We start from the raw sequence: 72089 nt of genomic DNA on the forward strand, positions 1-72089 counted from the left end.
CAAAAGCTAAATTCACAACGGACTGAGGTGCGGTGACACTGAACGTCACCATGCCGATCTTTTGGATGATTCACAAACCCTGCGTTGGTGCCTGGGCTCCCTGTAGAACAAGTGGGGAGAGACAGACACCTGAGAAAGGGAATCACAAAAGCTGGCAATGGAGAAGACTCCAGGTTCAAGTTCCACCCTCTAGCTGAGGGGAGAAGAATTTGAATGGGGATCTGCCACCCGTCAGGTGAACACAGTGGGCTTTGGGACAGCCTGACAGGGGCTCCCTCAATCACTCCCTGTCAAGGTGCCTTCCCCACTCTGAACTCTAGGGTACAGATGTGGGGACCTGCATGAAAACATCCTAAGCTTACTTTTACCAGCTTAGGTTAAAACTTCCCCAAGGTACAAACTAATTTTACCCTTTGCCCTTGGACTTCCATTGCCACCACCAAACTTTATCTGGGTTCCTGAAAAAAACGTAGTTTGTAAACGTCTTTCCCCCCCAAAATCCTCCCAACCCTTGCACCCCACTTCCTGGGGAAGGTTTGGTAAAAATCCTCACCAATTTGCGTAGGTGACCACAGACCCAAACCCTTGGATCTTAGAACAATGAAAAAAGCATTCAGTTTCCCTACAAGAAGACTTTTAATAGAAGTAAAAAAGTATCACCTCTGTAAAATCAGGATGGTAAATACCTTACAGGGTAGTTAGATTCAAAACATAGAGAATCCCTCTAGGCAAAACCTTAAGTTACAAAAAAGACACACACACAGGAATATTCATTCTATTCAGCACAGCTATTTTCTCAGCCATTTAAAGAAATCATAATCTAACACATACCTAGCTAGATTACTTACTAAGTTCTAAGACTCCATTCCTGTTCTATCCCCGACCAAAGCATCATACAGACAGACACAGACCCTTTGTTTTTCTCCCTCCTCCCAGCTTTTGAAAATATCTTGTCTCCTCATTGGTCATTTTGGTCACGAGGTTACCTTTAGCTTCTTAACCCTTTCCAGGTGAGAGGATTTTCCTCTGGCCAGGAGGGATTTTAAAGGGGTTTACCCTTCCCTTTATATTTATGACACTCCCGCTGAAGCTATTCTATCGTGGGGGAAATAACTAAAAAAAACCATTGGTGCAGGGAGATTGGACATTGGGTCTTCCACCTCCCCATCCTTCCTTCAACCTATGTAAGCTCCCTTAGAGGAGCCTGATTGGGCCCCACAGCCAAGTTAGGTGGCAAACTCCTACCATCCCTGGTGTGGGGGCTGCAGGGTGCATGCTCAGAAACACAGATGCCCTGTGAACTTTTACTACAAAAAATGTTTAGGATGCTGCAATAGTGAGCAGCAGCTGAGCGGGGAGTTGGAAATCCCAGTGGGGCCTGATTCTGGCAGTTAAGTGCCTAAACGAACAGTTAGGCACTTAAGCCCTTTGGTGAATCTGGCCGCAAGCAGGAGGCAGAGCTGGGAAGAGATATGAGCTCATCGGAATAAGAAATCACAACTGGGATGGGCTCAAGAAGGTTAGGGACTTACTACCCGGTATCCCCTCGGAGCCATTCCCATCTTTTGGAAAGCAAAGAAGTTCCTCCTAGACTTTAAGGCCAGGAGGGACCATTGTGATCATCTAGTCTGACCTCCTTCACCTTGCAGGCCAAAGAACCTCACCCATCCCTTCCTTTAATAGACCCATAACCTCCCCGGGCCCTTATGGCTTGGGGCAAACCAACCAGGTTTTGTCATCAACTGATGACTTGGTTTTGTCATCAGTTGATCTCATCAGGTTCCTTGGGCTAGATATCTCAATAATTCGCAGGCTGCAGAAGCTCCTTGTAGAGGTATCAGCTACAACACCTTCCCTGGGCCCTAGTGCCACCCCATCCAGCCTCTCCCCACGCCCACTGATGCTGAGGATGGCTAGCCAATGGGTTGCTTGTACTTGAGGTTTGTATCCCTTTAAGACCGGAGAGTCCTGCTGTAATAGTACCTGCCTCTCTCAGAGGGTTAGCAGAACCTTATCTCCAGCCAATTGTCTGCTCCCAGACACCAGGTAGATGGCCCACGTTCTGCTCTCCAAACCTGCGCCTTCCTACGTCCCTGTGCTGCAGGTCATTGAGCCCAGGAAGCTCAGCTAATAAGTGCAATGCAGGCACAGTGGACTGGGGTTTAAGTTGCAGGGCACCTCAATTATCCAAGCCTCAGTTCTTGAGATCTCTATTTTCTACAGCTTGGCCGTGGCCATTCATTATGCTCAAGCCCCCTTTAATTATTGGTATCTATCTCCCCCGCTCCGACACCCCAGGCCCATGACATCTCAGCTCTTGGAAGGTGTGATGTAGAGAGGGGAAATGGGGGTTGGTCATCACTCCAGGTGGATGGCACTCCTCTCAGCTCTGTGGCAGATCTCTCCTTCTTTCTCTCTTTGGTTCAAGAGTCTCACTTCCTTCCTACCCCAGCCCCTCCCTCGGGTTTTGGGTCTGCCACCTTGGAAATTCCAAACTCTGTCTTTCCATCACCCCAGGAAAGACCTGCCCTTTATCACCCAGTAAGTTTCTCTTCTGAGCCCTGTGCAATCTAAGTGCCCCATGGAGGCCCCTGCTTTCCACCCTCTAGCATAAACATCTCTGGGGCTTTCCCCCCACTGCTACCACCCTTCCATGTCTAGCACCAGGTCAGTTTCTGAAAACTTGGAGGGTTGGCTCTTATCCTCCTCCATGGATTTTTGGCTTTTCTTCACACTTGTGGCCAAAACATCTGAAAGGACGAGACTTTGGCCATGAATCTGCAAAGGAATGATTTATTCTCGAACTAAATGAGGTAAAGTAACAAATCCAGTGAGCTATTCACACCCTCAGTCTCATCCAAGCCCCAGGCCTGGCTTTCACCTTGGAATCTGGGGTTAAACATCATACCCCAAGGAGAGTCTCTTATACACCGGTCTCTGTGTCCCAGGACAACATGCAATTGTTCTCAGCCACTTTGGTCCATGCTTACCAGGCCCGCTGGATGCGAGGGAGATGGTGGAATTTGTGGGCCCCTTCTGTGAGTGGGAATGCTGGCAGGGTGGGATTCAGTAATATGGAAACTGGAAGTAGTAGAAGGGCCCTACTGTCAAACAAACCCTAACCCAGCCCCTTGTCCCCTGAAACCCCGCCCCTTAACCCCTTAAGCCCCGACCACTTGTCACTGGAAGTCCCACCAATGGGGAATATTACTACCGGGATGAAGGCGGACATATGACCGGATGCAAAATGTGTCATGTGACCCCTCTAAGAACTCCTCCCACTGCCCTCTACCACTCAGGATGGGTTTCACCCCGATACGCCCGCTGCAAGAGGAGATTTGACCAATCAGTAGTGTTCCAGGGCAGGGTGACCCATCTGGAAGTGGTTCGTGTGACCCCTCTAAGACCTCCTCCCACCGCCCTCTACCAGTCGCGATAGGTTTCAGCCACATAGGACCACCCCGAGAGCAGATGTGACCAATCAGGGGTGTACTGGGGCGGGTGACCCGCACCGAAGAGGGCCATGTGACCCTTCAAAGAACTCATCCCAGCGCCCTCTGCCAATCAGAGCACAGCACCATCACCCCATAAGTCCCAGCACAGGGGCAGAAGAGGGCACCTTTTACCAAGAATGCGTGCTTTAGAAATTGTGAAAAGATGGACTCCTTCAGCACCCCCGTGAGAACTTTGGAGTTTGTTTTAGCCTCGAGGGCCTTTGGACCTATGTGGAGAAAGCACTACATCAGGGACAGGTCCGACGACGGCCCTTTGACTCACCCGTTGATGGATACGCCCGAACCTGAAACCCAAACCCTTCTGAGGCACCCCGAGGATCATGATGGTCTCTCATTGTCAGCCCCCCGAGAGGTGGAAGGCAAACGTAGCTCGGGGGAGTCACCGGAGGACAAGGTGAATGGAAAAGACGTCGCTCAGGAAATGAATGATTAAGAAGTGATGGCTGATGATGGGGTGTAATGGGGTTAGGAACCGGGGGGCTGTGTAAATCTAAAAACAAGCAGTGGGGTTCTTACACTGTTTCTTTTCTGAAAATCTCTCAACAGCTCGACGATGCCTTTCTAGAGGCCTTTGAGAACTTCTACAGCGGTTGCCCCGTGGGAGTAAATATTTCATGCATCCACTGGTTTTGCTCATGTCTGAGACACAGATCTCAAGAGGAAAATCCAGAAAAGGACAAAATGGAAGAATCACTCCCTTATGGTAGGGGTCATGGTGTCCATTTTTACAGGGGGCTGTAAAAGGTCATGTTAAACCAGGCGATTAATAACACTTCGTTAAATGTGTCAATATGAATGTGTCCCCCCTTCATATTTGTGTGAGTAAAAGACGGTACCAGTAAGAGTCATGTCTACATAAGCAGCTCTGTGTAAGAAAATATATTTGACCCCCCCGGAGAAGTTGGGAGCTTTGGCAGGGTGAACCCTCTTTTTCAAGTGGCCAAAAAGCAGAGTAAAACTTTAAATGAAGACGGGTAAGAGCTTGGCTTTCAGACCAGGACGCTTACACTTGACACAAACCGGCTCGAATATGTTTTAAAAGAAATAAGACCATTGTTTCAGGTGTGGATGTGTAATGGCAGGCAGATTTGATGGATATGCACCGGTCCTCCAAACGCAACAGTGGTTTTAAGTCCATCTTAACAGTCGTAGACATTCTATCCAAATATGCCTGGGCCTTCGGCCTAAAAGACAAGATGAGCGGTGAGGTATCCAAGGCCTTTAAAGCTATTTTCAACAAAGGTCGCGTGCCTCAAAAATTAGATTCCAATCGGGGGAAAGAATTTTTAAACAAACCTTGAAGGAGACTGTTAAAGCGGCATGGAGTTCACCATATTGTTACTAATACTGAAGTCAAAGCAGGGGTTGTAGAGCAATTGAAGAAAACTTGAAAAACTAGGATGTGGAGATATTTTACGAGGGTGAGACAGTTACTGGATCTTTTTACCCTGAAGAATTACAAAAAGTAAACCCCAAACGAGACAGGATTTACAGGGTTGAAAAAGTTCGAGCGGCGAAAGGAAAAGGGAGAAAAAAGCAGCTACTGGTGAAATGGTTGGGGTGGCTCGATGAGTTTAACAGCTAGGTGAAAGCTTTTCAACTCTGTGACATTTAGAGCCAAACAGAGAGAGAGAGAGGGAGAGAGAGAGAGAAATGAGGGACGGCGGGTTTTACATTACTTTGCCCAGCAATGCCAGCTCTGCAGCTTTTCCTCAAAACACCAGCTCCAAGGTTACAATAGGACTAATTAAGCCCTTGGATCTCCCGGGTGCCTGGGAGGTGGGGTTAGTGGAAAGACAGTACCCGCACAGCTGGAACACTATCCATGAAGACACCCCTTTCAAAATCACCTTTGGAGATATGACATGGAATTTCATCCTACGACGAGGTTATTACTCGACCATACCCGAATGACTGGATCATATGAACAGCACCGTGGCTCGTCATTCTGCACCACCTGAGGTGGTCATGAACTACGACCCTGTGGGTATGAAATTGAGACTTAAATCTGCCAATTTTACGTCCATGTTTTCTACCAGCGGGGAGCTAGCTAACATTCTGGGTTTGGGCCCCAAGCGCAGCGCCCCAAAATTTCCCATCACGGCAGACATCACAGGGGGTTTCAACTCCTTGTATCTGTACACAGATATCATACAACACCAGTTTGTGGGGGACTTTTCTGTTGCCCTGTTATGCTGCGTCCCGGTCCGAGGAAGGAACAACGAGTTTCTCACCATCACTTATGATAAACCTCACTACGTCGCTGTCAGTAAAGACCACATTGACACCATCACCACTGAACTAAAGACAGATCAGAACAGACGCGTCTCATTTTGCTTCGGCAAGGTGATCGTGAAGCTGCACCTGCGTCCGCGGAGAGAGCGAGGTTTCTAAAAAGCAAACTACTATTTTGGCGATCCTAAAAAATTACGGTGACCCCGCAATCAACAGGAACTATTACAAAGCCCAGGCTGGATACGCCCTTCCTGGATGTCATGGGGCCCCCGTGATATACGGGGTTGGTGTGGGTGGAAGATTTCGTAGCCTCTTTTGAAAAGCTGTACCACTTTTGAGGAGGGGGCTAGAGATTATTAAAGTCCACGTAAAAACCGTCGCTCAAAACATAGCTACAGACGTGGTAGGTCATGTCTCCCACGCTGTTCTGGAGAAAGTGGGGAATACAGTTTCACAGGAAGGATTGGGGCTGATGTACATTAAAAGGAGCAAGAGCACGAGAAATGTGTCATACCCGCAATGCTCAGGTCCCCCAAAACCCTTTAAAAGAAGGTCTTTGACCCGCAGGGCCAGCCACAAGTGAAAGTCCAAGAGGAAGCCTGGGTGAAAGAGGAGATGCTCTCTGCCTGGTGAAAGAGATATATTTGAATTAACATGGCTTTTGTTCACTGCGGGTCTGAAGAGTGGACCACATCCGAACTAGACTTGTTCCAAATAGCCCCTACGCAGACCAGCATTGAGAAAAGCATCTACATCGAGGTGCCGCCTCTGTCGGTCATTATGGAGTCTGCCCCCATTGACTTTTTTATAGCAGGGAATGGTGTAGATTGTATGGATTTAAACAACCCGCTGCTGGAGCTGTGTTGCAAGATTGTAAAAGGAGACGAAACTGAACTCACCGTGGATGCCAAGTTGGGCCTGGTGAATTACCCCATGGCCTCTATTTTTAGTCAGTGCGATGTCACGCTGGGAGACCGCCTTGTAAGCCAAAGCAACAACTGTTACCCTTACAGGGCCTTTATAGAATTCGTGCTCAATTACAGTGACAAAACCCTCGCCACGCAGTTTTCCACCGGCCTGTTGTACAAAGACACTGCCGGACAACAGGAAGAAATTCGAGTTGGACCGAGGGAATCTAGGGTTTGTGAGGTGTGCAGAGCTGATGGCCCAGAGCAGGACAGTAGAGCTGCTGGGTCATCTGCACAGCGACCTGTTTTTTCAAGAAAAACTTTTGTTGAACAGAGTGGATGTGAAAATTAAACTGACGCGCAGTAAAGACGCTTTCTGTTTAATGGGCAGTGCTGCTGAAGGCTTTAAACTGTGCATTGTATCACTGTATCATTGTATCAGTGTCCCTTTTTGAAGGAAGTACGGGTGTCCCCGAGTGTCGCATTTGCCGAGCGAGTGTAGAGATTTGTAATTTATCCCTGGGGTTTTTGAACAGAACCAGGTACTTTGTGTTTAGGTTAATCTTGCGACTCTTTTTCCCCTGACAAAATATGCTTTGAACTGCTAACATAATGCTCTGGTTTCTGTGATGCACGTACTTGGTAAAGCCTTTCTCGATTTCAGCGCTTTCACAAGCAGAGTTCATCAGATGGTTCATCAGACAATCATCTTTACTTTACTGGTAGGAAACAAACGGTCATCGTCACAAGCATCAGGCAGCCCCTCCACAAAATTGATAAAGGGATATTTACAGAGCAATTCTGTATACAGAGGTTGCCAACAACTGTAACACCACACGATATTCTCAGGCACAACAGACAGCGTTTGTTGGGCATTATCCAACATATTTTTTATAAAGTAACTTTTCTGGCAGTTGCTAGGCCCCGTGAGAATTGCAGAAAAGGGGTGTTTCGAAATTATCCATTTTTAAAAACCATGGGGCAGGGTTTTAAACCCTCTCCTTGACCTTCTTGTTGTAAACGACTTTCTGTGTTTGTTTTCTGAAGGGTTTTTGTCGCTATTTGCCACTGATTTTTGTTCCTTACGACAGAGGGCTGCTGCACCTCTGTCTTTTTTGAGGTGCTTTCTCGCAGGCCCGTGCAATAGTCCAGAACTCGATCTTTCATACTGTCAAAGTTGATCTTTTCACAGTTTGCTACGTTCAGGGTAATACCTTTGACTTTCCTAAGGCCTTTCCTCCCGACAGCTTATACCCATATGTTTTTGGGCCTTCCGACACAAAGTCGGTGATGTGTGGATCAGGCGGGATCTTGCTTGTGAGGTCCCCTAAATAACCCCCCAGAGAGGGATTCTAGTCACGATCCCTTTTCACAAATGTCACCAAGTCAGTGTCGTGGTACAGACACCGCTCTTGCAACCTGTCTAGGAGGTTGTATAGTTCTAAGTGGGCATAAGCGGTGGTGAAACAGGCTATGAAGACTGGTATTGCCAGAGACAGAGTGCAGGTCTTTTGCGTGCTTCCAAGACACACACGCGGTTTCATCCTCGATAAACTCGCAGGATGAAACCTCGTAATTGGGGGAAAACAGGTTCTGAAAGAGTTTGTCAGGATCTCTCACGATGCTGGTGTTGGGTAGGTTTGTTCTTTGGCCAAACTGACCCCACAGAGATTTTAAAAACAGTTTAGTGATTTGGCATTTAGCGGAGTTTTAGACAGGCATTTGACTCACTTTTTCGATGCACAGTCGACGTGTCTGTCTAAACGACAATACAGTCTAGAGCTAGGACACCTCAGCAGCACGCCCACGCTGTCCAAGCACGTTACGCTCAAAAGGAGCCGGCAACGATACCTGCAAGAGTGGTCCTGACTGTACCCTGTGTGGCAAAACTCACAATAATTTTTCTCACCAAACAACTTTTTCACGTCCAGAACCCCATAGTAATGTTCATCGTGCAAGAGGATGAAAAAAGTCTTGGGGTACATGGCCCCCACCCCGCCCATTTTAAAGAAGCCCCGTCCGCCTTTCGCCGCAGACAGCACCACCTGTATGGTGACTCCTCAACGCTCTTCCAACGTTGCTACGGCACTGAGCAGAACCGTTTTTCGATCTGACCACCCCAGTTTCCCATGCAACTTTCTCGCCCCCGCTAACGATTCCGCGTCCGTAGGTTTACGGTCGGACAAAACGGCCAAGAGCCCACCCGCAAAACCGGTGTAAGTCAGGTCTACTAAGCACTGTCTCTTTATATGCATGATTTGACTACTGAGGATAGAATTTAAAACTCTATGAGCGCCGCCACCCCTGTTTGTTCCAACTGTCACAACGTCCCATCAAGATGCAACTCTCTCTTGCTCTGTAGCAGCTTTGAGGCCTGATTTAAAAAATCCTTAGCAGACAGCTCATCCCTAGATCTTCTGACCGCAAACAAAGGGTTAGTTAAATTTCGCCTCTCTAAATGTAACTGAACAGAATCATCAGGGCCTACCCTACCATTAACCTCATCCAGAACGAACTGTATTCCCCTGTGTATGGCTTCAACAACCTGCTGAGCTGAATTTATTCACTCAAGATTGACAAAACTTGAGTGAAACAAAATATTCCTCACAATATACTGACCCCTCAAATCTGGGTAATTCACGTTGCCAACTTCTCACTCTCTCCATCTACACCTCTGCATTTTCAGGGTTACTTGGGGGCTTCCTCTACGGGACCATCAGCGGTATCTTCTACATCAGAGGCTATTTGAGAGTCAGACTCCGAGGAGCCTCCGGGAGGGTCATCAGGATAGACGGGGACCCTTCTAGAGAGCCCTCTGGGGAATTTTCTAAATCAGACTCTGCCTGAGAGTCGGGTTCTGCCTCCCCATTTTCAGACAAGCCAGTTTGAGAGCCTCCAGGAGGGGGCATCTCTTTCTGGTTCTTTTTCCTCATTACCTCTTTAGCCTTTTTAAAACATTTTACAGTGACCGTGGCCTGGAACTCTTTGGCAGCCATTTGTTTGTCCACCAAGAGCGGGCCCCCTTTTTCTGAACACCTGAGCTGATGTGTACCCTTGAGGGTGCCCTTTTTACCCAGGCCCCTTTCCACAGCTACTCACAACTGCTCAGAGCCACCTTTTGGAAAAATTGAAGTATTTTTCAAAAAGTCACCATCGCCAGAGCTTTTGCATTTTGATGTCGTTTCCAGCCCTCCTTTCTTTTAGGCCCCCGAGGATAGAGCAGCCACCAGTATTCTGAACAAAGCCTCATATTTCCCCCAAATCTTCATCATTTTCTGAATGTAGCATCATACTTTTCCCAAATACTAGAATATGGGGGAGGTGTGATGAGCTTATGGTGTTGGGAGAATGGTTTGTCAGTCCCGAGTTTTTATTCACAACCCTTAGAGCGCGTGCTCCGGGTTTGTGAATGTGGACGTTTTCGCTCACAGTTTTCTCAGGGCTTGGTGTGGTGGTGGCCTCTGAGGAACTGGAGGGGTGTTTGCGTGGTTGGTTTTTGTTTTGTCCTTGGGTTTGACGTCTAGGAGGTTTCGACTGCCCTGATGCTTCATCTGCACCCTTGTGCTGTTTTGCGTTAGCCTTCTTAAAGGTCTCAAAGCAGATTCCTGGTTCTTTGGCCGTTCTGCTGGAGGTGTCCCTGTCGCTTCGACTACAGCATTGCCAGGAAAGCTGCCCATGCCTGTGGGGGGCGGGGAAAGACATTTTACAAAACTGAACGTTACCATCTTTCTCACCCACACCTATGTATATACTTCAAATACAAAACCTCATAAAACAACCAAACCAATAAGCAAAATATATTTACTGGGCTTCATCCATCCTTCAGTCACTGACGCTGGTCAATTTTCCTTTTCAGCTGGCTCTTTTCCTTTGTCTTTTCTGCTTGTTTACCCTCTCATGTTTTGACCGCACTGTGAAGCAAACAACATTATAATAAAACACATGGAACTGTCTTGTAAACTTAAAAAAATAAAATATTCATTCGGATGTTTTTCTATTTAAAAAGTCACAGCTTTAAAGCAAAATAATCCCTTTCAGGCTGTACAACAAACACAGGTTTAGAGTTGATTTCTACCAATTGAAACAACTAACCCACAAACATTTTTTTAAAATACATCTCATTTTGCAAAATAAAAACCAAACTGCTTTTAAAATCCATTCTAAAACCCATTTTGCACAAAAACCCTTGTTAGTTTTAAAAACACCATTACCATCCGTTTGCAACCAAATACTTTTGAAAAAAACTACCCCATCTCTCTCTCTCTCTCACACACACACACACACACACACACACACAGAGCAGCTTCATAAACACATCAAACCAGGTTTGCAACCAAAAACTCAGACACACACACACACACACTCCAGCAGTTGAAAAACACCAACAGTTTGCAATCAAATACTTTTCAGTAAACCCACATGCATTTAAAAGGCACACGGTTGTTCTGTTTCCCCGCCCCGCCCCGATGTGTGTTTGGGCCTTCAGGTTAAAGAACAAGCAAAAATGTTAAGTTAGGATTACTCTCTATACAACCTGTGTAATACCTGAAGTTTGTTTTTTGTCTGTTTGTTTTTTCTGTTTTTTTAATATAACAGTATTAAGCACAACTATAGTTAAAATGGTTTTTACCTTGGCCTGGTGGTGAAATGCAGCTTAAAGTTACCGGTTCCACGCTAAACAGATCACACTGCAAGAGAGATAGGCACCATTATTTACGAAGACAGCATGGCCAAAGAATGGCCTTATAGAATATATTTTTTTCAGAGTTAAAAACAGGGAGCATACCTCCTCTTGCAGTCCAGCAGCAATTCAAGAGAGTTTCTGTTGAAAGAGACAGTCTCCAAGCTACCTGAGGCTTTTATACCATCGTAACTCTTTGTTTCAAAATAACTAGCAGGGTGATTGGATCCCCCCTCCCTAGCATTCCCTTTTGTGATCTGGGGTGGGGGAATAAGTTGTCTGCACAACTGGGCTGCTTTTCTTTTCTTTTCTTTTCTTTTCTTTTCTTTTCTTTAAAAGACATACAGCTCCGTGAAAAGAAACCAAGGGCCAGAGACCTTCTAACAGAAACACAGATATTCACAAAGCCCTTTTTTTCTTTTTTTTTTTCAATTTACAGCTACCAAGTTTTATGTTGCTGTTTGACCCCTCACCATTTTCTAACTTAATCCTTTTTGATTTCTTACAACTGGTCTTTTTCTGAAGCAGGGTTCTGTAACTTTTTGTGCAGACCAGACGGTCAATGTAACGCTGGAAGCAGCATCTTCCGGTTTGCTCATTTTCTTTCAAACACGGTCAGGGTCTGCACTAAATTGCACAGCATTTATCAAGGTCACCCCGTGCGCTAAATGGTCACCCCGTGCGCTAAATGGGTGAGGCACAGACATTGCACAGCATTTATCAAGGTCACCCCGTGCGCTAAATGGTCACCCCGTGCGCTAAATGGGTGAGGCACAGACATTGCACAGCTTAACCTATGGCAAGAACAGTGTTTAATAGGCTTTCCAAACACAGCTCAGCACACTGGCCCCGGAGCTGGCAGTTTATATCCACTGAAGTCCAAATCACACAGCCATGGTGACGTTGGGCTGGCGCATCCATGACACAGCCCTCACATCTTCAAACAGCTTTTCCCGAAGGCAGCGATTGAGGACAGCAGAAACAGCAACCCGTACAATAGTCCGCATGACTTTTTTACACTCACGACGTGGCACTGGCTCAGTCGGTTTCATGCCAAACCTCCTCCTAAACAACCTCCTAGCCGTCATCCTCGGAGTCCTCTTCAACAATTTGGATCAGCGCTGAGCAAAAACAAGGTGGGCCTTGTTCATCTTCGATGCTTGATGCGACGCTGTCTGGGGCCTCCGGGGCCTCTGGAAAGACATCGTCGAGCTGTCGAGAGATTTTCAGAAAAGAAACAGTGTAAGTTCCCACTGCTTGTTTTTAAATTTACAAAACTCCCCTGCCCCTCCGGTTCCTAACCCCATTTCACCCCATCATCAACCGCCACTTCTTAATCATTCATTTACCTGAGCCATGTCTTTTCCGTTCACCTTGTTCTCTGGTGACTCTCCCAAGCTTCGTTCGCCTTCCTCCTCCAGGGGGGTGGACAACAAGAGGCCACCACGCTCATCGGGGTGTCTCCACACAAGTCCAAAGGCCTTTGGGGCTAAAACAAAGTCCCAAGTTCTCACGGGGGTGGTGAAGGAGTCCATGTTTCCACGATTTCTAAAGCACGCGTTCTTGGTAAAAGATGGCCTCTTCTGCTCCGGTGCTGGGACTTATGGGGTGATGGTGCTGCACTCTGACTGGCAGAGGGCACTGCGAGTAGTTCTTAGAGGGGTAACACAACCCTCTTCTGGGCGGGTCACCCCACCACGGAACACCCCCGAAAGGTCAAATCTGCTCTCAGGGCGGTCCTATGCAGCCAAAACCCATTGCGATTGGTAGAGGATGGTGGGAGGAGGTCTTAGTGGGGTCACACGAACCACTTCCGGATGGGTCACCCTGCTCTGGAACACACCCAATTGGTCAAATCTCCTCTCGGGGTGGTCCTATGCGCCTGAAACCCCTCCTGATTTGTAGAGAGCGGTGGGATGAGTTCTTAGTGGGGTCACACGAACCACTTCTGGATTGGTCAGCCCGCCCTGGAACACCCCCAATTGGTCAAATCTGCTCTCAGGGCAGTTCTATGAGGCTGAAACCTCTCCTGATTGGTCGAGGGCAGTGGGAAGTTTCTTTGAGTGGTCACACAAACTACTTCCGAATGGGACACACCACCCTGGAACACCCCCGATTGCTCAAATCTCCTCTCGGAGAGGCCTATAGGGGCAAAACTGAGCCTCATTGCTAGAGGGCATTGGGAGGAGTTCTTCAAGGGGGTCACATGAGATACTTTGCTTCCAGTCATGTGTCCGCCTTGACTCTGGAAGTAATACCCCCCATGGGTGGGACTTCCGGTGACAGGTGGTCGGGGTTGAAGGGGTCAAGGGGTGGGATTTAAGGGGTAAAGAGGAGGGGTGAGGGTTTGATTGACGGTAGGTCCCTTATACTACTACCAGACACCCTTAGAGGCCCTTGCCTTTCGAAAGGGTGGCTTTGTAAATTTAGGATCAGGTGTTCTTGAACGAGAGTCCTTGGACATTTGGGACTTCACTTTGTTTTGAAGCTTGGAGAAGGTTTGCTTCAGGCACATTAAGATCCGTTTGAGAACTGGAACTTTGTTCCTTGAAGGGGATGATGTCCTAGCTCTGGAGGCCTTTGGTGGCTTTGGAGGAGAAGCGTCAGGACTCCCAGTTGCTTTCTCCCCTGCTTGCGAAAGCCCTGTTGTACTTGTCGCAATGGACACCATCTTCAGTTGCTTGGTGGGAGCCCTTTTCCCCATTCCATCCTGCCTCTTGCTCCTGTCTGCTAGAAGGAGCCACACCACTGGCATCTTGTTGTGGTTGGATGATGCCGTAGAGTCCCCTGGAGTCCATCGCTGGGGAATTCCATGGGACGTTCTGGGCAAGTCTGCACCTGCAGAGCCAGCTGGTCTCTTCTGTAGAACCTTTCCACACTTCTTGCAGACTCTGATAGGCTGCTGGTCCCTGAAGAGCTTTGAATTCACAGTTCCATCGAACCCATGTGGAGCCGGGATGTCTCGAAGACCATGCAGCTCAGCAGATTCTTGTGTCTCCTCCTGAGTTTTCTTACCCTTCATCTTTCCTCGAAGTGCCTTGCGGCACAGCTGGCAGACTGAGACATGGCCCGCCAAGGGGCGGGAGCTGCTCAACATTTCCATCAGGTGCTTGATCTTCAGGTCGTGTGCAGCCTGCCCAGCAATGAGAGAGTCAAGAATGGATCTTGGTAGCTGCCCAGAGCCTGGTGCCTCTCGGGCAACCTGATGGCATTGGGTCCTGGGAAGATCTGTCCTGCTCTCACCAGCCTGTGCCTCTGGCCTCAGGCAGGAGCCTTCTCTGGAGATAACCTTCCTCTCCATGTGCAGCTCCAGCTTCTCTTCAGTCCCTTTGGTGTCACTCAAACTGGGAAGGGGCTTTCTCAACTCACTCCTATCAACATAGAGTATCGCAGCGAGCGACTCTCTTAATGCGGTTCCTGGAGGCGGCGATGTCAGATCCACCCCTGCTGGCAGAGTGCAGCGATCTGGGTTAGTCTGGTTTCCTGCCGTGCCATCACTGCTGCCCGTCTCCATGGTGGTATCTTCCACTGGCGTTGGAGGACGTGTGGAACAAGAGGAGCTTGTGCTTTGCTTCCCTGTCTGCGATGCGCTGTGATGGTCTGGGCTCCCTTTTGATGCTACTGCCCCAGGATGCTTCCCGGAGTAGGACCTGGCCATTTGCTGCCTTCTGTCAGTGGGTAGAGCATGTCCATCCTCCAGCCATCTCTTACTGGGGGCCCTTAGAGGCAACTGAATAGATGGAGCCTTCTTGGAACACAGCTGAAACGGTGACAGGTAAGGAGTCGCTGTGCCCCCACACGTAGGGTGAGAGAGCCGGCCTCTCTCCTCTGGGGAAGGAGACATGAAACTCCTTCGGGAATCCTGGATCCTCATGGGCAGTCCCCATCTTTGCTGCACTTGCATCTTTATAATGTGGAACGCCAGCTGCTTCTTAACGTCCCCTCCAAGGAAGGGCAGCTCCCCAAGGATGGGAACCACCTCAACCTCGGGCATTGCCTTCAGGGAGGACAGCTTGGGAACCGGGGGTAGGAAAGCCCGCAGGGATTGACACACGGCATCCGGAAAACCCCACTCCTGCTGCAGCTTCTTCCGCTGCAAATGCCAGCCCAAGTTCTCCCTGACCTCATCAAGCAGGAAATCAGTCTGCATCTCGCTGAACTCTACACCAGCTCCCATGGCTGGGATGGCATGAGGCAGGTTTTCCGGGGGCTCTGGGTCCAGGGTGAGCGGCCCCCACTGCATGACGAGATGCTTAGGGCTCAGGTGGAGTTCCATGGGGTGGGCAGGTTGTTGTCCCAGTGTTGGGAATGCCGCTGGCCTGTGCTTCCCTGGCTCCCCAGGGGGGCAGAGTGGCCCAGGCAGGGCAGTCTCTCTCAGGAGGGGAGCATTTCTGGGTGACTCTCTCACGATCTTAGGAAATGCCTTCATTTGGATCTCCAAGCATTTCTGAGCCACATGATCCTGCAGCTTGACCACCGCTGTGGGCACAAGCCTGGCCAGGATGGCATCAGGGGATTCTCTGACACTAGGGGCATTTTGGGGCAGGGATCCCGAGGGGCACACACATGGCTCCCGGATCTCCTCTGCACACTGAGGGCTGGCATCAGATCTCATGGGCTTTGGGACCTTTGCTGGAAATCCACATCTGGGCTGATCTGGGCTTAATTCCCATTGCTGCTTGGTCTCATGCTCACCCAGCAATGGCTTCCCCGGGATGCGGATTTGTGGAGTTGGAGGCAGAAGAGCTGTGTGAGGTTTCTGGGGGGTGAGGGGTAAGCCCTGCTCATGCTGGAGTCTCTTTGTGTGGAAGTGACAGTAAAGCTCCTCCCGGACTTCAAGGCTTCGGAAAGGGACCCTGCTCACATTGAACTTCACCCTGGGGCCTCTGTCTGGTGGGCGCAGAGCAGTGGCATTAGGGATCGTCCTGGCCAGCCACTCTGTGTATGCGGTAGGTGCCCCCGGTTGACTCTGCAGATGATTCTGTCTAATGTTGAAGTCTAAGGCATGGGCTGACGTCTGGTCCAGACCCGTGATTCGCTCTCGCCGGTCTCGTCTGCTGTGGACAGCAGGCCTGGGGAGAGGCTGGTCTTGGATGGGATGAGTGGATCCTTCCCAGCTCGTGACAGCCATGATCTCCCTTGTGTGGTAGAGGGGCTCAGACCGAGCCACGGAGGCTTCTCTCAGGGAAAAGGAGGTGGAGATCCGGAGGAAAGAGGTGATGGAATCCACAGAGGAATAGGAGAACTGGCTCACGGAAAATGTCATCACACATGGCCTGTGGGAGAGAGCAGACAGGGACAGATGGGACATGGCCCTGCTGAGCAAAGGCAAGCCTTGGGAACAGCCTTCCAACTGTACTGCAATGGGGCAGTGTCTAGGCATGCATGGCACACCACGCTCTGACACAAGGACATCAACTGGAGAATGAAGGACTGCGAGGGGGAGCTGGCACTCATTTTATCGATAACAATTACCCCTTCATCGCACGCACAGGTGCAGCACCTAGCACAATGGGGCTTGAGCATGATTGGGGACCGAGTGCTCTTTTAATAGAAAGATTAGCTAACAAAAATTGGTTTGGGTGAGGAAGATGTGAGCATGTGTATGTTACCCTTGCCAGAGGATGTTGTGAAGGCCAAGACCATAAACAGGGTTCAAAAAAGAACTAGATCAATTCCCCAATGGTTATTAGCCAGGATGGGCAGGGATGGTGTCCCTAGTCTCTCCCTGAAGCTGGGAATGGGTGAGAAGGGATGGATAACTTGATAATTACCTGTTCTGTTCATTCCCTCTGAAGCACTTGGCATTGGCCACTGTCGGAAGACAGGATACTGGGCTAGATGGATCTTTGATCTGACCCAGTATGGCCGTCCCTAAGTTCTTATGTTCTAACCCCCTGGAAAACTGTCCTCGTCGAGTGGCTGATGCACTAGAGGATAACCACCTACTACTGATACCAGTTAATGGAGTTTCTTCTGTAGCTCCAGTGGTGAAGGTCTGTGCTATTGTCCTGAAAGTCCTGGGTTTGAACTTGATGACTCAAGTTTGGGGTGTGTCACTGGGTGCACCGCTCACTTCTTGTCTAGTACCTCCTCCTGGTCACTCCGGGGATTAGCGCTCGAGCTCAACGCCCCTCCCCATTGCCACACGTGATCACATCATCTCCCTCTCGGGTCTATAACCCCTCTCTCTTCCCCGACTGCAGTGTCTTCTTCTTGACTCAGCCACGTGACTTGGCCAGTCAGCATTTCCCCCTCTTCCAGGGTACAGTCCTTCAATTGCCTCTCACTCCCACCGTGACCCAGACCGTCTTCCTTTTCACTGCCCCACCCATCTATGCCATGCCCTCGGTGGCTGGCAGGGAAACCCGGGCCCACACTTTTCACCTGGTTCCAGGCCAGGGACCCTCAACCCAGCAGTTCTGGGCTTTGCTCTCCCAGCCCTCACCACTTCTTCCCTGGACTGCTTCCTGTTACTCCTCATTCCCCTGCTGGGTGTACAAGCTCCAAACACTCCCCCCTCTTCCCAGGGAAGGACTGCCCTTTCCCAGGGGCAGCCCCTGTCTGTTGCCAGCTTCCTGGCTATATAGGCCTGGCCTATTCCTGCCCAGCTGAGCCTGCTTGCCATCAATTCCCTGCTCCCTGACTCTTCCTCCAGATGCAGCCTGTGGAGTTAATAGGGCTAGCTGCCCACCTTAACCCCTTCCAGTCCTAGGTAGGGTGGACACCCCATCACAGGGTGTCATTTGATTGCTTTTTCTTTCAAACATAGCAGGGAAAGGTTCTAAACAGTCGTCTGCTGGGAGATATTGCCGTACAGAAGGCTTTTCCCTGTTATTTTAGGATCCTGGAGTGTCTGGTTTTCTCTGCTCCCTCCTCTCTACATTCACTATCCCCTCCCACCCAGCCCCCAGTCTGGTGCCCCCCGTTCAGTTGCCTTACGGTATCAGAACTTCATCCAGCTGTCTGGCCACGTACTGTATCCTCCTCTCAACCAGCCTGAGGCTGTCAGCCAAGGTGAGCCTCTCCAGGGGCACGGGGCAGCTGCGGAACAGAGAGAGCAGATAGTTGAGGGCAGGCCCTGCCCTCAGGCCCTCTTTCACCCAGGGGTGCGGCACTGACAGGCTCCCTGTCCCATTCTCCACTGAGGCAACCTCCTCCCATGCAATACCCAGGCCTTGGATGTTCTGGTTTGGGGTTAGCTGGATTGTTCGGTGATCCCTGTGCAGTGCTGAGACAGTGAGAGTGTGTCCTGCTGGCAGAGTGTGTGTCATGCACCTTCCGCAGAAGCTAATCAACATGGAGGATAACTGCCTGTGACAGCTACCAACTAATGGAGCTCCCTCTTGGACTCTAAGGGGTGCTTTATGCTGCAGGACTGAAGGTCCAGGGTTCATATCCTACTGGGAACCCATGCTGGGGGACTGGAGGTGGGGGTGGAGGAGGGGTCATTACAAAAGTGCTGCCGGATCCCTTTCACCCTACTCACCGTCCCAGAAAGTCCAGCCTTCCTCCCTGAACTCTCCACCTCACCTCCCAGGTGTGCACGGGGCTGCTCCCAGAAAGCATTTTCTCCCCCTCTTGGGAGGGGAGGATGGTCCACTCCAGTCAACACAATCTACCATCCCCCGCTCCCCCCCCCCAGATTAAATGAGCCTCATGATGCTAGAGAAAGGGAATGACCCACTGTAGGATGCATGGGGTGGCTTAGAGATGGCAACGTCTGCTGGGTGAGAATGAATTGCATGATTCTAAAGGAGAATAGGTTTTAGAGTCGCAGCCGTGTTAGTCTGTATTTGCAAAAAGAAAAGAAGTATCATAGAATCATAGAATACCAGGGTTGGAAGGGACCTCAGGAGGTCATCTAGTCCAACCCCCTGCTCAAAGCAGGACCAATCCCAATTTAAATCATCCCAGCCAGGGCTTTGTCAAGCCTGACCTTAAAAACTTCTAAGGAAGGAGATTCTACCACCTCCCTAGGTAACAGATTCCAGTGTTTCACCACCCTCTTGGTGAAAAAGTTCCAGACCCCTAATCATTTTTGTTGCCCTTTGCTGGACTCTCTCTAATTTTTCCACATCCTTCTTGTAGTGTGGGGCCCAAAACTGGACACAGTACTCCAGATGAGGCCTCACCAATGTCGAATAGAGGGGAACGACCACGTCCCTTGATCTGCTGGCTATGCCCCTACTTATACATCCCAAAATGCCATTGGCCTTCTTGGCAACAAGGGCACACTGTTGACTCATATCCAGCTTCTCGTCCACTGTCACCCCAGGTCCCTTTCCGCAGAACTCCTGCCTAGCCATTCGGTCCCTAGTCTGTAGCGGTGCATGGGATTCTTCCATCCTAAGTGCAGAACCCTTAGTACTTGTGGCACCTTAGAGACTAACAAATTTATTTGAACATAAGCTTTCCGTGAGCTAGAGCTCACTTCATCGGATGCATTTCGATGCAGTCAGCTGTAGCTCACGAAAGCTTATGCTCAAATAAATTTGTAAGTCTCTAAGGTGCCACAAGTCCTCCTTTTCTTAAAGAAGAATAGTTGCTTGCCTGGTATATAGGTTGGGGCAGGGGAGGGATTACTAGGGCTACTGCCCCAGGGTGGGTTCTGAATCTATGAATGATTTTACACCTCTGGCATGTTCCCTCTTGAAATAGTCCCAGTCTTTTCAATCTCTTTCTGTACAGAGGAGTCTTTCCAGGCCTTTCATCACTTTGGACCCTCCAATTTCAACACATGACAGGATGCCCCACCCTACCCCACTGCCCCCGGAAGAGGAGGTTAAGGTGCTTTGGAATGCAGGAAAAGTACCTTCCACACCCCAAAGGGATGGTCCCTGATGACAGCTGGCTCTGGGGAAGAAGCTTCTTAAAAGGAAGATTTTGAGCCATGGGAGAAGTCCTTGTTCACAGAAAGGAGCACACTCAGTCTGGGCCTGGGTTGAGAATACTTGTCCTACAGAAAGGACCCAGAGCTGAGCAGACTGATGCTCTCTCATCTCAGGGTGCTTGGTCCTCTTAGCACTGTCATAACAGTCCCCGGTCAACCAGGGACACTTTGTTGTGAGTTAATGCCTTAAGAGGGTGAAATAAGACCTGCAGTGGGTATGTAGCGAAGTGGTTGAAGCCTGAAGTTGGCAGACCTTCATCAGCCCCATGGGGGCTGGCAGGTGTGGTGCCAAGAGTGGGATCTACAAGGCACCATATCCCAATGACTGCTGCTGTGGTGGGCAGAGAACCAGACCCAGCAACAGCACTGCTATTCCTTTGACAAATGGCATCTCGGCAGCCTCGGGGGGCATGGATCAATGTTCACATTGCGCTCCCTGACCCCAGCAGTACCCAGGCCGGGCCGGGGAAGCCAATGATCCAACCAACAGACCAAATTCATTGATGAATCCTGGTCACGTGCCACTTGAGGCACGTTGTGCATACGCTAAGAAGAAGAAGCAGCAGCCTCAAATGTGAGATAGCAGCTTTCTCCAGCCTCCGGGTCAGACGCCACCCCTACCTTCAGGACTAGCCTAGGACTGGCCACCAGAACCAGCACCACTGACCCAAATGGTCCTGATCATGATCCTGAGGTCACCATCAAGAGCGCATCAGTGCTCAGCAGCTCAGGCAAGTGGGCTGAACTCACGCCAAACTGTTTTCTTTTGGTGTAAAACAGCTGCCGTTTCAGGATGATATCGGGGTTAAATGAGCACTTGTTTGGGAGGATTTCTATAACCCACTCCTGGCTTCACCACTCAGGAGTAGCATGGCCATCCCAAATGCATGCAGATAAAACCCCTATATCATGCATTCCCTAAATATGGAAACAGGAAACACTGTGGTCCAGATGTCGGATTTCTCCCCCAAGGTCTGAATTCATGGACTGGTATCAGTGGTTCGTTGCATACCCTGCAGTCCTTAAATCTGCAGAGTTTTAGAAGCTTTGCAGGAGAGAAAACTTTGCAGGATCTCTCCTTCAATGCTGATAAACTCTGCAGGCTCCTAGTACAAGCAATCCCTGTTTCTCCAACCCGTCGATGATTCCAGGGACCCCTGTTATGGGTTGTGCTGTGTTACACCAAAAGAAAACTGTTTGGCATGAGTTCAGCCCACTTCCCTCTGGCCCCACATGGCAATCCCCTCTGGCTCCTTGTTATCCCAGTTTTATTGAGGAGTTCTCTCTAACCCTGCTGCTTTTTCTGTGTGTGGCAGGCTTCTCAGAGGAAGACGAGGCACAGACACAAAAAGAAGGAACAGAAAGGTAAGCAGTCCCTGACCCCACAGCTGTGGTGGCAGACTCAGGCCCCATGCAAAGCAGAGAAATCGGGTCTATTCCCCCACTTGCCTCCCCTCTTCCTGCGAAGGCACAGACAAGCCCAGAGTCCTGCAGAAGCACTGTCTGGGGCTCCGTTCACATGCTGCGCCTGAAATCTGGGGATCTGGGATGCTAGGAAGCAAAGGATGCCCAAGCAGCTCAATATCTCCTTTGCGTCTCACTTCTGGCAGATTTTGGACGCTGTGAGGAAGAGTTGGAGGAGGCTTCTGCATCCCAAGAGACATGGTAAGCAATGCTCCCCTCTACAAATCTGCAGTGGGTCAGACCCCTCCTTTAGATTCAAAGTAACCCTTGCCACAGAATGGTGTGAAGGCCAAGACCATAAACAGGGTTCAAAAAAGAACTAGATCAATTCCTCAATTACTATTAGCCAAGATGGACAAGGATGGTGTCCCTAGTCTCTGCCTGAAGCTGGGAATGGGCGACAGGATGGATCACTTGATAATTACCTGTTCTGTTCATTCCTTCTGAAGCACCTGGCATTGGCCACTTTCGGAAGACAGGATACTGGGCTAAATGGATCTTTGGTCTGACCCAGTATGGCCGTCCTTAAATTCTATGTTCTAACCCACTAGAAAACTGTCCTCGTCGAGTGGCTGATGCGCTAGAGGATAACCATGGAGTTTCTTCTTTAGCTCCAGTGGTGGAGATCTGTGTATGGTCCTGAAAGTTCTGGGTTTGAACCCAGCTGATGACTCATGTTTGGGGCGTGTCACTGGGTGCACTGCTCACTGCTTGTCTGGTACCTCCTCCTGGTCACTCCGGGGATTAGCACTCGAGGTAAATGCCCCTTCCCATTCTCACACGTGGTCATATCATCTATCTCTTGGGTCTGCAGCTCCTCTCTCATTCCGAGAACTACAATCTTCATGACTCAGCCCGCTGGCCCTTTCACTCAGCGTTTCTCCCCTTTGGGGTACAGTCCTTCAATCTCTATCACTCTCACAGTGACCCAGTCAGGCTTCCCATTCATTGTCCTGCCAGTCTATGCCACTCCCTCAGTAGCTGGTAGGGGAACCTGGGCCTGCCCTCTACTCCGGGTTCCAGTCCAGGGACCCTCCATCCAGGAGTTCTGGGCTTTCCTCTCCCAGCCGTCTCCGCTTCTTCCCTGCACTGCTTCCTACCACTCCTGGTTCCCCTGCTGGGTGTACAACCTCCCAACACTCCCCCATCTTCCCAGGGAGGGACTGCCCTTTCCCAGTGGCAGCCCCTGTCTGTTGCCAGCTTCCTGGCTTTTTGGCCTGACCTATTCCTGCCCAACTGAGCCTGCTTGCCATCAATTCCCTGCTCCCTGACTCTTCCTCCAGATGCAGCCTGTGGAATTAACAGGGCTAGCTGCCCACCTTAACCTCTTCCAGACCGATGTAGGGTGGACACCCCATCACGGGTGTCATTTGATTGCTTTTTCTTTCAAACATAGCAGGAGAAGGTTCTAGACAGTCGTCTGCTGGAAGATACTGCCATACAGAAGGATTTGATCCGACTCCCAACCCCAGTTTGTAGTCTCTGCATTTAATTTCTGATAAGCCCTCACCTCACTTTCACTGGTATCTCACCTTGGAAGCTAAAGTCTCTTAGTGGCTTTTTCCCTGTTATTTTAGGATCCTGGAGTGCCTGGCTTTCTCTGCTCCCCCTCTCTACATTCACTGTCCCCTCACACCCAGCCCCACGTCTGGTGCCTCCCGTTCAGTTGCCTTACGGTATCAGAACTTCATCCAGGTATCTGGCCACGTCCTGTACCCTCCTCTCAACGAGACTGAGTCTTTGAGCCAAGGTGAGCGTCTCCAGGGGCACGCTGCAGCTGTGGAATAGAGAGAGCAGATAGTTGAGGGCAGGCCCTGCTCTCAGGCCCTCTTTCACCCAGAGGTGCGGCACTGACAGGCTCCGTGTCCCATTCTCCACTGAGGCAACCTCCTCCCCTGCAATACCCAGCCTTGGATGTTCTGGTTTTGGGTTAGCTGGATTGTTCGGTGATCCCTGTCTAGTGCTGAGAAGGTGGGAGTGTGTCCTCCTGGCAGCGTGTGGGTCATGTCCCTTCCGCACAAGCTAATCATCATATAGGATAACGGCCTACTCCAGCTACCAACTAATGGAGCTCCCTCTTTAGCTCAAAGGGGTGTTTTATGCTGCAGGACTGAAGGTCCAGGCTTCAAATCCTACTGGGAACCCATGCTGGGGGACTGGAGGCGGGGGTGGAGGAGGGGCCATGACACAAGTGCTGCCGGATCCCTTTCACCCTACTCACCGTCCCAGAAAGGCCAGCCTTCCTCCCTGAACTCTCCACCTCACCTCCCTGGTGTGCACGGGGCTGCTCCCAGAAAACGTTTTCTCCTCCTCTTAGCGGGGAGGATGGTTCAGTCCAGACGACACAATCTACCGCCCCTCCCCCCGCCAGGTTAAAGGAGCCGCATGATGCTAGAGGAAGGGAATGACCCACTGTATGATGCATGGGGGTGGATTAGAGATGGCAACTTCTGCTGGGTGAGAATGAAGTTCATGGTTCTAATGGAGAAGAGTTGATTGCCTGGTATACAGGTCGGGGTAGGGGAGGGATTAGTAGAGCTTCTACCCCTGTGGCAAGGGTTACTTTGAGTCGAAAGGAGGGGACTGACCCACTGCAGACTTATGGAGGGGGGCATTGCTTACCATGTCTCTAGGGATGCACAAGCCTCCTCCATCTCTTCCTCACGGCATCCTAAAGCTGCCAGAAGTAGACAGAAAGGAGACATTGAGCTGCTTGTGCACCCTTTGCTTCTCAGAACCCCAGAGCCCCAGATTTCAGGGGCACCATGTGACCGGAGCCCCAGCCAGTGCCTCTGCACGACTCTGGGCATGTCTGTGCCTTCGCGGGAAGAGGGGAGGCAAGTGGGGAATAGACCCGATTTCTCTGCTTTGCATGGGGCCCGAGTCTGCCACCACAGCTGTGGGGTCAGGGACTGCTCACCTTTCTTTTTCTTCTTTTTGTGTCTGTGCCTCGTCTTCCTCTGAGAAGCCTGCTACACACAGAAAAAGCAGCAGGGTTAGAGAGAACTCCTCAATAAAACTGGGATAACAAGGAGCCAGAGGGGATTGCCATGTGGGGCCAGAGGGAAGTGGGCTGAACTCATGCCAAACAGTTTTCTTTTGGTGTAAAACAGCTGCCGTTCAGGATGATATCGGGCTTAAATGAGCACTTGAGGCTGCTGCTGCTTCTTCTTAGCGTATGCACAACGTGCCTCAAGTGGCACATGACCAGGATTCATCAATGAATTTGGTCTGTTGGTTGGATCATTGGCTTCCCCGGCCCGGCCTGGGTACTGCTGGGGTCAGGGAGTGCAATGTGAACATTGATCCATGCCCCCCGAGGCTGCCGAGATGCCATTTGTCAAAGGAATAGCAGTGCTGTTGCTGGGTCTGGTTCTCTGCCCACCACAGCAGCAGTCATTGGGTTATGGTGCCTTGTAGATCCCACTCTTGGCACCACACCTGCCAGCCCCCACGGTGCTGATGAAGGTCTGCCAACTTCAGGCTTCAAACACTTCGCTACATACCCACTGCAGGTCTTATTTCACCCTCTTGAGGGATTAACTCACAACAAAGTGTCCCTGGTTGACCGGGGACTGTTATGACAGTGCTAAGAGGACCAAGCACCCTGACTTCAGAGAGCATCACTCTGCTCAGCTCTAGGTCCTTTCTGTAGGACAAGTATTCTCAACCCAGGCCCAGACTGAGTGCGCTTCTTTCTGTGAACAAGGACTTCTCCCAAGTCTCAAAATCTTCCTTTTAAGGTGCTTCTACCCCAGACCCAGCTGTCATCAGGGACCATCCCTTTGGGGTATGGAAGATACTTTCCCTGCATTCCAAAGCACTTTAACCTCCCCTTCCGGGGGCAGTGGGGAAGGGTGGAGCACCCTGTCATGAGTTTTAATAGGAGGGTCCAAAATGATGAAAGGCCTGGAAAGACTCCTCTATACAGAGAGAGATTGAAAAGACTGGGACTATTTCAAGAGGGAAATTGCTAGAGGTGTAAAATCATTCATAGATTCATAGCATTTGAGGCTAGAAGGGACTATTCGATCATCTTGTCTGACCTTATGTATCACACAAGTCAGAAAATTTCATCCTGTATCGAGTCCTATCACTTGAGTTTGACTCAAAGAATGGTTTCGAGAAGGCACTCCCTATTCACCCTCGAGTACTGCAGGAATTCGGATATGAAATTGCAGAACTACTAACTGTGGTATTTAAGCTATTGCTTAAATCATCCTCTGTATGAGATGTCTGAAGGGTAGCTAACGTAACGCTGATTTATAAAAAAGGTTCCAGAGACGATCCTGGCAATTACAGGCCAGTGAGCTTAGTTTCAGTACAAGGCAAATTGGTTGAAACTCTAGTAAAGAACAGAATTATCAAATACATCGATGAACACGATTTGTTGGGGAAGAGTCAACACGGCTTTTGAAAAGGGAAATCCTGCTCACCAGTCTCCTGGAATTCTTTGAGGGGGTTGTGATGGGTTGGACCCCCCATTGCGGGGTGCCACCTGATGTACTGGGGTTCCACTGAGCCCATCTCTTCCACCAGCCTGGGCTCCCTCACCCTGCCCTGCTACACACACAAACTGGCAGGGACACACCCACCTGCAGAATCACACAAAGTATTCTATCCGCTCTGTTTGGGAAGACTCAGCTCCGGGAGTGCCCAGCACCCTCTGGGGTGTAAACCCCAAATTATATTGTCTTGCGCTGTACAGAGATCTATACAATGTAAGCTCATGACATTCTCTCCCTCCCTCAATGTGCAGGAAGATATGCATAGCTGCCCCCAACCCCGCCAGTTATGAATTGCACAAACTGACTTTTAGAGGAAACCAAAAATAAGTTTATTAACTACAAAAGGTAAATGTTAAGAGATTAGAAGGGATAGCAAACAGATCAAAGCAGATTACTGAGCAAATAAAACAAAACACACCACCTAAACTCAATACGCGAAATTAACTGCTTAATAGAAAGTACATTCTCACCCTAAATGTTGTTTTGTGCAGTTGCAAAGTTTCTTGAAGGTAAACTGCACTGCTTGCAGCTTAAATATCCAGCTATTTCTTTCACAGGCTAGATCTTTCTCACCTGGGCTCAGCCCCTGCCCTCCTCCCCCACAGTTTAGTTTCTTTTTTTCTCCAGGTGTTTTCAGCAGTCTTCCTTTTTGAGCAGGGAGGTGGTGGACAAGAACCCAGATTAACTCTAGTCCAAAAGTCTTAAATAGGATTTGGATAGGACAGGAATCCTTTGTCTTCCAGTTTGACCCCCCACTCCCTCCTAGTGGACAAATACCACCAGTCCATAATGATGCTCAGTACCGGGTGACATGATCACATGACCCTGCAGTGTCAAAGCAGCATCCCAGGAAACTTCTCAGGAAGGAGGAAGATTCGTATCTTCCAAGTCCTATTGTCCTTCCTAATGGCCCATCCAGGCTGCCTGCCTACTGTTTGGTGGGCATTCCCCTGGTGCAAGCACTTCTGTAATTGATACATAGCTCATATTCCTGACTTCAGATACAGAAATGATACATCCACACAAAAAGGATAATCACATTCAGTAAATCATAACCTTTCCAATGATATCTCACACGACCCATATTGCATAAAACATACCTTAGTTATGCCACATTCATCTAACAATATTTTTATGAAGAATATGGGGCGTCGCAGGGGTGAACAAGCATGTGGACAAGGGCGATCCAGTGGACCTAGTGGACCTCAATTTTCAGAAAGTTTTTAAGCAAAATAAGTTGTTATGGGAGAAGAGGGAAGGTCTTCTCATGGACCAGTAACTGGTTTAAAGATAGGAAACAAAAGGTAGGAAGAAATTTTGAGTTTATAAAGAGAGATAAATAGCAAGGTCCCCCAAGGATCTGTACTGGGACCAGAGATGTTCAACATATTCACAAGTGATCTAGAAAAGGGGGGAAACAGGGAAGTGGCCAGACTGGCAGATGATACAAAACTAAAGCTAGTTCAATCCAAAGCTGAATATGCCCTCCCTTTTCGAGATGTATAACTCTGTTTTGGGCTGTGTGAACATTCATTTTGTTTGAATGGGCCCCATTTGCCAAACAAACTCTCCAGAACTCTCTGTGTGACTGCCCTGTCCTCATCGTTATTCACCATTCTGCCAATCTTCGGGTCATCAACAAATTTTTATCAGCAGCAATTTTATATTTATTTCAAGTCATTGATAAAAATAGTGACTAGCATCAGACCGAGTACTGATCCCTGCAGAGCCCCATTAGAAACATCAACATTTGAGGAGCCCATTGACAATTACTTTTTGAGATCTGTCAGCTGGCCATTAGTCTGTACTCAATCCATTTAACCTGTGCTCCATTGATATTGTATAGTTCTAATTTTTTAATCCAAATGTCCTGTGGTACTTGAATGCATAAACAGGGGAATCTCAAGTTGGAGGAGAGAGGTTAGAATCCTGTGTCCAGTTCCGGTGTCTAACATTCAGAAAGGATGTTGCTAAATTGCAGAGGGTTCAGAGAAGAGCCAAAAGACTGATTAAAGGATTAGAAAACATGCCTTGTACTGATAGACTCTAGGAGCTCAGTCAATGTCGCTTAAAGAGGTTAAGGGTGGTTTGATTAAAAGGCTATAAATAACTACATGGGGAACAAATAATTACAAATGGGCTCTTCAGTCTAGCAGAGAAAGGTCTAACATGGTCCAATGGCTGGAACTTGAAACTAGACAAATTCACACTGGAAATAAGGCGTACATTTTTAACAGTGAGAGTAATTAACCATTGGAACAATTTCCCAAGGTCCTGGTGGATTGATTCTCCATCACTGGCAATTTTTAAAATCAAGATTGGATATTTTGATAAAAGTTATGCTCTAGGAATTACGGTGGGGAAGATCTTTGGCCTGTGCTATGCAGGAGGGTCAGAACTAGAAGATCACAATGGACCCATCTTGCCCTGGAATCTGTGAAAAACAACACCTCACAAAAGTCTAAGTTTGTCACATCCATGTTTGACATGACCCATTTTCCATAAAACATTGTTCACCTGCTTTAAATATATTCCGGTCCTTTAATTCTTTAGCGATTGAATCCTGTATCGCTTTGCCCATTATTTCAGGCTAACTGGCCTATAATAAGCCGGGTCAACCTCCCATACCTTTTTGAATATTGACAAAACATGAGCACACTTCTAGCCTTCTGGAATTCCCTCAGTAATCCTAAATTTGTTCAAAATTAATGTCACTGGGCCAATAACCTCGTGAACCAGCTCTTTGAGGACTCTTTGGTGTAGATGATCCAAGCCTGCTGATTTAAAAATACTTATGTTTGGTTCTGCATTCAGCTGGCATCAGTCCAGCCTTTCCCTCTCTCGAGGATTCTCACTTACCTCCGATGTGGCGAGGCTCATCACAGCATGAAAGGCAAGAAACAGCACCATGCATCTCAGGATCGTTAGGCAGGAGGCCCAGTTGAGATATAGGAGGAGTGAACTCATTTCCCAGGGCTCAGACACTAAGAACCACAGATACTCTCAAACCAGCAACAAGTACCCAGGCTACACCTGACTGCAGCTTGCTGCTCTGGCATCAGGCAGGCGCTGATGTCGTCTCTAGGTCAGAATGGGGCTGCCCTCCTGCAATCTCCCTCTCGCCTGTGAGCTGTCAATGCCGTACTTACATCAGGAGATAGGATGGGGCAACCGCCCCAGGGGGCTGAGCTGCTGAGGTCAGAATAAGGCAGGAGAGAGGGCATCCGATTTCCCAGGATAACCCCGGCTCTTTTCCGAGCTTTACGACTCTCAAGCCCCTAGGCAAGGGACGTTTTCCCCCTCCTTGTGGGAACTCATAAAACCCCTGTGACTGAGGCAGAATCTCCCAGCCTGAAGTGAGAAGCAGCCCGGAAGTGATTATCTAGCGCTACGAGTGCAGACAAACTTTCACGGTATCGCCAGCCCAAGCATTCCAAAACCATGAGTTAGGCCCCACCAAAATCATGAGATTGGCTTCAAAATAATGAGATCTTCCAAAAAAATTCCTCTGGGGAACTCTTCATTTGCCTGCTGGTGTCTAAGCCGGTAGGGTGCATTCAGTTCACGTCCTCCAGCTTCTCTTTGCAGCCATGAGGGCTTGAAAATGGTTAACAAATAAAATAAAAAGCAGAGATTCTCAAATAATTCACTTGACTCCAGGCCTGGAAGCTTTAGGAAAAGCACCCTCTATCATAAGATAATAAAGAGCCCTAGCTCTTATCTAACATGTTCAATCAGTAGATCTCAAAGCACTTTACAAAGGAGGCGTGGAACATTAGCCCCCTTTTAGAGATGGGAAACTGAGCCACAGAGAAGAGCAGTGACTTGCCCAAGATCACCCAGCAAGACAGTAGCAGAGCCAGGACTAGCACTTAAGCCTTCTCAGTTCCATCTAGTGCTCTATCCACGAGGCCACAGTGCATTTGAAGTAAGGGGTCATAGTCAGTACATTCCTGTGGTGCTTAGTTTGGGCTCTTCCAATCACCATTGTTCTTGAAGTTACACGTTTTGACCTGTGACCTGTGCTGGCACAGGGGCATCATTATTAAAATGAGTTTCTCACAGCAGGTTGCATCTGAGTTCTTGTTCTGCCTGAACACAAGTTAACTGGACCATGTCTCCGATGTCCCCATGAGAAAGTTTAGAAGCCATTGAAGGCCTTGCAGTGCACTGACATACTGGGATTTTCAGAAAGCCTTTGACAAGGTCCCTCACCAAAGGCTCTTAAGCAACGGAAGCTGTCATGGGATAAGAGGGAGGGTCCTCTCATGGATCAGTAACTGGCTGAAACATAGGAAACAAAGGGTAGGAATAAAGAATCCATTTTCACAGTGGAGAGAGGTAAATAGTGGTGCCCCCAGGGATCTCTGCTGGGAACAGTACTGTTCAACAGATTCATAAACGATCCGGAAAAAGGGGTAAACAGTGAGGTGGCAAAATTTGCAGATGATACAAAACTACTCAAACTAGTTGAGTCCAAAGCAGACTGCGAAGGGATCTCACAAAACTGGGTGACTGGGCAAGAAAATGGCAGATGAAATTCAAGGTTGATAAATGCAAAGGAATGCACATTGGAAAGCATAATCTCAACTATACAGCTAAAATGATGGGGCTGATTAGCTGTTACCACTCAACAAGAGATCTTGGAGGCATTGTGGGTAGTTCTCTGAAAACATCCACTCAATGTGCAGCGGCAGTGAAAAAAGGAAACAGAAAGTTGGGAATCATTAGGAAAAGGATAGATAACAAGACAGAAAATATCATCTTGCCCCTCTAAGAATCCATGGTACAGCCAGATCGTGACTACTGCATGCAGATGTGGTCTCCCCACCTCCAAAAAGATATATTGGCATTGGAAAAGGTTCAGAAAAGAGCTACACAAATGAGTAGGGGTATGGAACAGCTTGCATATGAGGAGAGATTAATAAGGCTGGGACTTTTCATCTTCGAAAAGACAAGTACAGGGGATATGATAGAGGTCTACCAAATCATGATTCGTGAGGAAAAAGTAAAGAAGGAAGTGTTATTTTCTCCTTCTCATAACACAAGAACTCAGGGTCACCACATGAAATTAAGAGGCAGCAGGTTGAAAACAAACAAAAGGAAGTATTTCTTCACACAATGCACAGTCAACCCAAGGAACTCTTTCCCAGAGGCTCTTGGGAAGGCCAAGACTCAAATAGGGTTCAAAAAAGAACGAGATAATTTTAATTTCATGAAAGATAGGTCCATCAATGGCTCTTAGCCAAGATGGGCAGGGATGCCACACCACGCTCTGAGTGTCCCTAGGTTCTGTTTGCCAGAAGCTGGGAATGGGCGACAGGGGATGGATCACTTGATGATTCCCTGTTCTGTCCATTCCCTCTGAAACACCTGGCATTGGCCACTGTCGGAAGACCGGAAACTGGGCTCGATGGACCTTTGGTCTGACCCAGCGTGGCCGTTCTTCTGTTACAGCTCTTCAGTCTCCTTGATACCTGTGATGTCATAATTCTGCTCAGTTCTCCAGTCTTCCATGGAGTCTGGGTGGAAAGACAGGGGAGATGTCACCTCGTGAGCTGGGCCTGTAAGAGCAACCTGTGTTCAGGCAGAGAGGGGCTCCTGGGAGAGAGGAGCCAGTGCGCGGTTAAAGAGCCGGAGACAAGGGCCTGGCCTGAGTGTAACCCACCAAACTTTGATTACACCTGTACCCATAATAATTCCACTTTAGTGCAGGGCTAGTGAGCAGGTTCAGTCTGTTCTGACCGCAGAACTCCCACCTGTGGAGAACAACACAAATATGCCAATTGGGGCAGTTGGGGATACCAGTCACATGAGTTGCTCCGATTTGGAGGAAAGACACCACAGTGTAGTAAAGCTGCTCAGACTAAACAAAAAAATCCTTCCCTTTTTAAGAAGACAATTTGTGGGTTAACTAAGACGCCTCATAAATCTAAACATGCTCTTATCATTACAGCAATACAGCACCTAGCGGTCAAAGAAAAATAATAATAACAGATTTCTTCAGTACTGAAAGGCACATGGGCCACTAAGCCTATGCATTTGAAGCATGCGCTGCTTATTTGGCATTTATGTCCTCACGCCCTCCTGAGCTGAGCAAGCAGCAAGCACCCTGTTCTTTGAATGGGCTGGGATCCTTCTCCTGGCAGTTCTCTGCTTGCTGCAGGTAGTCAAAGCAGGCCTGCGAACATCAGCCCTCAGGGCAGGGATCTTCACCGCCCCTCCGGTACGGCTGTCTCCCTCTGGCGCTGGATGAACTGGCGGAACAGGTTGGCACCCCCCTTTTTTTCAATTTGGGAGTGGAATTGGCCCTCCGCCCTTGGAGATGCCCTTCTGAGCATGTGTGACCCAAAGCAGCCCTCTATTCACACCCTACATGCTATGGTAAGAATCTTTGTACAAAATATGCCTTGTGAGGTACCATTTGAAAAGGAACAACTCTCTGGTCAATAAGATCATGATGCAACATCACATATAGAGTTATGAGTTCCCCCTCTACGACATTACTTGTGAAAACTCGACAGCCCCTCCTTGGCAAACGCTGTGAAAGATGTCTTTCCTAAGCAAAGGAGTGGGGGTTTATACAAGCAGTAAACAGGGTCCTCAAGACAGCAGAGGAAGGAGATGGTGCAGAACAGAGCAATTTACATTTCAGCAAACACAAGTGGGGGGGAAAAAGAAGAGCACATGTAACGTTGACAGACCCTGGTTATTGGCAGGCAGGATCAAACCTGGGACCTCTGGAGCTTAGTACAGGAGCCGCTACCGCATGAGCTCAGAGCCGACTGGCTGTTAGCTAAGGCTGTAGAGCAGACTCATTTCACTGTCTCTAAATGGTCTCGGTGCCACTCGAAAGGACAGAACACCACACCCAGGAGGCGTGCGGGTTACATACTTTCCCTCGCTGAGGAAGCATGTCCCGAGCTCAGAGACTTCCCGGTTGAAATCCCAGACGAGCCCCCACTTGTACCCTTGACAGACCCCTGTTGGCGGCGAGCGGGATTGAACCTAGGGCCTCTGGAACATACTGCATGAGTCTCTACCGCATGGGCTAAAAGCCGACTGGCTCTGAGCTGAGGCTGTAGCGCGGACTCATTTGATCTCTCGCTCAGTAAGTGGTCTTGGTGCCACTAGATGGGACAGGACACCTCACCCAGGAGCTGTGTGGGTTACACATGGAGCCTTCACCACCAGACTTCAGGTCGCCTTCCTCACAGCTTGGATAAACTTTCCTTTGAGGGGTGTACTGTAGAACAGTGGCTCTCAACCTTTTCCGTCTACTGTGCCCCTTTCCCGAGTCTGATTTGTCTTGTGTACCCCCAAGTTTCACCTCACTTCGAAACTACTTGGTTACAAAATCAGACATAAAATACAGATGTGTCACAGCACACTCTTACTGAAAAATTGCTGAATTTCTCCTTTTGTCTGTACGAAATGTTAGTTTGTACTTATTTCGCTCGTGCTTTTTATGTAGCCTGCTGGAAAACAAGGCAAATATCTGCAGGAGTTGCTGTATTCCCAAGCAGACCTCTGTCCACCCCGTACCCCTGTCTAAACTACTGCTTTGAAGAATCAACTTCCAAGAGTCAATGGACTATAAAAGGAAGGGGCAGACAACCCCACATTCTTTCACCTAAGAAAAGAAAAACACCAGCACCTTTGGGCCCCTGGAAGAGAGCCTGAGCAAGGGGAGAGCCAGTCCCCATTTTGCCGCGGGACTGCGGATGAGAGAAACCATCTTGAATGGAGCCTGTGTCTAGCTAGACTAAGTTTCAGACCTTTAAAAGTGTTGCTTGTTTTGTTTTACCTGTATCTCTTTCTATCTGCATTCCTTATACTTGACTTCGATCACTCCTATATAGGTTTTGTTAATAGACTCATTTCAGTTTTACCCTAAACTCAGGGCTGCGTTTCAAGGGAAGAGTCTAGTTACCCCCAGTTAAGTTAATAAGCTGTGAAGGGCTTTGGTGTCTTTAAAGGAAGAAACAAACCAAATGATTTGTCTGGACTGTCCACGGGTTGAGGAAAATCCAGGACTGGGCGCTTGATTTGGAGCCCTGCAGCACAAAACACCACCCCTTAAGCTAGAGCAGAACCTCCGTCAGCTGACACCAGGACAACACCCACACTTGTCTGCTTTGCCCATGGTGGAGAAATAATATTTATCGCTATGTTAAAAGAGTAATAGGTAAAGCAAAGCGTCACTCCCCGAACTCCTGCTTTTAATACACTCCTCTGGAAACGACTAACCCTCTTTTAATTGGATTTGATTTTTGCAGAGACAGAATGATGTACAAACCCGGCTGAAAGGATCCCTTACCATGACTCTGAACAACCTTAGTCCTATGAATTAGGGGGTTTTAACCCCATTTGATGGCTCTTCCCCAACCTCAGATCTCAACTGTAGGGTCATCTCTTATTTCCGTATGTTGCTTTTTATTAAACCCCACACCTGGGGCTGGATATTTAGGTAGCCACATGAAATGGGTTGGAGGGTTTGGGGGACCAGGGAACCAGAGCCCCACTGTCCCCTCCCAGTTATTTGTGGGCTGAAGCCAGCCCCTGTAATCACGGGTCTCTCATCCCCAGAGCAGGAGCCGGGGGAGCAGCACCAGGACGATGGTGGGGGAGACATCTTCACAGCCTCCTGGACCCAAAAGAATGGCACCAAATTCTGCTTTCTACCTATGCACTCTGGAGACTCTTTCCTCTCTACTGATTAGCTGTTTGTGGCAACATCCTCTGCACCATCTCCCGCAGACAGTCTCACTCTCCTGCCCTCCCTGCTCCTCCCTCCTCCCTTCCCTCCTCATGACGGGGGGAAGGATTGCTCAGTGGTTTGAGCTTTGGCCTGCTAAACCCAGGGTTGGGAGTTCAATCCCTGAGGGGGCCATTTAGGGATATGGGACAAAAATTGGGGATTGGCCCTGCTTTGAGCAGGGGGTTGGACTAGATGACCTCCTGAGGTCCCTTCCAACCCTGATATTCTATGATCCCCTGTCCCTATGCTGCCATGTCCCTTTCTTCCAGGGCTGGTTTAACTTTTTGTGGGCCCGGCCCCAAACATATTTGTGAGCCCCCCCTGGGGAATGAAGAGGAATCAAGTTATGTTGAAAACTTTTCAGATGAGTTTTACAGCTATATCTCTGCACTGAGCTGAGGATGGGGGTGCAGGGTCTGGAAGGGAGTTAGGGTGCAGGAACAGGCTGGGGGTTGGGGTGCAGGGTCTGGCCAGGAGCTAGAATGAGGGAGGGGGTTCAGGGTTGGGGCAGGAGGTTGGCGTGTGGAGCGCTGTCCTGGGGCAGCTCCCATTCGGTGCAAGGGGTGCAGGTGGGTATGTGGGGGGGAGGTGGGAGAAGCTCCCGTTTGTTGCTCAGGGTGGGGGTGGAGATGTGGAGGGGGGTGCAGGAGTCAGGACTGCGGGCTGGGTGTGTGTGAGGGGGTGCAGGAATCAGGTCGTGGTGTTTGGGGTGGCTGGGTATGTCTGGCGATGCAGGAGACAGGGCTGGGGTTCTGGAGGCATGCAGGAGTCAGGGCAGAGGGCTGGGGGGCGTGGGGGGGACGGGAGACAGGACTGGGGGCTGGGGGTAAGGGAGGGGGTGCGGGAGTCAGGGTGGAGGGTGGGGCAGGGGGATGCTGCAAGACCCTGGCCCTGAGTGGCCCACGGCAGGGGGCTGGAAGGGATATGCCCCGATTCCACCCCCTTCCCAAAGCTCCCCGCTTCTCCTCCCTCACCCCACCTCGCGCGGGCATACAGCAGATCGGTGGCAGGAAGGGCGGGGGTCACAGTGCGCTGGGGGAAGAGACGGCGGGCGGGGGGAACTTGGCTGCCACGTAGCCTGCCCGGCTGTAGCAGGACAGAGCCCGGGGAGCCGTGGCACCAAAAGAGCCCCCTATTCCAACCCCTTCCCCAAATCCCCTGCCCTGCCTCCTCCCCCGCGCCGTGCTGGGGGCCGTGTCTCCTTCCACTGCGCATTCGACACACACAGCTCGCGGAGAAGGAGAACAAGGGGGGAGAGAAAAATCAGACAAAGGAGACGTCCTCCCAGCCCAAGGCCGGGCAGACGAGACAGGCCTCAGCTGGAAACACGGCCTGTTCCAATCCTCACACCTGCGGATCAGCGTCCATCTCGAGCGCTGCCCTCCAGCGCTGCCTTTTCTCTTGCATGATGGGGAAGCTGGTTAATTCGCGCCAGGGTGGCCAGAGGCTTCCTGCTATGTCACAGAACAGCAGCTCCGCGGAGGAGGTCACTGTACGCGCTGACACTCACCTCTCCGGGCCCTTGGCGATCGGGTCTTAGGCATGACGGAGCAGCCCGGGACCCCGCTATGAAAAGAGGCTGCGGGGCAGCGTGGTTGGGTGTCTGGAGCCAGACCCTCCGTTGGCATAAAGCAGGAGAACTTCATTGGTGTCACTGGAGCTGGGCTGATTTACATCAGCTGAGGATCTGACCCATCGTTACCAGGCTGAGCGGTCTCTGGGCCGCTGGTTCTGACCCACGTTAGGCTGGCAGTGAAGGGAGTTTAGGCCCAACTCTTCCAAAGTGGCCCCTGGTTTGCGGGGGGCTCTTCTCTTTTCTATGCCCCGCTGAGATTCCTGCAGGCCACTTTTCCAAGATGCTGAGCACCAGGGGCTGCCGTAGGAGCCAAGTGGAGTTGTGAGTTCTGAGTGCTCAGCACCTCTGCAGCTAGCTCCAAGGTGTAGCATGTTGGATGCCCAGAAACAGGGACGCCCACCAAGCGGGGGTCCTTGGGGGACATACAGGGCTGAGGGATTATCGGCTTCCTTCTGAGCACCCAGATTTCCTATTTGTTTCTCCTTTGAAGAAGAGGCCAGAGGATGTAGGATGACATATTTCTTTTAGTTCAGGCCACGGGGCTGTTTAGGAGCAGTCAGAGGTGACCAGGGACACTGGGGGCCTGACCTGAGGCCCTGATTCTCACCCTCACTCCAAAAATTAGATCCCTTTAAGGAGAGCCAATCTGGGCCCTCAGAAAATGGAGGCATCTGAAATCACTAGGCCCGGCTGAAGATCTTGGCTCGGAGGATGAGAGTTAACATCTTGTGAAGGCCCCAGAAGTCCTAGCATGTAGCACGCTGCAGGCCAAGAACGCGGGCGGGGGGATCTGTTGTGGTGTTTAGCGGCCACATTGCAGCCTATGCTCATGGTTCTCTCGGCCACGTGTAACTGGTGCAGATTTGCTTTTGCTGAAGTGTTTCTGCCTAATTCCACTCGTCCAGGTTCCCCCGGTCTGTTTTCCCTCGGAGTGAATAATAAGCCCGCTCCTTTGCTCACCACCCTGCCTTTCCTAGGGCAGCTGAAATACCTACTTCCCAAACGCTGGCCTTTGGTCCTGACTGCTCCACACCTGAGCACATCCCCGGCCTCCTACAATCTAGTGCTCAGCACACGCCAACGCCAGCTGCTTTCGCTACAGGGTTTCTGTGCGATCGGCCCAGAGCGACTTCTCCAGGCCCTGAGCAGAGCCCTTCTGGCTCCTGACAGCTCACATGGGAAGCTCACCTGGCAGAGCCGCTACCTACAGGCTACGAGGATCCCAAGTGCTTTGGGAAACTGAAAAAAAAAATCAGACCTCCCCCATGTATGCCTTGCTGACCTTTGGGAGATGCTTATAAACATAGTGATCTCTGGTGGTAACTGGCTGGTGGCCCACTGAACTGCCCTCCTCCTGTGGGAGAGGGTGGGTGCCTGCCTATCCCTGTTGGAATTGCTGTTCAGCCTTTCTGCCCCAAATGAGATCAAGAGCCCCCGGTGCATCCGCATAGCGAGCGACTCAGTCATTGCCCCGCAGAGCTTGCAGTCTAAGTGTTGGGGAGCGGGGCGTGGGCAGTGTGGTCTAGTGGTCGCAGCAAGCATCAGGAGCAGGGAAATCAAACCCAGAGTCAGAACCAGAGTTAGAGGGCAGATGCCAGAGCCAAGGATCAAGCCAGAGACAGAACCTCAGGAATTGTAGCCCAGTGTCAGAATCGAAATCAGGGGTCGAATGCCAGGCCAAGGGCCAAGCCGAAGTCCGAGTCCGAGGCAGGGACTGGAGCTGCAGACCAGAATGGGGGTCCCTGGAGTCAGGGAAGGCAGGAGAAGGGCTGGGTCCAAGGCAGCAGCAGCAGCCCTCAGCTGGTCTCCTTAGAGCAGATCTGCTGATCCCCTCATCCTACAGGCGGTTTGGCCAATCAGGTGGCTCAACTGGGGACCAGCTGGATTCGTTAGGCTGGAGAGTTTAAGCAGGCTGCTGTGGGTCCTTATTCCTGACACTAAACACACAGAATGGGCAACAGGCAGGAAGGCAACCAGCACAGGGAGAAGCAAAGTGACTTGCCCAAGGTCACAGAGCAAGTCAGTGGCGGAGCCAGGAAAAGCCACTCCATCTCCTGCCTCTTCATCCACAAACCAGGCCGCTCTGCCACATACATATGATCAGAGTACCTCACAGCCATTAATTAATGCTCACATCCCCTCAGGTGGAACCCGTAACCCCTCCTGCATGCCGCACCCCATGGCTCCAGCCCGGAGACCCTTCCTGCACCCCAAACACCTCATCCCCCGGCCTCACCCCAGAGCCTACACCCCTAAAAATTACTAGCACCCTGCCCTGGATATGCCCTATCTACAGTCCTTCCTTGCCTCCTGTGAGATGTGTGCCCACGCCAAGATGCCAAGCTACAAGCCTCCCAACCCGGCCACCTCAGACCTGTTGCAGCAGATTGGTGAGGCCCAGGAAGAAATGAAGAAGCACCTGGAAAAGGCAAGAGTGAATTATAAGCAGTATGCAGACAAGCATCAACAGCAAGGCCCCACCGATGCAGTGCGACAAAAGCTATGGCTCCCCACGGAGCATCTCTGCACGGGCAGACCTGCTCACCAGCTGGACTTTCGGTTCCTTGGCCCTTTTCAGATCCTGCGGCAGGTTAATCCAGTCATTTCTGAGCTCCAACCACCCCGCTCTCTGCAGGTCACCTGGTGCGTCACGTATCACTTTTGAAACCCTACCCAGAAAACCCTTTTCCTCACAGGACCCAGCCAACTCCTCCAGTGGTACAGGGCCACGAGGAATACATGGGCCACAAAATCCTGGACTCTAAAGGTGACCGTGGCAGGCTCGGGTGTCTTGTTGACTGGGAAAGGTATGGTCCTGAGGAGCGCACCTGGAAGCCTGTGGAAAACATAGATACTCCTACCTTTGTGCAAACGTTCCATAGGAATCACCCTGAAAAACCTGGTCCCACGTCACTCTGAGGGTGCCCCTCAGCAAGGGGCTGATGGCAGAGACTGTAGGTCTTGAACCCTTGTCTGTACAGGCCATAGGCACTAGTGTGGTCTAACCTGCCGTGCAGTGACCATCTAACAGCTGCTGGAATAGGAGCTGAGCTCTGAGAGAGACTGTCAGTTCTGTCATCTGATTGACAGGACTCTGGGGATCCTGATTGGCGCACAGCTTCCATATAAACCCAGCAGAGGAGCAGGAAGTTATCCATGCAAGTGGGATCCACCTACCCCTGCCTGACTCCTGGTTTTGCCCTCTGGCCCACCTGGGGCTCTGACTTCCTGCTTGCTAATGTGGCCTGACTCCTGCTCTGATCACTAAGTTAGACGACCCATGCCCTGCTCATGACAACAAGTGGTCCATACTGGAGGGGGAGGGAACTGGCGTAGGGCAGAGGAGTGATCAAAGGCTTCACAGAAGAAGTGAGTTTTTGCTCTGCACATACAGCACCTAACACACTGGGGCCCTGATCCGTGACTAGGGCTCCTAAGTGCTACCAATATACAAATAATAATAATGCCTAGAATCCAGAGGTGCTGAAGGCAGAAAGGGCTACCCCACCTACTCCCAGTCTGAGCCTTGTCACCGAGAGCCCACTGATCAGGCAGGATGAGGGGCCGATGCAGACACAGCCAGGGGACAGTAACTCTTCATCCTTAGTTGAGCGATCTCTGCACAGTCTGCTCCCTAGAGCTGCTGTTCTTGTGAGAGCCGGGCTGCCTCATGGGTGCATCAAGCAGAGTCAAAAAGGGTAAAGTTTACAGTGTGAAGGGAGAGGAGGAACCCAGTGGTTCCTGGTCTTGTTGGCTGCCCCTGTTGCCGGCACCCAGTGCCGAGAGGCTAAACAACAGCTGAGGTTGGTTCGCTACCCGGTGTGCTACACCCAAGAATCACAACGGGGTGGAGAAGCAGAAAAGTTTATTTGCAGCTGCAAAAAGGTACAGGGAGAATAGAATCTCAAATCCTGCACCCAGAGCAGGAAGTTACACAGGCTTTTATACATCCTTTTTCCCAGCATACTTATCCAATAGCAAGCTGCCCTAAGTATCCATATAGCCAGCCAATCCAGTTCCCAGCTAGTTCCCTTCTTCTCTGTATCATTTGTTAAACCATATATAAAGCTGCTTTATTCAGCATTGTTCTTCCATATCTGCCCTGTTTGGCCTTGTTTAGTTTCAGGCAGTCTGACTCTGCAACATATTGTTGCAGATCCTCAGCATAACTGCTGCGAGTGCCTCCAGGTCGGGGGGCCAAGGACACTTGGGCCTAGTACGCAGAGCTGCTGCGAGTGCCTCCAGGCGGGGGGGGCAAGGATACTTGGGCCTAGTGCGAGGGGGCTTCATCGACACTCGTGGTCTTCCATCCCCTCGAGTTACCAAGTGGCCATGCCCCAGTGTCCCCAACACCCCCAAGGAAATCTTTCAGAGCGATTTCTGTGTGAACCTGTGTGGGTAACTCTCTGCCTTGCCCTGTTCCCTGGCTTTGCTTCTTACTTCACATCCACTTAGCCCCTGAGCCAGGCAGCTCCCCACCTGTCTCTTGCTCTGTGTTTGCCCAGCCCTGCGGCCCTTCCCTCCCTCTGCACCGGCCCTTCCCTGAGCCCTGGTCAGTGCATTGAGTTCACACCAAAGACAATGTATTAAACAGCAACGGTGAGGAGAATAAGGAAAAATGGAAGAGGGTGAAGGGGAACAAGGGACCCGCCCTGTGGGCTCGGGGGCACCACCACCGGCGTCTCCGGGACGTAGGGAAAGTTCACCGGCTCTTCCTCACACCCCCAGCCTCCCTCCCAGACCCGGGCTGGGCGCGGTGACACCGCGGGTCGCACCCGGCTCTGGCGCTGGCCACGGGCCCTCAGGCGCAAGCTGGCCGGGCCCCCCGACGGCGCGGCTGGTCTGCACGGCCCCAGCCCCCGGCTGCCCCGGCTCCCCCAGCTCTGGCCCCGCTCCGGCTGCTGCTCTGCCCTTAGCTCGGCCCCGCTCGCCCCCGCAGCTCCCCTCACACGCAGGACGGGACCCCGGGCTCCGGCTCCCTCGTGGGCTGGCCTGCCCTGTCAGTCGGGCTGAGCTGGAGCGTTGGCATCTCCCCGTTGGCCCTGCGGACTGTCAGTCTCAGGACCCTGATTTCTCTCCCTCCATTCCCCTTTCTTTGGGGACTGGGAGAGGCCAGCCAGAAACCCCTCTGAGTGTCAGTGGGGGCCAGCAGCCCCCTCCCGCCAGCCTGGAGCCGATCTCCAGAGCAGGCCCCGTGGACTGAACCGGAAATCGGGTTCAAAACGCACACAGTGAGCCCCTGACGCTTGGAGCTCCAAACAGTCCTTCGATCTGGCGGAGTTTCCCCCCTTCCAAGCTCTTCATCCACCCACCCTCCAGTCCCTCTTCCGACTGCACGGGAAGCCCGGGGCGGCCCTGAAAAACCTTCAGCACATCTGCCAGGGACCGGGTTGGAACGGTTCCCATCCCATACAGCTTGATATCAGTCTGTTTGTCCCGGGGGCCTCTGTCTGGGTTCGGTTATAGTGGTTTTGCTTCACTGTGGAAACCAATGCAGATTGCCCCAGCGCCTCCTGTCTGCAGCTCAGGCTCTCCTGGGACATGGGTTTACTGCAGGCGAAGGGGGGATGCCCCTCGATCACACAGTGGCCCAGACTCCCTGACTGGACGCCTAGGCACTACCACAGTGGGCTCTATCCAGAGCTAGAGCTGGGCAAATAATGGATATTTCCGTTCAGTGGCACTTATGAGAAATACATTCTTTTGTTTGGGTCAAACTGAATGTGAAACTTTTCAGTGACTCAAGGACAGGCTGTGGTGGGTCTATTCCAGAGCAGAGATTTGAACTGCTGTCTTTTACAGCGAGGGGAAATGCACCCGAACCACTGGATTAAAGACAGAGCAGTTGTAACAACACCAGGGGAACCACCTTTCTCCTTCTCTCCTGGCCCTTTTGGGACTGGCCAAAACTGTGTGTGTCAAATGCGCTATTCATTTCAGGTCACTCAGAAGTGCATTTTTCATGTAATAATCCTCCTCATCCAAAGAATGTCACCCAGTTTTACACAGAACAACAAGAGCTAAATTCACAATGGACTGAGGTGCGGTGACACTGAACGTCACCATGCCGATCTTTTGGATGATTCACAGACCCTGCGTTGGTGCCTGGGCTCCCTGTAGAACAACTGGGGAGAGACAGACACCTGAGAAAGGGATTCACAAAAGCTGGCATTGGAGAAGACTCCAGGTTCAAGTCCCACCCTCTAGCTGAGGGGAGAAGAATTTGAATGGGGATCTGCCACCTGTCAGGTGAACACACTGGGCTTGGGACAGCCTGACAGGGGCTCCCTCAATCACTCTAGTTGTATCTGGTCCATAGTGGGGAGAATAATTAAAAAATCTTGGGTGCAGGGAGACTGGACATTGGGTCTTCCACCTCCCCATCCTTCCCTCACCCTCTGTAAGCTCACGTAGAGGAACCTGATTGGGCCCCACAGCCAAGTTAGGTGGCAAACTCCTACCGTCCCTGGTGTGGGTGCTGCAGGGTGCATGCTCAGAAACACAGATGCCCTGTGAACTTTTACTACAAAATATGTCAGTGTCAAGTGAGTTTAGGACCCTGCAGTGGTGAGCAGCAGCTGGGTGGAGGGTTGGGAATCCCAGTGGGGCCTGGTTTTGGCAGTTACGTGCCTAAACCAGCAGTTAGGCACTTAAGCCCTTTGGTGAATCTGACCCCAAGAGGGAGGCAGAGCTGGGAAGGGATATGAGCACATAAGAAGAAGGAATCACAACTGGGAGGGTCTCAAGAAGTTTAGGGGCTTACTACCTGGGATCCCCTCTGAGCCATTCCCATCTCTTGGAAAGCAAAGAAGTTCCTCATAGACTTTAAGGCCAGGAGGGACCATTGCGATCATCTAATCTGACCTCCTTCACCTTGCAGACCAAAGAACCTCACCCATCCCCTCCTTTAATAGACTCAAAACCTGCCCGGGCCTTTATGGCTTGGGGCAAACGAACCAGTACTTGGTTTTGTCATCAATTGATCTCATCAGGTTCCTTGGGCTAGATACCACAATAATTCCCAGGCTTGAGAAGCTCCTTGTACAGGTATCAGCTACGACACCTTCCCTGGGCCCTAGTGCCACCCCATCCAGCCTCTCCCCACGCCCAGTGATGCTGGGGGTGGCTAGCCACTGGGTTGCTTGTACTTGAGGTTTGTATCCCTTTAAGACCGGAGAGTCCTGCTGTAATAGTACCTGCCTCTCTCAGAGGGTTAGCAGAACCTTATCTCCAGCCACTTGTCTGCTCCCAGACACCAGGTAGATGGCCCACGTTCTGCTCTCCAAACCTCGGCCTTGCTATGTCCCTGTGCTGCAGGTCATTGAGCCCAGGAAGCTCAGCTAACATGTGCAATGCAGGCACAATGGACTGGGGTTTAAGTTGCAGGGCACCTCAATTATCCAAGCCTCAGTTCTTGAGATCTCTGTTTTCCACAGTTTGGCCGTGGCCATTCATTATGCTAAAACCCCCTTTAATTATTGGTATCTTCTTCCCCAGCTCCGACACCCCAGCCCCATGACATCTCAGCTCTTGGACGGTGTGCTGTATGGAAGGGAAATGGGGGGTAGTCACCCTCTAGTATAAACATCTCTGGGGCATTTCCCCCAGCCCCCACTCGCTGCCACCCTTCCATGTCTAGCACCCAGTCAGTTTCTGAAAACTTAGAGGCTTTGCTGTTATCCTCCTCCATGGATTGTCGGCCATTCGTTATGCTAAAGCCTCCTTTAATTATTAATATCTACCTCCCCAGCTCCAACACCCCAGCCCCATGACATCTCAGCTCTTGGATGGTGTGCTGTAGAGAGGGGAAATGGGGGTTAGTCATACTCCATTTGGATGGCACTCCCCTCAGGTCTGTGGCTGATCTCTCCTTCTTTCAAGGGCCTCACTTTGGTTCAAGGGCCTCACTTCCTTCCTGCTGCAGCCCCTCCCTCGGGTTTTGGGTCTGCCACCTTGGAAATTCCAAACTCTGTCTTTCCATCACCCCAGGAAAGCCCTGCCCTTTATCTCCCAGTAAGTTTCTCTTCTGAGCCCTGTGCAATCCAAGTGCCCCATGGAGTCCCCTGCTTTCCACCCTCTAGCATAAACATCTCTGGGGCTTTTCCCCCCACTGCTACCACCCTTCCATGTCTAGCACCAGGTCAGTTTCTGAAAACTTTGAGGGTTTCCTCCATGGATTGTTTGCTTTTAGTCACAAATGTTGCGAAAACATCTGTAAGGACGAGACTTTGGCCATGAATCTGCAAAGGAAGGATTTATTCTTGAACTAGATGAGGAAAAGTAACAAATCCAGTGAGCTATTCACACCCTCAGTCTCATCCAAGCCCCAGGCCTGCCTTTCACCTTGGAATCTGGGGTTAAACATCATACCCCAAGGAGAGTCTCTTATACATCAGTCTCTGTGTCCCAGGACAACATGCAATTGTTCTCAGCCACTTTGGTCCATGCTTAGCAGGCCCGCTGATGCGAGGGAGATGGTAGAATTTGTGGGCCCCTTCTGTAAATGGGAATGCTGTCAGGGTGGGATTCAGTAGTATGGAAACTGGAAGTAGTATAAGGGTGCTACCGTCAAACAAACCCTAACCCCGCCACTTGACCCCTTAAACCTCAAACATTGACCCCTCATGCCCCGACCACCTGTCAGTGGAAGTCCTACCCATGGGGAATATTACTTCCGGGGTGAAGGCGGACACATGACCGAATGCAAAATGTGTCATGTGACCCATCTAAGAACTCCTCGCACTGCTCTCTACCAATCAGGATGATTTTCACCCCCATAGGCCCACTTTGAGAGGAGATTTGACCAATCGGTTGTGTTCCAGGGTGTGTTCCTGTCTGGAAGTGGTTCGTGTGACCCCTCTAAGACCTCCTCCCACCGCCCTCTACCAGTTGCGATGGGTTTCAGCTGCATAGGACCGCACCGAGAGCAGATTTGACCAATCAAGGGTGTTCTGGGGCGGGTGACCCACACCGAAGAAGGCCATGTGATCCCTCAAAGAACTCATCCCAGCACCCTCTGCCAATCAGAGCGCAGCACCAGCACCCCACAAGTCCCATCGCAGGGGCAGAAGAGGCCACCTTTTACCAAGAACGTGTGCTTTAGAAATCATGAAAACATGGACTCCTTCACCATCCCCGTGAGAACTTCAGACTTTGTTTTAGCCCCGAGGGCCTTTGGACTTGTGTGGAGAAAGTGCTCCATCAGCGACAGTTCCGACGAGGGCCCTTTGACACAGCCGTTGATGGATACCACGGAACGGGAAATCCAAACCCTCGTGAGGCACCCCGAGGAGCATGACGGCCTCTTGTTGTCAGCCCCCCAAGAGGTGGAAGGCAAACGCAGCTCGGGGGAGTCACCGGAGGACAAGGTGAATGGAAAAGACGTCGCTCAGGTAAATGAATGATTAAGAAGTGAGAGCTGATGATGGGATGTAATGGGGTTAGGAACCAGGGAGGCTGTGTAAATCTAAAAACAAGCAGTGGGGTACTTACACTGTTTCTTTTCTGAAAATCTCTCAACAGCTCGATGATGCCTTTCTAGAGGCCTTTGAGAACTTCTACATCGGTTACCCCGTAGGAGTAAATATATCATGCATCCGCTGTTTTTACTCATGTCTGAGACACAGATCTGAGGAGGAAAATCCAGAAAAGGACAAAATGGAAGAATCACTCCCTTATGGTAGGGGTCATGGCATCCATTTTTACAGGCGGCTGTAAAAGGTCGTGTTAAACCAGGCAATTAGTAAAACTTATTTAAATACGTCAATATGAATGTGTCCCCCTTCATACTTGTGTGAGTAAAAGACGGTACCGGTAAGAGTCATGTCTACACAGGCAGCTCTGTGAAAGAAAATATATTTGACCCCCGGGGAAGTTGGGAGCTTCAGCAGGGTGAACCCTCTTTTTTAAGTGGCCAAAAAGCAGAGTAAAACTTTAAATAGAAGACAGGTAACAGCTTTGCTTTCACACCAGGACGCTTACACTTGACACAAACAGGCTCAAATATGTTTTAAAAGAAACAAGACCATTGTTTCAGATGTGTATGCATAATGGCAGGCAGATTTGATGGATATGCACCGCCTCTCCAAATGCAACAGCAGTTTTAAGTACACATCTTAACAGTCATAGACATTCTATCCAAATATCATAGAATCATAGAATATCAGGGTTGGAAGGGACCTCAGGAGGTCATCTAGTCCAACCCCCTGCTCAAAGCAGGACCAATTAAATCATCCCAGCCAGGGCTTTGTCAAGCCTGACCTTAAAAATTTCTAAGGAAGGAGATTCTACCACCTCCCTAGGTAACCCATTCCAGTGTTTCACCACCCTCCTAGTGAAAAAGTTTTTCCTAATATCCTACCTAAACCTCCCCCACTACAACTTGAGACCATTACTCCTTGTCCTGTCATCTTCTACCACTGAGAATAGCCTAGAACCATCCTCTTTGGAACCACCTCTCAGGTAGTTGAAAGCAGCTATCAAATCCCCCCTCATTCTTCTCTTCTGCAGACTAAACAATCCCAGTTCCCTCAGTCTCTCCTCATAAGTCATGTGTTCCAGACCCCTAATCATTTTTGTTGCCCTTCGCTGCACTCTCTCCAATTTATCCACATCCTTCTTGTAGTGTGGGGCCCAAAACTGGACACAGTACTCCAGATGAGGCCTCACCAATGTCGAATAGAGGGGAACGATCACGTCCCTCGATCTGCTGGCTACTTATACATCCCAAAATGCCATTGGCCTTCTTGGCAACAAGGGCACACTGTTGACTCATATCCAGCTTCTCGTCCACTGTTACCCCTAGGTCCTTTTCCGCAGAACTGCTGCCTAGCCACTCGGTCCCTAGTCTGTAGCGATGCATTGGGTTCTTCCATCCTAAGGCGGAATATGCCTGGGCCTTCGGCCTAAAAGACAAGACGAGTGGTGAGGTATCCAAGGCCTTTAAAGCTATTTTCAGCAAAGGTCACATGCCTCAAAAACTACATACCGATAGGGGGAAAAAAATTTTAAACAAACCTTTCAGGAGATTGTTAAAGCGGCATGGAGTTCACCATTTTGTTACTAATAATGAAGTCAAAGCAGGGGTTGTAGAGCGATTTAAAAAAACTTTAAAAACTAGGATGTAGAGAAATTTTACAGCCCATAACACCTTTCGCTACATTGACGTGTTACCTGATTTTATAAAGAGTTACAACCGGAGCTTTCACAGAACGATACTCACCAGACCCGCTGATGTTAACCCTTCAAATTCTTTGAAGGTATGGAAAACGGTTTAGGGAGATGATTTTAAAATAAAACCAGTTGTTGCCCCTTTTAGAAAAGGCGACCACATGAGACTAAAACCAAAGGAGCTTATGAAAAAGGTTATGAACAGTCATTTACCGATGAGATATTCATCATGGATGAAGCGTTAACCAGGGTCCAGAGACCTGTATACCAATTAAAAGGTTACGAGGGTGAGACAGTTACTGGATCTTTTTACCCTGAAGAATTACAAAAAGTAAACCCCAAACAAGACAGGATTTACAGGGTTGAAAAAGTTCAAGCAGCGAAAGGGAAAGAGAGTAAAAACAGCTACTGGTGAAATGGTTGGGGTGGCCCGATGAGTTTAACAGCTAGGTGAAAGCTTTTCAGTTCTGTGACATTTAGACCCAAATGGAGAGAGAGAGAGAGAGAGAGAGAGAGAGAGAAATGAGGGACGGCGGGTTTTACATTATTTTGCCCAGCAATGCCAGCTCTGCAGCTTTTCCTCAAAACACCAGCTCCAAGGTTACAATAGGACTAATTAAGCCCTTGGATCTCCCGGGTGCCTGGGAGGTGGGGTTAGTGGAAACACGGTACCCGCACAGCTGGAACACTATCCAGGAAGACACCCCTTTCAAAATCACCTTTGGAGATATGAGGTGGAATTTCATCCTGCGACAAGGTTACCCGAATTACTGGATCATATGAACAGCACCGAGGCTCGTCATTCTGCACCACCTGAGGTGGTCATGAACTACGACCCTGTGGGTAGAAAAGTGAGTCTTAAATCTGCCAATTTTACGTATATGTTTTCGACCAGCAGGGAGCTAGCTAACATTCTGGGTTTGGGCCCCAAGCGCAGCGTCCAAAAATTTCCCATCTCGGCAGACATCACAGGGGGTTTCAACTCCTTGTATCTGTACACGCAAATCATACAACACCCGTTTATAGGGGACTTTTCTGTTGCCCTGTTATGCTGCGTCCCTGTCCGAGGAAGGAACAACGAGTTTGTCACCATCACCTACGGTAAACCTCACTACGTCCCTGTCAGTAAACACCACATTGACACAATCACCATTGAACTAAAGACAGATCAGAACAGACACGTCTCATTTTGCTTCAGCAAGGTGATCATCAAGCTGCACCTGCGACCGTGGACAGAGCGAGGTTTCTAAAAAGAAAAACACTATATGGCGATCCTAAAAAATTACAGTGACCCCACCATCTACAGGAACTATTACAAAGCCCAGGCTGGATACGCCCTTCCTGGATGTCATGGGGCCCCCGTGATACACGGGGCTGGTGTGGGTGGAATATTTCGTAGCCTCTTTTGAAAAGCTGTACCACTTTTGAGGAGGTGGTTAGAGATTATTAAACCCCATGTAAAAATCACCGCTCAAAACATAGCTATCCCTGGTAGACATGGTAGGTCATGTCTCCCGCACTGTTCTGGGGAAAGTGGGGAATACAGCTTCACAGGAAGGATCAGGACTGATGTACATTAGAAGGAGGAAGAGCAAGAGAAATGTATCATACCCGCGATGCACAGGGTCCCCCAAAACCCTTAAAAAGAAGGGCTTTGACCCGCAGGGCCGGCCATAAGCGTAAGTCCAAGAGGAAGCCTGGGTGAAAGAGGAGACGCTCTCTGCCTGGTGAAAGAGATATATTTGAATCAACATGGTTTTTGTTCACTGCGGGTCTGAAGAGAGGACCACATCCGAACTAGACTTGTTCCAAATAGCCCCTACTCAGACCAGCATTGAGAAAGGCATCTACATCGAGGTGCCGCCTCTGTCGGCCATTACGGAGTCTGCCCCATTGACTTTTTTATAGCATAGATGGAAATGGCGTAGATTATATGGTTTTAAACAACACGCTGCTGGACCTGCGTTGCAAGATTGTAAAAGGAGACAGAACTGAACTCGCCGTGGACACCGAGGTGGGCCTGGTGAATTACCCCGTGGCCTCTATTTTTAGTCAGTGCGATGTCACGCTGGGAGACCGCCTCATAAGCCAAAGCAACAACTGTTACCCTTACAGGGCCTTTATAGAATCGGTGCTCAATTACAGCGACGACACCCTCGCCACGCAATTTTCCACCGGCCTGTTTTACAAAGACACTGCCGGACAACACGAAGAAACTAGAGTTGGACAGAAGGAATCTAGGGTTTGTGAGGCGTGCAAAGCTGACAGCCCAGAGCAGGACAGTAGAGCTGCTGGGTCATCTGCACAGCGACCTGTTTTTTCAAGAAAAACTTTTGTTGAACAGAGTGGATGTGAAAATTAAACTGAAGCGCAGTAAAGACGCTTTCTGTTTAACGGGCAGTGCTGCTGAAGGCTTTAAACTGCGCATTGTATCACTGTATCATTGTATCAGCGATCCTTTTTGAAGAAAGTACGGGTGTCCCCGAGTGTCGAATTTGCCGAGCGAGTGTAGCGATTTGTAATTTATCCCTGGGGTTTTTGAACAGAACCATGTACTTTGTGTTTAGGTTAATCTTGCGACTCGTTTTCCCCTGACAAATTACGCTTTGAACTGTAAACATAATGCTCTGGTTTCTGTGATGCACGTACTTGGTAAAGCCTTCCTCGATTTCAGCGCTTTCACAAGCAGAGTTCATCAGATGGTTCATCAGATAATCGTCTTTACTTTACTGGTAGGAAACAAACGGTCATCGTCACAAGCATCAGGCAGCCCCTCCACAAAATTGATAAAGGGATATTTACAGAGCAATTCTGTATACAGAGGTTGCCAACAACTGTAACACCACACGATATTCTCAGGCACAACAGACAGTGTTTGTTGGGCATTATCCAACACACTTTTTATAAAGTAACTTTTCTGGCAGTTGCTAGGCCCCGTGAGAATTGCAGAAAAGGGGTGTTTCGAAATTATCCATTTTTAAAAACCATGGGGCAGGGTTTTAAACCCTCTCCTTGACCTTCTTGTTGTAAACGACTTTCTGTGTTTGTTTTCTGAAGGGTTTTTGTCGCTATTTGCCACTGATTTGTGTTCCTTACGATAGAGGGCTGCTGCACCTCTGTCTTTTTTGAGGTGTTTTCTCGCAGGCCCGTGCAATAGTCCAGAACTCGATCTTTCATACTGTCAAAGTTGATCTTTTCACAGTTTGCTACGTTCAGGGTAATACCTTAGACGTTCCTAAGGCCTTTCCTCCTGACAGCTTATACCCATATGTTTTTGGGCCTGCCGACACAAACTCGGAGATATGTTGATCAGGCGGGATCTCGCTCATGAGGTCCTCTAAATAATCCCGCAGAGGGGGATTCCGGTCACCCTCCCTTTTCACAAATGTCTCCGAGTCAGTGTCGTGGTACAGACACCACTCTTGTAATCTGTCTTTGAGGTTGTATAGTTCTAAGCGGGCATAAGCGGTGGTGAAACAGGCTATGAAGACTGGTATTGCCAGAGACAGAGTGCTGGTCTTTTGCATGCTTCCAAGACACACACGCGGTTTCATCCTCCATAAACTCGCAGGATGAATCCTCCTAATTGGGGGAAAACAGGTTCTGAAAGAGTTTGTCAGGATCTCTCACGATGCTGGTGTTGGGTAGGTTTGCTCTTTGGCCAAATTTACCCCACAGAGAGTTTAAAAACAGTGATTCGGCATTTAGCGGGGTTCGACCTGACCTCGTGTTGGCATAAAAGCACGCCTACTTGCTGGTAGAAATCGTTAACCTATTTATTTTGTTTTTCTTCCTTTGTGCACCAGCTGGGACACCCTGAAGCCTCTTGTTTTTGGCAGAGGTGTAATTTTATGTACTCTGAAAAGAGTTCATCAGATTTTTCATTAAAATGCCAGATTTCATAGATTTTAGCCACCGCGTACTCCTTCGCTATGGCCGCGTTCAATTCCACCGTGCACCAAGTCCCCAGGATGGCCCTCTCCTCGTCAGTGTGGGTGCACATCTCCCCCTGCTCGGTTTCCACACAGGTTCAGTATAGCGGGAACAGAAGCTTGCCACCCACTCTGACAGGTATCAATGGGACAAAGAGGCTTCGCAGGGGGTACACTTTAACTTTTGCAATTCCAAAATAATTTGCAAGGGGTCCAAATTTATCGTAAATTATATCGGGGTGTCCGATGGGGTATTCTTTGGTTTTGTTTACGAAAGGGTACAGGCTGGTAAAATCATAAGAGTGGATTTCTTCCCCAGGGTTAGGTTTGTAATACAGATGGAAAGCATTTGTCCTCCCCCCGTAAAGTGCATCCTTTGGCATGAGAGGCTGGGGCAACTTGGCTCGGTTTAAAAGATCTGCAAGTTCCCTCTCTGTTTCTTTCATCACCTCCCACTCCTGCTCCCAGAGAGTCACCACTACAAAACCAAGTCTTTTCACATAGTCAGTCTTGAGCTGCGTCTTGTAATAAAGAAACCCAAAAGTTGTCCCCATCATAGGATTTTGTGCTTTTTCACAATAATAGGTGACACTACCGCAGACAAAACACCCATGAAACTCAAAGGCCACGCTTACCCCATCAACATTGGCATAACCGTCTAAAAAGTAGGGGCCTACCTGTAGTTCCCCACCCTGTAAAGCCTGCCGAATCTGTATATTTTCTTTGTGAGAGGTATACAACAGCCACTGAATAGATGGGGTTGAATATCTCTTTTTCTACCTGTGATCATTGTCTGGAGGGAGAAGAGCTACCGTGTTAGGCTCCAAAAACAAAATCCTGTACATAGCCATGGAGACAGATGCCAGCGTTATGTACCGAAATGGATCTATACACAGTTTTATCTCGGTGAATTTACCAGTTTCTTTCTCTACTATATCTCCCATTTCCGTCATTTTCATAATCTCTTTTCCATATAGGATACAAGCCTGTCTCAAAATTTTGACATCCTGCTGACAGGAATACGCGAGCTCATTCTGCAAGTCAAACATCTCATATCTGTGGTCCCGACACTAGTCGAGAAACTCTGCTTTCTCCCTGGGCATCATGCTTTCCACACCAGAGTGCTCCACACCGGGCATAGGCCCCGTGTAATTTTGATTTTCTAAAGTGTTAAAAAAGGTGGAAAATACACTTTGCACCCTTCAAACCCCGTCGCCTGCAGGAGCTTGCTGAGCTTCATGGGCAAGAAGTTTGAAAAGAGTCTATCAAATGAATGCCCAGGGCTTTCACTTCCACACACATTAGTTTACTACCCTGAGTGATCAGTTCTATGCACATCTTTTCCCTCAGTAACTGTCTCGCGATGAAGTATGCATCGTAACCTTTGGAACTGTGCGCTAGGAACGTGTAATCCCAGAACTATTTGCCAACAAAGGTCTAAACAAACAGAGAAAGACACTTGTTGCCCTTAAATTCCCAGGATTTCTCAGGCTTTAGGGACATAGCAAAAATGTAACTGGGCGTGTGAAACCCAATCTCCTGCGTACATTCAAAATCATAAAAAAAAAATATACTTTTCCGAGGATTCAGGCTTTCTAATGCTCTCCAGAAAACACAGGTGACTGTCTACATCACCAGCGATCAAACCCTGACCTTGCTTACAGTGCCTCCCTTCACACCTGTGCCGCTTGTCCACACAAGACTGACATTTATCACACAAAGTTTTAGACAGGCATTCGACTCGCTTTTTCGATGCACAGTCGACATGTCTGTCTAAACGCCCTTTGGACCAACAATACAGTCTACAGCTAGGAGACCTCAGCTGCACGCCCATGCTGTCCAAGCACAGTACGCTCAAACAGAGATGGCAACGATACCTGCAAGAGTGGTCCTGACTGTACCCTGTGCGGCAAAACTCACAATAATTTTTCGCACCAAACAACTTTTTCACGTCCAGAACCCCATAGTAATGCTCATCATGCAAGAGGATGAAAAAAGTCTTGGGGTACATGTGTCCCCCCATTTTAAAGAAGCCCCATCTGCCTTTTGCCGCAGACAGCACCACCTGTATGGTGACTCCTCAACGCTCTTCCAACGTTGCTACGGCACTGAGCAGAACCGTTTTTGGATCTGACCAGCCCAGTTTCCCATGCAACTTTCTCGCCCCCGTTAACGATTCCACGTCCGTACATTCACAGTCGGACAAACCAGCCAAGAGCCCACCCGCAAAACCGGTGTAAGTCACGTCTACACTAAGCATTGTCTCTTTATATGCATGATTTGACTACTGAGGATAGAATTTAAAACTCTACGAGCGCCGCCACCTCTGTTAGTTCCAACTGTCACAACGTCCCATCGAGATGCAACTCTGTTTTGCTCTGTAGCAGCTTTGAGGCCTGATTTAAGAAATCCTCAGCAGACAGCTCATCCCTAGTTCTTCTGACCGCAAACAAAGGGTTAGTTAAATTTCGCCTCTCTAAATGTAACTGAACAGAATCATCAGGGCCTACCCGACCATCAACGTCGTCCAAAACGAACTGTATTCCCCTGTGTATGGCTTCAACAACCTGCTGAGCTGAATTTATTTGCTCATGATTGACAAAACGAAATTCCTCACAATATACCGACTCCCCAAATCTAGGTAATTCACGTTGCCAACTTCTCACTCTCTCCATATACACCTCTGCATTTTCAGAGTTACTTGGGGGTTCCTCTATGGGATCATCAGCGGCATCTTCTACATCAGAGGCTATTTGAGAGTCAGAGTCCAAGGGGCCTCCGTGAGGGTCATCAGGAGTAGATCGGGACCCTTCTAGAAAGCCCCCTGGGGTATTTTCTAAATCAGACTCTGCGTGAGAGTCGGGTTCTGCTTCCCCATTTTCAGGCAAGCCAGTTAGAGAGCCTCCAGTAGGGGGCATCTCTTTTTGTTTTTTTTCCTCATTGCCTCTTTAGCCTTTTCAAAAAATTTTACAGCAATTCTGGCCTGGAACTTTTTGGCAGCCCTTTGTTTGTCCACCAAGAGTTGTCCCCGCTTTTGTTTACACCTGAGCTGATGTGTATCCGTGAGGGTGCCCTTTTTACCCAGGCCCCTTTCCACGGCTAGTCACGCCTTCTCAGAGCCACCTTTTGGAAAAATTGAAGTATTTTTCAAAAGTCACCCGCCAGACCTTTTCCATTTTTGATGTCGTTTCCAGCCCTCCTTTCTTTTAGGCCCCCTGAGGATAGAGCAGTCACCAGTATACTGAACAAAGCGTCATATTTCCCCCAAATCTTCATCAGTTTTCTGAATGCAGCATAATTCTTTTCCCAAATACTAGAATATGGGGGAGCTGTGACGAGCTTATGGTGTTGGGAGAATGGTTTGTCAGCCTTGGTTTTTTATTCACAGCCATGGTGCTGTTGGGCTGGTGCAACCATGATACAGCCCTCACAATCTTCAAACAGCTTTTCCCGAAGGCAGCAATTAAGGACAGCAGAAACAGCAACGCGTACAATAGTCCGCATGACTTTTTTACGCTCACGACGTGGCACTGGCTCAGTGGGTTCCATGCCAAACCTCCTCCTAAACTCCTCCTAGCCCTCATCTTCGGAGTCCTCTTCAACAATTTGGATCGGCTCTGAGCAAAAACAAGGAGGACCCGGTTCACCTTCGCTGCTTGATGCGACGCTGTCTGGGGCCTCCGGGGCCTCTGGAAAGGCATCTTCGAGCTGTTGAGAGATTTACAGAAAAGAAACAGTGTAAGTTCCCACTGCTTGTTTTTAAGTTTACAAAACTCCACTCCCCACCCTCCAGTTCCTAACCCCATTTCACCCCATCATCAACCGCCACTTCATTCATTTACCTGAGCGACGTCTTTTCCATTCACCTTGTTCTCCGGTGACTCCCCCAAGCTTCGTTCACCTTCCTCCTCCAGGGGGGTGGACGTCAAGAGGCCACCATGCTCATCGGGGTGTCTCCACACAAGTCCAAAGGCCCTCAGGGCTAAAACAAAGTCCAAATTCTCACGGGGGTGCTGAAGGAGTCCATCTTTCCACGATTTCTAAAGCACGCGTTCTGGGTAAAAGATGGCCTCTTCTGCCCTGGTGCTGGGACTTATGCGGTGATGGTGCTACACTCTGGTTGGCAGAGGGCACTGGGAGTAGTTCTTAGAGGGGTCACACAACCCTCTTCTGGGTGGGTCACCCCACCACGGAACACCCCTGATGGGTCAAATCTGCTCTCAGAGCGGTCCTATGCAGCCAAAACCCATTGCGATTGGTAGAGGGAGGTGGGAGGAAGTCTTAGAGGGGTCACATGAACCACTTCCGGATGGGTCACCGCGCCCTAGAACACCCCTAATTGGTCAAATCTCCTCACTGGGCAGTCCTATGTGGCTGAAACCCCTCCTCATTGGCAGAAGGGAGGTGGGTGGAGTTCTTAGAAGGCTCCGATGAACCACTTCCAGAGGGTCACCCTTCCCTGGAACTCCCCCGGATTAGTCAGATCTCCTGTCGGGGAGGCCTACGGAGGTGAAACTGAGCCTGATTAGTAGAAGGCAGTGGGAGGAGTTCTTCAAGGGGGTCACATGACACACTTTGCTTCCAGTCATGTGTCCGCCTTGACTCTGGAAGTAATACCCCCATGAGTGGGACTTCCGGTGACAGGTGGTCGGGGTTGAAGGGGTCAAGGGGTGGGATTTAAGGGGTAAAGAGGAGGGGTGAGGGTTTGATTGACGGTAGGTCCCTTATACTACTACCAGACACCCTTAGAGGCCCTTGCCTTTCGAAAGGCTAGCTTTGTAAATTTAGGACCAGTTGTTCTTGAACGAGAGTCCTTGGACATTTGGGACTTCACTTTGTTTTGAAGCTTGGAGAAGGTTTGCTTCAGGCACATTAAGATCCGTTTGAGAACTGGAACTTTGTTCCTTGAAGGGGATGATGTCCTAGCTCTGGAGGCCTTTGGTGGCTTTGGAGGAGAAGCGTCAGGACTCCCAGTTGCTTTCTCCCCTGCTTGCAAAAGCCCTGTTGTACTTGTCGCAATGGACACCATCTTCGGTTGCTTGGGGGGAGCCCTTTTCCCCATTCCATCCTGCCTCTTGCTCCTGTCTGCTGGAAGGAGCCACACCACTGGCATCTTGTTGTGGTTGGATGATGCTGCAGAGTCTCCTGGAGTCCATCGCTGGGGAATTCCATGGGACGTTCTGGGCAAGTCAGCACCTGCAGAGCCAGCTGGTCTCTTCTGTAGAACCTTTCCACACTTCTTGCAGACTCTGATTGGTGGCTGATCCCTGAAGAGCTTTGAATTCACAGTTCCTTCGAACCCATGTGGAGCCGGGATGTCTCGAAGACCATGCAGCTCAGCAGATTCTTGTGTCTCCTCCCGAGTTTTCTTACCCTTCATTTTTCCTGGCTGTGTCTTGCAGCAGAGCTGGCATACTGAGATATGGCCTGCCAAGGGGCGGGAGCTGCTCAAAATTTCCATCACGTCCTTGATCTGCTTGTCATGTGCAGCCTGCCCAGCAATGAGAGAGTCAAGAATGGATCTTGGTAACTGCCCAGAGCCTGGTGCCTCTGGGGCAACCTGATGGCATTGGGTCCTGGGAAGATCTGCCCTGCTCTCACCAGCCTGTGCCCCTGGCCTCAGGCAGGAGCCTTCTCCGGAGATAACCTTCCTCTCCATGTGCAGCTCCAGCTTCTCTTCAGTCCCTTTGGTGTCACACAAACTGGGAAGGGGCTTTCTCAGCTCGCTTCTATCAATGAGGAGTGTCACAGCGAGCGTCTTCTCTGTTATTACGGTTCCTGGAGGTGGCGATGTCAGATCCACCCCTGCTGGCAGAGTGCAGCGATCCGGGTTAGTCTGCTTTCCTGCCGTGCCATCACTCCTGCCCATCTCCATGGTGGTATCTTCCACTGGCGTTTGAGGACGTGTGGAAAAAGAGGAGCTTGTGCTTTGCTTCCCTGTCTCTGATGCGCTGCGATGGTCTGAGCTTTCTTTCCCTTTTGATGCTACTGCTCCGGGATGCTTCAAGGAGTAAGACCTGGCCATTTGCTGCCTTCTGTCTGTGGGTAGGGCATGTCCATCCTCCAGCCATCTCTTACTGGGGGCCCTTAGAGGCAACAGAAGAGCTGTGTGAGGTTTCTGCGGGGAGAGGGGTAAGCCCTGCTCATGCGGCAGTCTCTTTGTGTGCAAGTGACAGTCCAACTCCTCCCGGACATCAGGGCTTAGGAAAGGGACCCTGCTTATGTTGAACTTCACCCTGGGGTCTCTGTCTGGTGGGCGCAGAGCAGGGGCATTAGGGATCATCTTGGCCAGTGACTCTGTGTATGGGGTAGGTGCCCCCAGTTGGCTCTGCAGATGCTTCTGTCGGATGTTGAAGTCTAAGCCATGGGCTGACATCTGGTCCAGACCCATGATCTGCTCTCGCTGGTCTCGTCTGCTGTGGACAGCAGGCCTGGGGAGAAGATGGTCTTGGATGGTATGAGTGGATCCTTCCCAGCCCGTGACAGCCATGATCTCCCTTGTGTGGTAGAGGGGCTCTGACCGAGCCACGGAGGCTTCTCTCAGGGAAAAGGAGCTGGAATTCCAGGGGAAAGAGGTGATGGATTCCATGGAGGAATCAGAGAACCGGCTCATGGCAAATGTCATCACACTCGGCCTGTGGGAGAGAGCAGACAGGGACAGACGGGACATGGTCCTGCTGAGCAAAGGCAAGCCTTGGGAACAGCCTTCCAACTGTACTGCAATGGGGCAGTGCCTAGGCATGCATGGCACACCACGCTCTGACACAAGGACATCAACTGGATAATGAAGGACTGTGCGGGGGAGCTGGCACCCATTTTATCTTTAACGATAACCCCTTTGTCACACGCACAGGTGCAGCACCTAGCACAATGGGGCCTTGAGCATGATTGGGGACTGAGTGCTATTTGAATAGACAGATTAGCTAACAAAAATTGGTTTGGGTGAGGAAGATGTGAGCATGTGTATGTAACCCTTGTCAGAGGATGTTGTGAAGGCCAAGACCAGAAACAGGGTTCAAAAAAGAACTAGATAAATTCATCAATGACTATTAGCCAGGATGGGCAGGGATGGTGTCCCTAGTCTCTGCCTGAAGCTGGGAATGGGCGACAGGGGATGCATCACTTGATAATTACCTGTTCTGTTCATTCCCTCTGAAGCACCTGGCATTGGTCACTGTCGGAAGACAGGATACTGAGCGAGATGGATGTTTGGTCTGACCCAGTATGGCCGTCCTTAAGTTCTTATGTTCTAACCCACTGGAAAACTGTGCTCTTCTTGTGTCTGATGCACTAGAGGATAACCACCTACTACTGCTACCAGTTAATGGAGTTTCTTCTTTAGCTCCAGTGGTGGAGGTCTGTGCTCTGGTCCTGAAAGTCCTGGGTTTGAACCCAGCTGATGACTCATATTTGGGGTGTATCACTCCATGCACCTCTCACTGCTTGTCTGGTACCTCCTCCTGGTGACTCCGGGAATTAGCATTTGAGGTTAATGCCCCTTCCCATTGTCACACGTGGTCACATCGTCTCTCTCTCGGGTCTGCAACTCCTCTCTCGTTCCGGGAACTGTAGTGTCCTCTTCTTGACTCAGCCCCGTGGCTCGGCCACTCAGCGTTTCCCCCTCTTCCAGAGTACAGCCCTTCAATTATCTCTCACTCCCACAGTGACCCAGACCGTCTTCCTTTTCACTGCCCCACCCATATATGCCGTGCCCTCGGTGGCCGGTCGGGAAACCCAAGCCCGCAATTTACACCTGATTCCAGGCCAGGGACCCTCAACGCAGGAGTTTTGGGCTTTCCTCTCCCAGCCTTCACTGCTACTTCCCTGGACTGCTTCCTACTACTCCTGGTTCCCCTCCTTGCTCTGGGTGTACCAGCTCCAAACTGGGTGTACCAGCTCCAAGCTGGTACTTCCCCCTCTTCCCAGGGAGGGACTGGCCTTTCCCAGCAGTAGCCCCTATCTCTTGCCAGCTTCCTGGCTCTATAGGCCCCACCTATTCCTGCACAGCTGAGTCTGCTTGCAATCAATTCCCTGCTCCCTGACTCTTCCTCCAGGTGCACCCTGTAGAGTTCATACGTCTGCCTGGCCACCTTAGCCCCTTCCAGTCCTGGTGGGGTGGACAGCTCATCACAGAGCCTCCCTCTCAAGACTGCTCCTCATAGGGGGAGGAGAGGAAGGTAGTACCTCCCCTGCCTCTCATGCAGCCAAGTGTACAGACTTTCCCTCTCTTTCTTTATGTCACCCACCATGAGTAGTTTCCCTTTCTCCCCCGTGCTGTCTCTCCGTCTCTGCTGCTGAGATTCCAGGTCTTGCACAACCTCTTGCAGGGTCTGCGCTGCAGCTACTAGCCTCCCCTACAGCTGCTTCATCTGCCCCACCGAGTCCTCCAGCACCCTCGCTCTCAGGGTCTCAGTCCCCACTGTCTTGTGGGTCACCTCGGCATTAATTCCTACCTGCTTCAGCTTCCTCCCCTGGGGGGTCTCTCTGCTCCCCCCAGTCTCACCTGCCTTTTGGCTTTCACCACAACATCTACAGGTTCACTAGGGGCCTCTCTTTCTCCTTTTCTTTTCTTTCTTCGGGCCTTTGCCTTTTTCTTGACTGTCTTTCTTTCCCCAATTTAGATCCGATCCCTTGCATCAGGGGCAACTGTCAGGTACAGTCTCTCTCACAGTCCCCTTTCATCAGGGTGACTGTCTCATACAACGCTTCACTCGGTCTACAGTCCTCTGCACAATCCCTTTCCCACAGAGGTGACCGAGTACCCGCATTTCCCACCACATTGTCACGGGGGACACCCCTCATTGCTTCTCTGGTGCCTCCTCCTGGTCACTCCAAGGATTAGCACTCGAGGTCAATACCCCTTCCCATGTCGCACACCATCACTCCGTCTCTCTCTTGGGTGTGCAGCTCCTCTCTCGTTTCAGGAACCTCAGTCTTCATGACTCAGCCCGCTGGCCCTGTCACTCAGCGTTTCTCCCCTTTGGGGTACAGTCCTTCAATTCTCTATCACTCTCACAGTGACCCAGCCAGGCTTCCCATTCATTGTCTCGCCAGTCTCTGCCACGCCCTCAGTAGGTGGTAGGGGAACCTGGGCCTGCCGTCTACTCCGGGTTCCAGTCCAGGGACCCTCCATCCAGGAGTTCTGGGTTTTCCTCTCCCAGCCTCACCACTTCTTCCCTGCACTGCTTCCTGTTACTCCTCATTCCCCTGCTGGGTGTACAAGCTCCAAACACTCCCCCCTCTTCCCAGGGAGGGACTGCCCTTTCCCAGCGGCAGCCCCTGTCTGTTGCCAGCTTCCTGGCTGTATAGGCCTGGCCTCTTGCTGCCCAGCTGAGCCTGCCTGCAATCAATTCCCTGCTCTCTGACTCTTCCTCCAGATGCAGCCTGTGGAGTTAATAGGGCTAGCTGCCCACCTTAACCCCTTCCAGTCCTATGTAGGCTGGACACCCCATCACAGGGTGTCATTTGATTGCTTTTTCTTTCAAACATAGCAGGGGAAGATTCTAGACAGTCATCTGCTGGGAGATATTGCCATACAGAAGGATTTGTTCCTACTCACAACCCCATCTTGTAGTCTCTGCATTTAATTTCTGACAATCCCTCACCTCGCTTTCACTGGTACCTCACCTTTGAAGCGAAACCCTCTTAGTCGCTTTTTCCCTGTTATTTTAGGATCCTGGAGTGTCTGGTTTTCTCTGCTCCCTCCTCTCTACATTCACTATCCCCTCCCACGCAGACCCCAGTCTGGTGCCCCCCATTCAGTTGCCTTACGGTATCAGAACTTCATCCAGGTATCTGGCCACGTACTCTGTCCTCCTCTCAACCAGCCTGAGGCTGTCAGCCAAGGTGAGCTTCTCCAGGGGCACACGGCAGCTGCGGAACAGAGAGAGCAGATAGTTGAGGGCAGGCCCTGCCCTCAGGCCCTCTTTCACCCAGGGGTGCGGCACTGAAAGGCTCCCTGTCCCATGCTCCACTGAGGCAACCTCCTCCCCTGCAATACCCAGCCTTGGATGTTCTGGTTTTGGGTTAGCTTTAAAAAAGGGAAGAAGGAGGATCCTGGGAACTACAGGCCGGTCAGCCTCACCTCAGTCCCCGGAAAAATCATGGAGCAGGTCCTCAAGGAATCAATCCTGAAGCACTTAGAGGAGAGTAAAGTGATCAGGAACAGTCAGCATGGATTCACCAAGGGAAGGTCATGCCTGACTAATCTAATCGCCTTCTATGATGAGATTACTGATTCTGTGGATGAAGGGAAAGCAGTGGATGTATTGTTTCTTGACTTTAGCAAAGCTTTTGACACTGTCTCCCACAGTATTCTTGTCAGCAAGTTAAAGAAGTATGGGCTGGATGAATGTACTATAAGGTGGGTAGAAAGTTGGCTAGATTGTCGGGCTCAATGGGTAGTGATCAATGGCTCCATGTCTAGTTGGCAGCCGGTGTCAAGTGGAGTGCCCCAGGGGTCGGTCCTGGGGCCGGTTTTGTTCAATATCTTCATAAATGATCTGGAGGATGGTGTGGATTGCACTCTCAGCAAATTTGCGGATGATACTAAACTGGGAGGAGTGGTAGATACGTTGGAGGGCAGAGATAGGATACAGAGGGACCTGGACAAATTGGAGGATTGGGCCAAAAGAAACCTGATGAGGTTCAATAAGGATAAGTGCAGGGTCCTGCACTTAGGACGGAAGAACCCAATGCACAGCTACAGACTAGGGACCGAATGGCTAGGCAGCAGTTCTGCGGAAAAGGACCTAGGGGTTACAGTGGGCGAGAAGCTGGATATGAGTCAGCAGTGTGCCCTTGTTGCCAAGAAGGCCAATGGCATTTTGGGATGTATAAGTAGGGGCATAGCGAGCAGATCGAGGGACGTGATCGTTCCCCTCTATTCGACATTGGTGAGGCCTCATCTGGAGTACTGTGTCCAGTTTTGGGCCCCACACTACAAGAAGGATGTGGATAAATTGGAGAGAGTCCAGTGAAGGGCAACAAAAATGATTAGGGGTCTGGAACACATGACTTATGAGGAGAGGCTGAGGGAACTGGGATTGTTTAGTCTGCAGAAGAGAAGAATGAGGGGGGATTTGATAGCTGCTTTCAACTACCTGAGAGGTGGTTCCAGAGAGGATGGTTCTAGACTATTCTCAGTGGTAGAAGATGACAGGACAAGGAGTAATGGTCTCAAGTTGCAGTGGGGGAGGTTTAGGTTGGATAGTAGGAAAAACTTTTTCACTAGGAGGGTGGTGAAACACTGGAATGCGTTACCTAGGGAGGTGGTAGAATCTCCTTCCTTAGAAGTTTTTAAGGTCAGGCTTGACAAAGCCCTGGCTGGGATGATTTAATTGGGGATTGGTCCTGCTTTGAGCAGGGGGTTGGACTAGATGACCTCCTGAGGTCCCTTCCAACCCTGATATTCTATGATTCTATGATTCTATGATTAGGTGATCCCTGTCTAGTGCTGAGAAGGTGAGAGTGTGTCCTGCTGGCAGCGTGTGGGTCATGTCCCTTCCGCACAAGCTAATCAACATATAGGATAACGGCCTACTCCAGCTACCAACTAATGCAGCTACCTCTTTAGCTCAAAGGGGTGTTTTATGCTGCAGAGCTGAAGGTCCAGGGTTCAAATCCTACTGGGAACCCATGCTGGGGGACTGGAGTCGGGGGGTGGAGGAGGGACCATTACACAAGTGCTGCCGGATCCCTTTCACCCTACTCACTGTTCCAGAAAGCCCAGCCTTCCTCAGTGAACTCTCCCCTCCCTGGTGTACATGGGGCTGCTCCCATAAAATGTTTTCTCCCCTTCTTGGGAGGGGAGGATGGTCCAGTCCAGTCGACACAATCTACCGCCCCGCCCCCACCCCAGGTTAAATGAGCCCCATGATGCTAGAGGAAGGGAATGACCCGCTGTAGGATGCATGGAGGTGGATTAGAGAGGGCAACTTCTGCTGGGTGAGAATGAATTGCATTATTCTAAAGGAGAATAGTTGCTTGCCTGGTATATAGGTTGGGGCAGGGGAGGGATTACTAGGGCTACTGCCCCTGGGTGGGGATGAATTGTGTGATGGTAAAGGAGGGGACTGACCCACTGCAGATTTATGGAGGGGGGCATTGCTTACCATGTCTCTAGGGATGCACAAGCCTCTTCCAACTCTTTGTAACGACTTCCAAAAGCTGCCAGAAGTGAGACATCAAGGAGACATTGAGCTGCTTGGGCACCCTTTGCTTCCTAGCACCCCAGAGCCCCAGATTTCAGGGTCAGCATGTGAATGGAGCCCCAGCCAGTGCTTCTGCACGACTCTGGGCGTGTCTGTGCCTTCGCAGGAAGAGGAGAGGCAAGTGGGGGAATAGACCCGATTTCTCTGCTTTGCATGGGGCCCGAGTCTGCCACCACAGCTGTGGGGTCAGGGACTGCTTACCTTTCTTTTTCTTCTTTTTGTGTCTGTGCCTCATCTTCCTCTGAGAAGCCTGCCACACACAGAAAAAGCAGCAGGGTTAGAGAGAACTCCTCAATAAAACTGGGATAACAAGGAGCCAGAGGGGATTGCCATGTGGGGCCAGAGGGAAGTTTTTCCTTGTGGGAGAGTATTGCACTCTGAGGCATCATGGGTAGGCATTCAGCTTTCCTATGATTCAGCCCATATAGGGCACACAGCACAACCCATCACAGGGGTCACTGGAATCATCGAGGGGTTGGAGAAACAGGGATTGCTGCTACCAGGAGAGTTAAACCTGCAGAGTTTATCAGCGTTGAAGGAGAGAGCCTGCGAAGTTTTCTTTCCTGCAGAGCTTCTAAAACTCTGCAGGTTTAAGGACTGCAGGGTATGCAACGAACCACAGATACCAGCCCCTGAATTCAGACCATGGGGGAGAAATCCGACATCTGGACAACAGTGTTTCCTATTTCCATATTTAGGGAATGGATGATATAGGGGTTTTATCTGCATGCTTTTGGGATGGCCATGCTACTCCTGAGTGGTGAAGCCAGGAGTGGGTTATAGAAATCCTCCCAAACAAGTGCTGATATAACCCCGATATCATCCTGAAACGGCAGCTGTTTTACACCAAAAGAAAACAGTTTGGCGTGAGTTCAGCCCACTTGCCTGGGAGCTGCTGAGCACTGATGCGCTTTTGATGGTGACCTCAGGATCATGATCAGGACCATTTGGGTCAGTGGTGCTGGTTCTGGTGGCCAGTCCTAGGCTAGTCAAGAAAAGCCAAGGAAAGTGTGGGCCCCTTACTGAATGAGGGAGGCAACCTAGTGACAGAGGATGTGGAAAAAGCTAATGTACTCAATGCTTTTTTTGCCTCTGTTTTCACTAACAAGGTCAGCTCCCAGACTGCTGCGCTGGGCATCACAGAATGGGGAAGAGATGGCCAGCCCTCTGTGGAGATAGAGGTGGTTAGGGACTATTTAGAAAAGCTGGACGTGCACAAGTCCATGGGGCCGGACGAGTTACATCCGAGAGTGCTGAAGGAATTGGCGGCTGTGATTGCAGAGCCCTTGGCTATTATCTTTGAAAACTCGTGGCGAACGGGGGAAGTCCCGGATGACTGGAAAAAGGCTAATGTAGTGCCAATCTTTAAAAAAGGGAAGAAGGAGGATCCTGGGAACTACAGGCCGGTCAGCCTCACCTCAGTCCCTGGAAAAATCATGGAGCAGGTCCTCAAAGAATCAATCCTGAAGCACTTACATGAGAGGAAAGTGATCAGGAACAGTCAGCATGGATTCACCAAGGAAAGGTCATGCCTGACTAATCTAATCGCCTTTTATGATGAGATTACTGGTTCTGTGGATGAAGGGAAAGCAGTGGATGTATTGTTTCTTGACTTTAGCAAAGCTTTTGACACGGTCTCCCACAGTATTCTTGTCAGCAAGGTAAGGAAGTATGGGCTAGATGAATGCACTATAAGGTGGGTAGAAAGCTGGCTAGATTGTCGGGTTCAACGGGTAGTGATCAATGGCTCCATGTCTAGTTGGCAGCCGGTGTCAAGTGGAGTGCCCCAGGGGTCGGTCCTGGGGCCGGTTTTGTTCAATATCTTCATAAATGATCTGGAGGATGGTGTGGATTGCACTCTCAGCAAATTTGCAGATGATACTAAACTGGGAGGAGTGGTAGATACGCTGGAGGGGAGGGATAGGATACAGAAGGACCTAGACAAATTGGAGGATTGGGCCAAAAGAAATCTGATGAGGTTCAATAAGGATAAGTGCAGGGTCCTGCACTTAGGATGGAAGAATCCAATGCACCGCTACAGACTAGGGACCGAATGGCTAGGCAGCAGTTCTGCGGAAAAGGACCTAGGGGTGACAGTGGACGAGAAGCTGGATATGAGTCAACAGTGTGCCCTTGTTGCCAAGAAGGCCAATGGCATTTTGGGATGTATAAGTAGGGGCATAGCGAGCAGATCGAGGGATGTGATCGTTCCCCTCTATTCGACACTGGTGAGGCCTCATCTGGAGTACTGTGTCCAGTTTTGGGCCCCACACTACAAGAAGGATGTGGATAAATTGGAGAGAGTCCAGCGAAGGGCAACAAAAATGATTAGGGGTCTAGAGCACATGACTTATGAAGAGAGGCTGAGGGAGCTGGGATTGTTTAGTCTGCAGAAGAGAAGAATGAGGGGGGATTTGATAGCTGCTTTCAACTACCTGAAAGGGGGTTCCAAAGAGGATGGCTCTAGACTGTTCTCAATGGTAGCAGATGACAGAACGAGGAGTAATGGTCTCAAGTTGCAATGGGGGAGGTTTAGATTGGATATTAGGAAAAACTTTTTCACTAAGAGGGTGGTGAAACACTGGAATGCGTTACCTAGGGAGGTGGTAGAATCTCCTTCCTTAGAGGTTTTTAAGGTCAGGCTTGACAAAGCCCTGGCTGGGATGATTTAACTGGGAATTGGTCCTGCTTCGAGCAGGGGGTTGGACTAGATGACCTTCTGGGGTCCCTTCCAACCCTGATATTCTATGATTCTATGATAGTCCTGCAGGTTGGGGTGTCATCTGACCCGGAGGCTGGAGAAAGCTGCTATCTCACATTTAAGGCTGCTGCTTCTTCTTCTTAGAGTATGCACAACGTGACTGAAGTGGCACGTGACCAGGATTCATCAATGAATTTGGTCTGTTGGTTGGATCATTGGCTTCCCCGGCCCGGCCTGGGTACTGCTGGGGTCAGGGAGTGCAATGTGAACATTGATCCATGCCCCCCGACGCTGCCGAGATGCCATTTGTCAAAGGAATAACAGTGCTGTTGCTGGGTCTGGTTCTCTGCCCAGCACAGCAGCAGTCATTGGGATATGGTGCCTTGTAGATCCCACTCTTGGCACCACACCTGCCAGCCCCCATGGGGCTGATGAAGGTCTGCCAACTTCAGGGTTCAAACACTTCGCTACATACCCACTGCAGGTCTTATTTCACCCTCTTGAGGCATTAACTCACAACAAAGTGTCCCTGGTTGACCGGGGACTGTTAAGACAGTGCTAAGAGGACCAAGCACCCTGACTTCAGAGAGCATCACTCTGCTCAGCTCTGGGTCCTTTCTGTAGGACAAGTATTCTCAACCCAGGCCCAGACTGAGTGCGCTTCTTTCTGTGAGCAAGGACTTCTCCCATGGCTCAAAATCTTCCTTCTGTCGTAAATATAAAGGGAAGGGTAAACCCCTTTAAAATCCCTCCTGGCCAGAGGAAAAATCCTCTCACCTGGAAAGGGTTAAGAAGCTAAAGGTAACCTCGCTGGCACCTGACCAAAATGACCAATGAGGAGACAAGATACTTCCAAAAGCTGGGAGGAGGGAGAAAAACAAAGGGTCTGTGTCTGTCTGTATGATGCTTTGGCCGGGGATAGAACAGGAATGGAGTCTTAGAACTTAGTAAGTAATCTAGCTAGGTATGTGTTAGATTATGATTTCTTTAAATGTCTGAGAAAATAGCTGTGCTGAATAGAATGAATATTCCTGTGTGTGTGTCTTTTTTGTAACTTAAGGTTTTGCCTAGAGGGATTCTCTATGTTTTGAATCTAATTACCCTGTAAGGTATTTACCATCCTGTTTTTACAGAGATGATTCTTTTTTACTTCTATTAAAAGTCTTCTTGTAAGGAAACTGAATGCTTTTTTCATTGTTCTAAGATCCAAGGGTTTGGGTCTGTGGTCACCTATGCAAATTGGTGAGGATTTTTACCAAACCTTCCCCAGGAAGTGGGGTGCAAGGGTTGGGAGGATTTTGGGGGGAAAGACGTGTCCAAACTAGGTTTCCCAGTAAACCCAGATAAAGTTTGGTGGTGGCAGTGAAAATCCAAGAGTAAAATAATTTTGTATCTTGGGGAAGTTTTAACCTAAGCTGGTAAAAGTAAGCTTAGGAGGTTTTCATACAGGTCCCCACATCTGTACCCTAGAGTTCAGGGTGGGGAAGGAACCTTGACACCTTCCTAATAGCCCATCCAGGCTGACTGCCTACTATTTGGTGGGCATTCCCCTGGTGCAAGCACTTCTGTAATTGATACATAGCCCATGTTCCTGACTTCAGATACAGAAATGATACATCCATACAAATAGGATAATCACATTCAGTAAATCATAACCTTTCCAATGATATCTATCTCACATGACCCATCTTGCATAAAACATATCTTACTTATGCCATATTCATATAACAATATTTCTATGAAGAATATGGGACGTAATGTCACGGGGTGAACAAGCATGTGGACAAGGGTGATCCAGTGGATATAGTGGACGTGAACTTTCAGAAAGCCTTGAACAAGATCCCTTAAGCAAAGTAAGTTGGTTATCACGGAATAAGAGGGAAGATCTTCTCATGGACCAGTAACTGGTTTAAAGATAGGAAACAAAAGGTAGGAAGAAATGGTGAGTTTATGAAGAGAGATAAATAGCAAGATCCCCCAAGGATCTGTATTGGGAACAGAGTTGTTGAACATATTCATAAATGATCTAGAAAAGGGGGGAAACAGTGAAGTGGCCAAATTAGCAGATGATACACAACTAAAGCTAGTTAAATGCAAAGCTGAATATGCCGTCCTTGTTCCTAGATGTGTAACTCTGTGTTGGGCTGTATGAAAACACATTTTGTTTGAATGGGCCCCATTTTTCAAACAAACTCTCCAGAACTCTCTGTGTGACTGCCCTGTCCTCATCGTTATTGACCATCCTGCCAATCTTCGGCTCATCGGCAAATTTTTATCAGCAGCAATTTTATATTTACTTCCAAGCCATTGATAAAAATAGTGAGTAGCATCAGACCGAGTACTGATCCCTGCAGAGCCACATTACAAACACCCACATTCAAGGAGCTCATTGACAATTACTTTTTGAGATCTGTCAGTTAGCCATTAGCCTGTTCTCAATCCATTTAACCTGTGCTCCAGTGATATTGTATAGTACACTCAAGAAGGATGTTGAAAAATTGCAGAGGGTTCAGAGAAGAGCCATAAGAATGATTAAAGGATTAGAAAACATGCCTTGTAGTGATAGACTCTAGGAGCTCAGTCAATGTCGCTTAAAGAGGTTAAGAGTGGTTTGATTAAAAGTTTATAAATACCTACATGGGGAACAAATAATTACAAATGGGCTCTTCAATCTAGCAGAGAAAGGTCTAACATGGTCCAATGGCTGGAAGTTGAAACTAGAGAAATTCAGACTGGAAATAAGGCGTACATTTTTAACAGTGAGAGTAATTCACCACTGGAACAATTTTCAAGGTCCTGGTGGATTGATGCTCCATCACTGGCAATTTTTAAAATCAAGATTGGACATTTTGATAAAAGGTATGCTCTAGGAATTACTGTGGGGAAGTTCTTTGGCCTGTGCTAGACAGGAGGGTCAGACTAGAAGATCACAATGGGCCCACCTTGCCTTGGAATCTGTGAAAAACAACACCTTACAAAAGTCTAAGTTTGTCACATCTATGTTTGACATGACCCATGTTCCATAAAACATTGTTAACCTGCTTTAAATATACTCCCATCCTTTAATTCTTTAGTGATTGAATCCCATATCAATTTTTCCTTATTTCAGGCTAACTGGCCTATCATAAGCCGGGTCAACCTCCCGTACCTTTTTGAATATTGACAAAACATGAGCACACTTCCAGCCTTCTGAAATTCCCTCAGTTATCCTAAATTTGTTAAAAATTACTGTCAGTAGGCCAATAACCTCCTGAGCCAGTTCTTTGAGGACTCTTGGGTGTAGATAATCTGAGCCTGCTGATTCAATAATACTTATGTTTGGTTCCTGCATTCAACTGGCATCAATCCAGCCTTTCCATCTCTCTCGGATTCTCACTCACCTCAGATCTGGCGAGGCTCATCACAGCATGAAAGACGAGAAACAGCACCGTGCATCTCAGGATGCTTAGGCAGGAGGCCCAGTTGAAATATAGGAGGAGTGAACTCATTTCCCCGGGCTCAGACACTAAGAACCAAAGACACTCTCAAACCAGCAACAAGCACCCAGGCTACACCTGACTGCAGCTTGCTGCTCTGGCATCAGGCAGGCGCTGATGTCGTCTCTAGGTCAGAATGGGCCTGCCCTCCTGCAATCTCCCTCTCGCCTGTGAGCTGTCAATGCCATACTTACATCAGGAGATAGGATGGGGCAATCGCCCCAGGGGGCTGAGCTGCTGAGCTCAGAATAAGGCAGGAGAGAGGGTATCCGATTTCCCAGGATAACCCTGGGTCTTTTCCGAGCTTTACGACTCTCAAGCCCCTAGGCAAGGGACATTTTTTCCCTACTTGTGGGAACTCATAAAATCCCTGTGACTGAGGCAGAATCTCCCAGCCTGAAGCGAGAAGCAGCCCTGAAGTGATTATCTAGCGTGACGAGTGCAGACAAACTTTCACGGTATCGCCAGCCCAAGCATTCCAAAACCATGAGTTGGGCCCCACCAAAATCATGAGATTGGTTTCAAAATAGTGAGATTTTCCAAAAAAATTCCTCTGGGGAACTCTTCATTTGCCTGCTGGTGTCTGAGCTGCTAGGATGCATTCAATTCACGTTCTCCAGCTTCTCTTTCCAGCCATGAGGGCTTGAAAATGGTTAACAAATAAAATAAAAAGCAGAGATTCTCAAATAATTCACTTGACTCCAGGACTGGAAGCTTTAGGAAAAGCACCCTCTATCATAAGATAATAAAGAGCCCTACCTCTTATCTAACATATTCAATCAGTAGATCTCAAAGCTCTTTACAAAGGAGGCCTGGAACATTAGCCCCCTTTTAGAGATGGGAAACTGAGGCACAGGGAAGAGCAGTGACTTGCCCAAAGTCACGCAGAAAGACAGTAGCAGAGCCAGGACTAGCACTTAAGCCTTCTGAGTTCCATCTACCGGGCGGGGTGAGGGGGAGAAAACCTGGATTTGTGCTGGAAATGGCCCACCTTGATTATCATACACATTGTAAGGAGAGTGATCACTTTAGATAAGCTATTACCAGCAGGAGAGTGGGGGCAGAGAAAACCTTTTGTAGTGATAAACACCCATTTTTTCATGGTCTGTGTGTATAAAAACATCGTCTGTATTTTCCACAGTATGCATCCGATGAAGTGAGCTGTAGCTCACGAAAGCTTATGCTCAAATAAATTGGTTAGTCTCTAAGGTGCCACAAGTACTCCTTTTCTTTTTGCGAATACAGACTAACACGGCTGTTACTCTGAAATTGTTATTGAAGTTACACATTTTGACCTGTGACCTGTGCTGGCACAGGGGCATCATTATTAAAACGAGTTTCTCACAGCAGGTTGCATCTGAGTTCTTGTTCTGCCTGAACACAAGTTAACTGGACCATGTCTCCGATGTCCCCATGAGAAAGTTTAGAAGCCATTGAAGGCCTTGCAGTGCACTGACATACTGGGATTTTCAGAAAGCCTTTGACAAGGTCCCTCACCAAAGGCTCTTAAGCAACGGAAGCTGTCATGGGATAAGAGGGAGGGTCCTCTCATGGATCAGTAACTGGTTGAAACATAGGAAACAAAGGGTAGGAATAAATAATCCATTCTCACACTGGAGAGAGGTAAATAGTGGGGACTTTTCATTTTTGAAAAGACAAGTACAGGGGATATGATAGAGGTCTTCCAAATCATGATTAGTGTGGAGAAAGTAAAGAAGAAAGTGTTATTTACTCCTTCTCATAACACAAGAACTCAGGGTCACCACATGAAATTAAGAGGCAGCAGGTTGAAAACAAACAAAAGGAAGTATTTCTTCACACAATGCACAGTCAACCCAAGGAACTCTTTCCCAGAGGCTGTTGGGACGGCCAAGACTATAACAGGGTTCAAAAAAGAATGAGATAATTTCATGAAAGATAGGTCCATCAATGGCTATTAGCCAAGATGGGCAGGGATGCCACACCACGCTCTGAGTGTCCCTAGGTTCTGTTTGCCAGATGCTGGGAATGGGCGACAGGGGATGGATCACCTGCTGATTCCCTGTTCTGTCCATTCCC

This window comes from Natator depressus, chromosome 3 (assembly GCF_965152275.1).
Source record: "Natator depressus isolate rNatDep1 chromosome 3, rNatDep2.hap1, whole genome shotgun sequence".
NCBI classification, from domain to species: Eukaryota; Metazoa; Chordata; order Testudines; family Cheloniidae; genus Natator; species Natator depressus.